The following is a 71855-nucleotide window of genomic DNA, read 5'->3' as shown; positions in this document are numbered from 1 at the left end:
TCATCGTAACCCTCCCAAATCTAGAAAACAGAGAGCATAATATAAGCTCTGATGCTGTATTGATGTATAGCCCGGAGCGGCTCCATTCATAATGAAGGAGACTTGCAAAATGTTTGAAACTTAACATCTACAGTACATTAGCATAATAAGAATCAAATGTGATTCTATAATGACAATTTATACATAGCACATGATAGTAATAATGATTATTAACTTCATAATAATTCAACACACAAATGAGCAAATAAAAACTGTGACAATACTCTCTGTGGAAAACTATGGAGATAAGAGTTAAAAATACATTCTTAAAATGAATAAATAAACACAAGTTTGATTGATGCTCTCCGGAGTGTTTACAAAGTAAAATATGACGTAAAACACTGCAATATGGGATATAATAATCAAGGGTTAGCTACAGAGCTGTTGACATGCAGAAATGTTGCCACTAATGGTGCCAATAATAGTTGGAGGAATGTTATGTACCCACAATGCATAACAGATCAACTCCTCTATGTTTCTTATAGTGGTAGACATACAATACATGTACGGTATGACCATTTGAATATTCTATTGCACAACATGTGAGATGTGACATAAGCGAGACATTTCAAATCTTAAATTCAGAGCTATTCTCCTTTAGCTAAAGCTCTCATTGACTATGCCTTCGACATTCTAGGAAATAGATTGTGCTGTTTTTTGTTTCGTTTTGTTTTACTTGTCCTCTGAGACAACCTGACTCACTTCTTTGCATGCCATTAATTTTGGAAGGAGTGGGATGCATTGTGTAATGTTGTTCTCTAGGGCATGGGAGACTATAAATTGAAATTACACACACTATTACAGTTTGCAGGGTAGGTTTCATTATCAACTTGTCCTGCATTTTCAGGTAAGGTAATAATTTTAACTAGGAGGTTTTGAAGAGGTGATGTTGAGATATTCTAGCTCTAGCAGTTTGGCAGTACTCCTAGTCTTTTTTACCAGTAGATTCTACAATGTCAAGGACCCCTTAGTCGACCCCTTAGCCGAGAGAGATTTCCTGTTGATGAAGTTAAACTGACATTATGTTTGCTGGTGTGATCTCCTATAATATAGAATCAAACTACAAGAACTTTTTAATGATATGTGATCGCAATAAATGATAATGATGAAACTCCATTGTCCATTTGCATGCAAATTAGTTTTAGCATCAAACGTGCAATCCCAATTTACCAACATGCTGCATCAGGGACGTGCAGAGAATATTAGAGAGGCAGGGGGTGAAATTTATAAAAGAGCCTTTTGGTGGAAATATCGAAACCCTAACCCTAACCCGCACTGCGACGCGTTGTGAGCTTGGAGGTCGGCTATTTTCGGTGCGTTATACCACTCATAGGCATAATTTCTACACAGAACGGGCAATTCTTTCAACGTAAGATGCTGCATTCAAGTTCAGGAGAATTTGGTCAAGGCAATTCTCTTAAATGCTGGATTCAGTTATGGCATGGAAAGGGGGCATTTGCATTTCTTTCACCAGAGTAAAATCTGCATTCATGGTCTGGAGAGGGCACTTTTCACAGACGGGTAAAAGGGCAGGGGCTTGAGCCCCCTTTGATGTCTATGTGTGCACGTGCCTGTGCTGTATTCATAACAGTTTATATTTTCCGTGCCTGATTTGCTAAACACCCATGCAGGGCTACAGAGGTCATGGATCTATGCGTGACCATCAAAGGGGTCTCCTTCCTCTTGCAAACCGGTTTGGGTATTCTGGGGAACACGGTGGTCCTGTTGATATATTGCAACATCGTTGTCACTGAACGCAAGCTCCCCCCTGTGGATAAGATCTTGTGCCACCTGGTCTTCTCCAACCTGCTGCTGCTGCTGACGCGCTGCGTACCCCAGACCATGACTGTGTTCGGCCTCAGGGACCTGCTGAACGACCCTGGCTGTAAAGTGGTGATCTACGCCTATCGCATCGGCCGCGCCTTGTCCGTCTGCATCACCTGCATGCTCAGTGTGTTCCAGGTATAAGCTGATTATTTTTCCTTCAGTTTTCTTTTTGTTTTCAGTTTGCTTGTTTAGTTATTTTTTTTAAGCTTAGTTTTTGTTTGTTATTAATTTAGTGTTTAGTTCACAGCCTGTTGCATTGTGGCGATGACAGATTTTTGACAGTTTTTGACAACAGGGCTTGTATACTGACAAAGACATTTTCTCTATGACTTCTAGTTTTACTTAGTTAGTAAACACTATACATTTTCAGTTAGTCATCGTTCTTTTGTAAAGCTAAGTTTTAGTTTTTCCGTAACTAAAATTACATTTAAATTCTAGTTTTCGTTATTAAATGAATTTTAGTTAACGCTAAAGCACTATAACTTTCCGATTCTCCCCCTGATTTGAACTCGATTCTCCAGGGCAAGTGCTGAAATTTTAACCACAGAAGCTGAGCTAATAGAGCCTGCCTACTTACTCGGGGGAGGAATCCAAATTTGACCTTAAGGTCAAAATCTGTGTCGTACCAGAACCAGGATTGTGTCAAAACAAGTTGTGTCAAACCACACACAGGATCGTGTCAAAGGTTATGTCACACCCTGACCCAGACACAGGATCTAAGTCTCTTATAACTTATATTGTATTAACACCAGTATGACGCCTAAGGGCAAAAAGCAACATCACCCTAAAGGGTTTTGGACATACAAGGTTTCCACCCGACAATGACGATAATCTACTATACACATAGGACTAACTAACATTTTATTCACTTTTTATTCACCCAAAATTGACATAATAATACAGCTTTATTAACTAACTAGAAAAATATTGTTCCTTCGAAACAATTGTGGGCTCGCTTCAAGCAAGAAAACAATGGCTATAAAAGCACAAAATGTCAAGATCGCAGGCAGTGCTCTCTTTGACGTTACTGACGTCAAAGATTGGTCCATTTTGTTCCAAAAATGTGTTGTGCAAAAGTTGACCCGCTGGTGGCGCTATAACAGGCCAATGTGTGAAGGTTGGTATCTGTTCCTTGACCTATTGGGAATGTGCTTGCAAGATTTCACGCACATCCCAGGCTGTGTTCATGATTTGAGGTGTTTTTGGCTTTGGACACTTTATCGCTGCTTGCAGCTATATTTATTATTATTTTTTGTGTGCACTTCATAGGCATGTTAGATAAAGGTCCTTAGATTGCGTGTAGAATGTTTCATGCAAATTGCAAAAAAAATCCTAGAATAAAAACGGGTTTAAGCGTTTTACAAACTGCTCAAAATTATATAGCGCCCCCTTTGGCCATTTGGGGTAAGATTGGTTTCAGTGATATTTGAACTAACCCTCTACACTATTTTGTCATGAAAATGTGACTTTGCATGTATGTTTTAGAGGCAGAATAATAATTTGCATAAAAATGCAATATTGTTTGAATTATTTAAAAAAGCATGTTTCAATGTTAAAGAAATCCGATCTGACAGATCTTTAGATATTGGTCCAAAGTTCACGTAAAAAAAGTTTTGTGCACGTGACGCGAAAATTCCAGAATAAAAGCGGGTTTACGCGTTTTACAAACTGCTCAAAATGGCGGAAAATTGAAGGGCGGAGCTTACTTAACAACGACACAGATGTCTTCCGCTTGAGTCAAAGCACGCGTGTAACAAGTTGCATGTCTTCAAACGAAACGAGTCATGACTTATGCCCGTTTGAAGTTTGAATTTTCAGACGCTTCGTATAGCGCCTCCTCTTTGCCAAATGCCATGAACGTGTAACTTTGTATGTATGATTTAGAGGCCGAAGAATAATTTGCATAAAACCGCAATATATATTGAATTATTAAAAAATCATTATTTAACGTACAAACTTCTCACCACATAGCCTGTGTAGATATAGGTTCAAAGTTCATGTGAAAAAGGTTTTGTGCACTTGACGCGAAAATCCCAGGAGGAGATAGATTTTTACTGTTTTTCATATAATTCCGAATTGTGGGAGACCTAAAGGTCAGAGGTCAAAAGTTAGAGGGTAAAAGTTGTTCGGCATGAGGAGACGCATAAGTGTATACAGGTTTCATGGCTGTATGTATAACACAGCATGAGCTATACCTGTTCAAAGATCGCACTTTCGAAGGCTTCCTACAGCGCCACCATTTGGCCGATTGCTATAACTAGAAGCTCGGCCGCCCGAGCGTCTAGTCGGCGACCTGGCCAACTCGGGAACAATGTAAATAGGGAATGAATGCCCCGCCCTTTAATGCAAACCCCATTATACCTGTTGTCATAGGATCCGTTTTGACCATCTGTTTGCGTGTGTCCATTTATGCCCATATATGGAGAGATATGTCTGTCTACGTCCATTTTCTGCCCATATATGGAGATCTCTGTAGGACCTGGTTTGACCATCTGTTTGCCTGTGCCCATTTATGCCCATATATGGAGTTTGCGACCTGGCCAACTCGGGAACGATGTAAATAGGGAATGAATGCCCCACCCTTTAATGCAAACCCCATTATATGGAGATCTCTGTATCTGTCTGTGTCCCTTTTATGCCCATATACTCTATCTGTGTCCATCTTTTATGCCCATATGCCCATATATGGAGATCTCTGTATCTGCCCATATGCCCATATATGGAGATCTCAGTCTGTGTCCCTTTTATGCCCATATATCTGCGTCCATTTTATGCCCATATGCCCATATATGGAGATCTCTGTATCTGCCCATATGCCCATTCTCTGTATCAGTCTGTGTCCCTTTTATGCCCATATACGGAGATATCTGTCATGGAGATCTCAGTCTGTGTCCCTTTTATGCCCATATATCTGTCTGTGTCCCTTTTATGCCCATATACGGATGCAAACCCCATTATATGGAGATCTCTGTATCTGTCTGTGTCCCTTTTATGCCCATATACTCTATCTGTGTCCATCTTTTATGCCCATATGCCCATATATGGAGATCTCTGTATCTGCCCATATATGGAGATCTCAGTCTGTGTCCCTTTTATGCCCATATATCTGCGTCCATTTTATGCCCATATGCCCATATATGGAGATCTCTGTATCTGCCCATATGCCCATTCTCTGTATCAGTCTGTGTCCCTTTTATGCCCATATACGGAGATATCTGTCATGGAGATCTCAGTCTGTGTCCCTTTTATGCCCATATATCTGTCTGTGTCCCTTTTATGCCCATATACGGAGATATATCTGTCTGTGTCCCTTTTATGCCCATATACGGAGATATCTGTCGGGTCGAGGCAAGGCCCCTGTATTGCCCATATATGGAGATCTCTGTATCTGCCCATATGCCCATATATGAAGATCTCAGTCTGTCGGGTCGAGGCTAGGCCCCTGTATCTGCCTGCAGTGATGTCACAATGACTCAGCGCTTGCGCCCGGCACTGCAGTGATGTCACAATGAGTCAGCGCTTGCGCCGATTTTGCGCCGATTTCCGCATAAGGAGATTCCGAACGTTTCGCGCCGGTTAGGGAAAACCGCGCGTCGGGTCGGGTCGAGGCCCGGCACTGCACTCCGTGCCGCGGCGGGGAACGCGCGTGCCGAATCTGAAGCCGGTGGGACGAACGGTTCTCGAGATACGCGGATTACAAACACACACGCAGAGACTTCTCGCATTTATAGATAGATAAATAATAGCACACTTCGCCACTGTAAGCTGAACACATTGATGTTTTTATTTTCATTTTCTCACTAAGTATGTAGGAGTAGAAAGGAACCGAAGTTTTTTGATACTTGATATGCCTGCTTAGTATAGAAACTAGAAAAATATTGTTCCTTCGAAACAATTGTGGGCTCGCTTCAAGCCAGAAAACAATGGCTATAAAAGTACAAAACGTCAAGATCGCAGGCAGTGCTCTCTTTGACGTTACTGACGTCAAAGATTGGTCCATTTTGTTCCAAAAATGTGTTGTGCAAAAGTTGACCCGCTGGTGGCGCTATAACAGGCCAATGTAAGAAGGGTGGTATCTGTTCCTTGACCTATTGGGAATGTGCTTGCAAGATTTCACGCACATCCCAGGCTGTGTTCATGATTTGAGGTGTTTTTGGCTTTGGCCACTTTATCGCTGCTTGCAGCTATATTTATTCATTTATTTATTTATTTTTTGTGTGTGCACTTCATAGGCATATTAGATAAAGGTCCTTAGATTGTGTGTAGAATGTTTCATGCAAATTGCTAAAAAAAATCCTAACGGGTTTTAGCGTTTCACAAACTGCTCAAAATGATATAGCGCCCCCCTTTGGTCAATTGGAGTAAGATTGGTTTTAGTGATATTTGGACTAACACTCTACATCTTTGCCAAATGCCATGAACATGTTACTTTGCATGTATGATTTAGAGGCAGAAGAATAATTTGCATAAAACTGCAATATTCATTGAATTATTAAAAAAAAGCATGTTTCAATTTTTTTTTAAATCCGATCTGACAGATCTTTAGATATTGGTCCAAAGTTCATGTAAAAAAATGTTTTGTGCACGTGACACGAAAATTCCAGAATAAAAGCGTGTTTAAGCGTTTTACAAACAAACAAAGACACAGATGTCTTCCGCTCGAGTCAAAGCACGCGTGTAAGCAAGTTGCATGTCTTCAAACGAAACGAGTCATGTCTTATGCCCGTTTGAAGTTTGAATTTTCAAACGCTTTGTATAGCGCCCCCCTTTGGCCGATTGGAATAAAATTGGTTTCAGTGATACTTTGACTAACCCTCCACATCTTTGCCAAATGCCATGAACGTCTAACTTTGCATGCATGATTTAGAGGCAGAAGAATAATTTGCATAAAACCGCAATATTTATTGAATTATTAAAAAATAATGTTTCACTTTAAAAGGAATCCGACCAGACAGTTTGACCGTATTGGTCCAAAGTTCCTGTGAAAAAAGTTTTGTGCGCGTCACGCAAAAAACCCAGGAGGAGATAGATTTTGACTGTTTTTCATATAATTCCAAATTTTGGGGGATCTAAAGGTCAGAGGTCAAAAGTCAGAGCGTAAAAGTTGTTCGGCATGAGGAGACACATACGTGTATACAGGTTTCATGGCTGTACTTATAAGAGAGAGTGTTTTTTACTGGTGATTCAGTCAGAGTGTATGAAAGGGTGCGCTCGTTTTATTGTCCACGACATTGCAAGCGGCGCGAAGGCCAGCGGACCTTGGTCCTGCTCTTCGCCCCCGAGCGCCGCAGGCGCGAGTGGCCGCGAAGAGCGGGCCAGGGCCGCGCGGCCGGCGGAGCGCCGCGCGAGTTACGAAGCCGTGGTGAATGCAATCGTTATATTTATGCCTAGGCCGTAAGGCCTGGGCAAGCCCACGATAAACGCCCGCGCAGTCCGGTGCGCATTTCCGAACGCACCCTTTCCCCACACTCGGACTGAAACACCAGTAAAAAACACCATCCCGTACTTATAACAGAGCATGAGCTCTACCTGTTCAAAGTTCGCACTTTTGAAGGCTTCCTACAGCGCCCCCCTTTGGCCGATTGGAATAAAATTGGTTTCAGTGATACTTTGACTAACCCTCTACATCTTTGCCAAATGCCATGAACGTGTAACTTTGCATGTATGATTTAGAGGCCGAAGAATAATTTGCATAAAACCGCACTATTGATTGAATTATTAAAAAAATATATTTCACTTTAAAAGAAATCCGACCAGACAGTTTGACCGTATTGGTCCAAAGTTCATGTGAAAAAAGTTTTGTGCACTTGACGCGAAAATCCCAGGAGGAGATAGATTTTTACTGTTTTTCATATAATTCCGAATTGTGGGAGACCTAAAGGTCAGAGGTCAAAAGTTAGAGGATAAAAGTTGTTCGGCATGAGGAGACGCATAAGTGTATACAGGTTTCATGGCTGTACATATAACACAGCATGAGCTATACCTGTTCAAAGATTGCACTTTCGAAGGCTTCCTACAGCGCCACCATTTGGCCGATTGCTATAAAAAATAATAGCACACTTCGCCACTGTAAACTGAACACATTGATGTTTTTATTTCCATTTTCTCACTAAGTATGTAGGAGTAGAAAGGAACCGAAGTTTTTTGATACTTGATATAGTATGACTGCCTGCCTGATAGATAAACTAGAAAAATATTGTTCCTTCGAAACAATTGTGGGCTCGCTTCAAGCCAGAAAACAATGGCTATAAAAGCACAAAATGTCAAGATCGCAGGCAGTGCTCTCTTTGACGTTACTGACGTCAAAGATTGGTCCATTTTGTTCCAAAAATGTGTTATGCAAAGGTTGACCCGCTGGTGGCGCTATAACAGGCCAATGTGAGAAGGTTGGTATCTGTTCCTTGACCTATTGGGAATGTGCTTGCAAGATTTCACGCACATCCCAGGCTGTGTTCATGATTTGAGGTGTTTTTGGCTTTGGACACTTTATCGCTGCTTGCAGCTATATTTATTATTATTATTTTATAATTTTTTTGTGTGCACTTCATAGGCATGTTAGATAAAGATCCTTAGATTGCGTGTAGAATGTTTCATGCAAATTACAAAAAAAATCCTAGAATAAAAACGGGTTTAAGCGTTTAAGGGTTTATGCTCAAAATTATATAGCGCCCCCCTTTGGCCATTTGGGGTAAGATTGGTTTCAGTGATATTTGAACTAACCCTCTACACTATTTTGTCATGAAAATGTGACTTTGCATGTATGTTTTAGAGGCAGAAGAATAATTTGCATAAAAATGCAATATTGTTTGAATTATTTAAAAAAGCATGTTTCAATGTTAAAGAAATCCGATCTGACAGATCTTTAGATATCGGTCCAAAGTTCACGTAAAAAAAGTTTTGTGCACGTGACGCGAAAGTTCCAGAATAAAAGCGGGTTTACGCGTTTTACAAACTGCTCAAAATGGCGGAAAATTGAAGGGCGGAGCTTACTTAACAACGACACAGATGTCTTCCGCTTGAGTCAAAGCACGCGTGTAACAAGTTGCATGTCTTCAAACAAAACGAGTCATGACTTATGCCCGTTTGAAGTTTGAATTTTCAGACGCTTCGTATAGCGCCCCCCTTTGGCCGATTGGAATAAAATTGGTTTCAGTGATACTTTGACTAACCCTCCACATCTTTGCCAAATGCCATGAACGTGTAACTTTGCATGTATGATTTAAAGGCCGAAGAATAATTTGCATAAAACCGCAATATAAATTGAATTATTAAAAAATCATTATTTAACGTACAAACTTCTCACCACATAGCCTGTGTAGATATAGGTTCAAAGTTCATGTGAAAAAAGTTTTGTGCACTTGACGCGAAAATCCCAGGAGGAGATAGATTTTTACTGTTTTTCATATAATTCCGAATTGTGGGAGACCTAAAGGTCAGAGGTCAAAAGTTAGAGGGTAAAAGTTGTTCGGCATGAGGAGACGCATAAGTGTATACAGGTTTCATGGCTGTATGTATAACACAGCATGAGCTATACCTGTTCAAAGATCGCACTTTCGAAGGCTTCCTACAGCGCCACCATTTGGCCGATTGCTATAAAAAATAATAGCACACTTCGCCACTGTAAGCTGAACACATTGATGTTTTTATTTTCATTTTCTCACTAAGTATGTAGGAGTAGAAAGGAACCGAAGATCCCGTCTACTGATAGATAAATAAACAAATAAATAATGACAATATCTAAAGTGTGCTCGCCTTATAGGCGAGCCCACAATAATGACAATATCTAGAGTGTGCTCGCCTTATAGGCGAGCCCACAATAATGACAATATCTAGAGTGTGCTCGCCTTATAGGCGAGCCCACAATAACCCTTGTTCCACAGGCGGTGACCATTGCCCCCGCCGGTGGCCCTGGTCTGTCCAGGCTGAAGGCTGGGCTGCCCTCCCTCATCCTGCCCACCTTCGTGGCGCTCTGGCTGCTGAACATGGCCATATGCATCGCAGCCCCGTTCTTCTCCATCGCCCCGCGGAACGGCACAGTGCCGGCCTTCACCCTCAACCTGGGCTTCTGCCACGTGGATTTCAGAGACAACCTCTCGTACGTGATCAACGGAGTGGCGGTCTCAGCCAGGGACTTTGCCTTTGTGGGCCTGATGCTGGGCTCCAGTGGGTACGTACATACTATATCCTACTTTTCCTAAACAAAAAAATCACAACTAGTGTGAAGTGAGCGTTGCTATTTATGAGTTAATTTCATCATCAAGTGTCCCGCTAGCCAATCACAACACGTCCTGCAAAGCTCGGCCAATGGTACCCTGGGCGTACAACAAACTTTGAGCCGTTTGTGACAAGATGTAGGCCAGATGTAGGCCACGCTTCAGTTTACTTAAGCCCTGGACATTTTTTAACATTTTTTTCCCTTCGTTTTTTGACCGATGTTGTTTGTGATGAGTGCTCGGCTCACATTCTTTTTCAGTGGTGTAAAGTAAGTAACATACTCAAGCAGGCCTACTGTACTTAAGTACAATTTTGAGGTATTTGTACTTTACTTGAGTATTTCCAATTTCCAATACTTTTACTTCTAAACTACATCTCAGAGACAAATAACACACATTAACCACTTTAGCCCTATTATAAAACTTTTACTTACTTTTGTTACTTTAAGTATACTTTTGTACTTTTACTCAACTAACATTTTGAACGCAGGCCTTTTACTTACATATAAGTATTTTTATATTGCGGTATGGCTACTTTTACTTAACCCAAACTAATTCTTCCACTACTGTTCTTTGTGCAGTTACATCCTACTCCTCCTTCACCGCCACAGCCTCCAGATGAAGGGCGTCCGTCGGCCCCAGCAGGGCGGAGGGGCGGAGACCCGGGCCGCCAAGACGGTGGTCACCCTGGTGGTCCTGTACGTCGTGTTCTTCGGCATCGACAACGTCATCTGGATCTACATGTTGACGGTGGCCAAGGTGTCCCCGGTGGTGGCTGACATGAGAGTGTTCTTCTCTTCTTGCTACGCGTCTCTCAGCCCCTTCTTTATCATCTCTTCCAACAAGAAGGTTAAGGCCAGGATTATGTGTGCCGCTGACCGGGAGCAGGTGTCAGAGGACACTCAGGAATCCAATGACAAATGATATATAGGCAGTGGTGGACAAAGTACTCAAGAGTCAATGTATATATAGTATACTGTAGATATTCCTGGTCAAAAACCAGTGCAAGTTTCTCAGTCAAATTTGTACTTGTGTTAAAGTACTGGATTGCTAAAAAGTACATGTTTTAAAAAAATACTTGAGGATTCAAAAGTACAGACGTTTAGAAATATTTAGGTATTCAAAAGTAAAAATTACAAAGTACATTTTCAATAATACTGAAAATAGTTCACAATGCGTAACACATTGCGTTGTCTTTGAAATGTAGAGGAGAGAAAAGAAAAGAGGACATGCTGGAGTGACTGATGGGGAGAACAGAATAGAAGCTCATGGAAACAGATGATCTGCTGTGGCGACCCCTTAAGGGAATTAGCCAAAAGAAGAAGAAATGTAGTGGAGTGAAAGTCATATGAATACTCTATTAAAGTACAGATACTCAAAACATTTAGTATGTTACTGTTCACCAGTGATCACAGGCTGCAACTTGCACTGCAATCTCAAGAAGAACTTTTTGTGGAAAGACTAGTTTGTCAAGTAGCTCGCCCATCACCCATCTGAAGTCCACTGCAATGGATGAGGTCACAGACATACTACGTAATAAGCAAGCTTTACAGCTTATTCGCGTTATAACAACTACATTATTACAGTCTGAGACAAAAAAAAAAGGTTGCCTGCTGCAATGTGTTGCACCGGGGTTGTCAGGATACCACCCTGTGCCTAATTTGATAATGTTCTCAAACTGGGGTTCCTGGGTCCCAGACCGAGTATTTCCCGTTGAACCTAAGCGCAACGGTGGGGGCTTGGGAGTGTGGGGAACACGCACCACTGACTATTGCTGATGATGGAGAGGTTATATTGCTTAGCCTTTATGTATTGAGAATGAGAGGCACTCTTGCCGATTTAGTAAGAGACTCGTCGCCAATTGCAAGATATTTAAAAGTTATTTAGGGCCATGATGATATCCTTTTCTTCCCAGTCAGCCAAATGGATTGATAGTTGGGAACTAAAGTGGATTACAGATCTGACTGTAACTCTGAGAGTGTACACATGGTGGCACCAAATTAATCTCACAGTTATAGGGTCCATATGCTGTGGCCTAATGCAGTGGCTTTCAAACTTTTTCATATCAAGGTCCATTATTTATGGAGCATTTGAGCCATGGACCACCATTTGATGATATTTAGTCTCTGACCCCAAACTGACTTAAGATAAGATTTTGTCCACAATTCCATGCTGTATTGATGTGGTACCATAGGAGAGATAACAGGCAAAACATTGATCAAAATAAATATTCTTCTACATTCTGTAATTGTGTAGACTCAAGTAGGCCTGATGTAGATCTTTAACAATAATGTAACTCTTGAGAGTGTAAAATGACTTTTACACCCTCAAAAGTTAAAGATCAATAAGGTCCATTTGCTCTCAAGAGTTGAAGATCTATAAGGGTCCATTTGGTTACCTACTCTTCATCATGTAGCTGGGGACCACCTGGAACCCCCTCAAGGACCACTGGTTGAGAACCACTGGCCTAGCCGCAAATTGCAACATTAGATTTTTTATAATCGGATGAATCTAGGGTTGCAATACCTCCCATAGGCAGCCAATGCATCAAAACAGTTTTTTGCTATCTGATTGTATTAAACGACTTCAAACTCACCAATATTGTGGCTCTATGGAAAGCTTGGAATTTACTCTTTCTATCTGCAAAGTGTTTGTTTCAGAAAAATCCACAGTAGACATGTTATGAGTTACTTTCTATCCAAGAAATTTGGTTCAGGTGATAATTCTTTCTAAGTCCTGGAGTTTGGAAGCGCTCGTGGAAAATCCCTCAACAGTCCTGTGACCACCTGGTTCTAAATGTCACATTATGCAGGAGGCAGCGGGACATGGCGTTATAGAAGACAAGCGCTTCCGAAGTTCAACACTTAGAAAATAAACCATATCTGCTCGGATTTCTTGACAGAAAATAAATCATAACAATTATACGGTGGATTTTTCAGAAATAAACACTTTGCAGATAGCAAGAGTAAATTCCAAGCTTTCCATAGAGCCGCAATATTGGTGAGTTTGACGTTGTTTAATACAATCAGATAGCAAAATAACGTTTTTATGCATTGGCTGCCTATGGGAGGTATTGCAACCCTAGATTCATCCGATTATAAAAAATCTAGTGTTGCAATTTGCGGCTACCACTGGCCTAATGCATAGGCTATAACTTAAATAGAAGTTTGACAAAAGTTTGCCAATCAGTGTGATAATACCCCCAAAAGAATCATATTTGACTCGATCTATACCATTGTGAAAATAGCCGATCTACATGCTCACAATTACGCCTCACATTGCAAGGCGTTGTGAGCATGTAGATCTGCTATTTTCACAATGCCTCTGGCTCTGATACATGACAAATGTTGCCAATGTTTGACCAGAGGTACTAAAAAGCTCTTAAAAGTCCTTAAATTGTCACTTTAGAAAAGTGCAGATACCTTCTATAGGCTACACTTAAACTTCAATTTGGTTTGTTTACTGTTGAGTGAGAAAACAATGTTGCACATTAAGCTAATCATCTGGGGTGGGACCCCCCCCCCCCAAAAAAAAATAATAATAATGGGGGACCAACCTGGGGGTCCCGACTCACAGGTTGAGAACCACATCTTGTGACTCACCTTATTTCAGCATCCTGGATGGATGGATGGATGGAGGATGTCATCCATCATCTCGGGAGTATTGTCTCATCTTGCACCGTGCATTCCATTCACGCCCGGTCGCCCGCATGGTGATGTGATGTGATTGGCTGGCTTTATTACGCACAACTTCAGGGAAACGTGTAAACAAAGCAAAACCCCGGAAAAGGGAAGTGAAAGTCACCAGCAACAACAACCAAGCCGATCGATCGGACTGTTGTTCACTGTTATACAGTGTTCGGACACTTTTAAAAAGAAAAAAACGAATAAACATCGAATGGAAATCAACTTTCAAAACATCAGACAGTTGTAAGTGTTGTAACTTGTACATCAATGGCGAGAACAAGTTAACGCGGCGTTCCGGTCAGTCAGCTGAACTTGTATGTGTGTCTGCTGACAGACATCATGTCATCATCACCTCACACAGCCTTCTGAAATGAATCTCTGCCACTTTCTAACAACTTCGAGCTGCCTGCGACCGTAAGGTGAGGTGTTGGCTTTCTTTAAAAACACGTTTCCTGTTTCACTGGAAATGATATTCGGTAGGTAGGATACTTAAAGAAACATTACCTGCTAAAGAGCGTACAAACAAACTGGCTGCGTGATAGTTTTCTAACTTTGCTAGTGTCGAAGTTTTAAAGGAAGAGTAACTAACCAGTGGTGGAAAAAGTAGGCCTAGTAAAACGTATCAATACTTCAATAAATAGCCTACTATGTTAGGGTGCCCACACACCAAAATACCTAGAGTGGCATCCGCCAATGCATTTCAATGAGAATGGAGCTTTTCTTTTTTTTTTTTTTTTTTTTTTGCAGAAATCCTCTACTGGCATGACTCCATTCTCATGAGCGTTTTTTGCCAGTAGAGGATTTCTGCAAAAAACGCTACATTCTCATTGAAATGCACTGGCAGATTCCACTCTACCAAAATACCTATGAGAGTGGAATCCGCATTCCGCCAATGCATTTCAATGAGAGTGAAGCGGTTTCATGCCAGCAGAGGATTTCGGCAAAAAACGCTCCCTTATCATTGAAATGCATTGGCGGAACGCAGATTCCACTCTCATAGGTATTTTGGTGTGAGGGCACCCTACAAGTAAAAGCCCGGAATTCAAAATGTACTTGAGTAAAAGTACAGTACCAAAAGTAGAAATGACTCATTATGCAGAATGTCCCATTTCACGTTCGGCAATTTTCAAATGGCCGAAATGTATAGGTTGAATAAGTGGGTAATGTATGTTTTGTAAAGTAGGCCTAACTAGTAACTAAAGTTTTAAAATAAATGTAGTGGAGTAAAAGTACAATATTTGGATTTTGGATCCGAGATGTAGTGGAGTAGATATAAAATTGTTGGAAATTGGAAATGCTCAAGTAAAGTAGGCATACAAAATTGTAGTACAAATTAAGAACAAATACTTAGTTACTTTACACCAGTGATTGTTGACCATTGTTTTCCATCAGTGTATTGTGTTTGTGCGCTGTTCAGAATCGGGATTAACTGGCCCATGGTTTCATGTGTGCTGTTCTGTCCATTGTGGTGCGATAAAGTGTGGATCATGGTTATTGTTGTGTGCAGTCCTAATAGCTCTACCTACCCTTCCTGTCACTGTGCGCTGTACTGTGAAATGAGCTGACAGCGAGAGAGAGGATCTACTGGCTCCAGCATTAGAGATGACAATGGCCAGAATAGCCTGGTACCAGGAGAAGGTAAACGCAGATTTGGTGGATTATGAGCAGCATTTGCGTTGTTAAAATATTCATAGGATATTCAAAATGTTCCTGGGTGTTTTTGAAAATAGCAGATGTACAAGCTCAATTAGTTCCAAATGGATCACATTCCGACAACATGTTGTGAGCTTGTAGATTTGCTATTTTGAAAAAGCAGATGTATCTATGTTTAATGTGGTTAAACTGATCCCAGACTACTAATAGATTATAATTGCCGCTATAACTAAATTGTAGATCAAAAACACCTTAAATATATATATATATGTTACAGTATGTTCAAGAAACCAGTAAAAGTTGTCAAGGAGCACTCGTTTTGACGTTCACCACACACTAATCACCACCAGATGGCGACGTCAGCCACTGGATAAGAGAGTTACGTCACGCTTTGAACTCGCCGCAGACCGGAAGTGTTTACTCTTTATTTACTAGCCTAGCCTAGCCTAGCCTAGCCTAGCCTAGCCTAGCCATTAGCTCCATTGTAGTCACTTGGACAGGGCGTTTAACGTGCGCTTGCCCAGGCCTTACGGCCTGGGCATAAATATAACGATTGCATTCACCACGGCTTCGTAACTCGCGCGGCGCTCCGCCGGCCGCGCGGCCCTGGCCCGCTCTTCGCGGCCACTCGCGCCTGCGGCGCTCGGGGGCGAAGAGCAGGACCAAGGTCCGCTGGCCTTCGCGCCGCTTGGGGCTTCGTGGACCCAGGGGGGCCTCGTAACTCGTTTGGGCTTCGTGGATACAGGGGGGCTTCGGTAGCCGCTCGCAGTGTCGTGGACAATAGAGCGGCGCACCGCCTGGAGTACGTTGTATTGGCGACCGCTTGCTCCGCCCCGTGCCGCACCACGAGTGCTCCGCGTCTCGAATGTGCTGTTTCTCTAATATACTATGACATATATATATATATATATATATATATATATATATATATATATATATTTTTTTTTTTTTTACTCAATAAGGACAACTCCCGCTGCAAGTTGATGATTCCATTTGTCCCTGTGTGATCCAGCCCTGTTGTATTCTATTTATGGAATGCATGTGCTAATAAAAAGTATTTAAAATAATACTTTGATGCTCATATTAACCGTAGGAGGTATTCAGTTGTTTTTGGAGCGGTGGAACACAGCTCCCAACAAATGGCTTTGTCTGCCCCTTTTAGGGTATGTTTGTCCCTGTTAGTGTGAACTTTGACCGAGTGGCCCAGAGTCTTGTATTAGAGAGTCACGACACTCCCGTTCAGTACAGTACCATACAGTACAGTACCCCCCCCCGACCCCCCCCCCCCCCACTTCGAACCGATGGTTGTATTTTTTTTTATCAGCACATTTCATACATTCCATAGGGCTGGACCACGTATGGACCAATGTCATCATCAACTTGTGCCAGGTTTGAGAGAAAGATGTACTATTTATAAAATATTTACAGTGTTTTTCATTTAACATTTTAGTTACATAGGCCATTTATAAGATATTGAGGCATATACAGTATGGCTCATTAGCCAGGGATCCTTTTGTAACAAATTTAGCTGGCAACCCCCCCCCCCCCCCCCCCCCCCGGAACCTCCTTCTCAAGGACCCCGGGGGTCTCCGCACAACACTTTGAAAACCTCTGGATCACAGTTTACTCAATAAACAAATGTTGTGGGAAAAACTAAAACGTGTTGTCCTTTACACAGATTGGTGCCTATGATCAACAAGTATGGGAGAAGTCTCTGGGACAGGCCGAGCTGAATGTAAGACATTTGATTTGTGCTGGTCTTTTATAAGCATACGTAGATAGATATTACCTGAGTGGTTCTTAACCTTTTCTGGACCAGGACCCACTTGAAAATCTCAAAATGGTTCACGCCACGGCCCACCCACCTGACCGTCAGATGGGTGGGCCGCGTGCATTTACACAGCATGTTTATATGAATGATCAATCAATTGATTCTGTTCCATAGTATATTTTAAGTTCCTACAGTATTTATTATCGGTATAATGACGAAAAGAAAATGTTCAAGGTTTTAAAGAAAAAATACCACAACCTCTTTACATAAATTCTTATCACATGAATATTATATTATCATTAAGTCATCTTAGTTAGTTTTTTACTAATTATTTGGGGACCCATTTGCAGTATCCTCACGGCCCACAGGTTGAGAGTCTCTCAGTGGCTTGAGTGGCTCAGAGTCAGATCTGAGCCACATCCAGATTGGAATCTGATTTGTTAAAATGAGTCTAACAGTTCGCATGACTCATTTAAACAAATCAGATTCCAATCTGGCTCAGATCCAGGCTGGATTTGGCTGCCAGTGTAAATGGGGCCTTTAATAACTCTTCCAAATGCCTTCTATCCAGGGCATTAACAGCAAACCAAAGAAGTCGGGTTACATCAAGCCAGACCTCATTGATGTTGATTTAGTAAGAGGTACAGTATTATCCCACTATGTCATATTCTGAATTAACAATACATTTATGGTATTTCTCATATTAGTGTTATGCGTCTTCTTGTTGTACTGTTTTAAAAAAGAAGAATCAAAAGGTCACTCTCAGGATTATAGTTTTCTTTGTTTTCATGTTGTTTTAGTTTGAAATCATTTTTACACCATAACTGTGTTTTAAAAAATATCTAATTCAGTGATTTACTCAAATTAATAACTTGTTTCTATTATTTTGTACGTCATCGTCATTCTAACTAAGAACAGTCTTGTGTAAGCTGTCCACAATCCACTGATCACAAAACTAAAGAATGGTCCTTTTTCTGTCAGGATCCACATTCAGCAAGGCCAAGCCAGACAGTCAGTGGACCGCTCTGACTCGCAAGGGTCTGGTCAGAGTGCTGCTCTTCCCATTCTTCTTCCAGTGGTGGATCCAGGTGACATCCAAGTACATCTGCTGGTGCATTCTGGTGCTGTACTTCATGCAAGGTTAAGCTCCAGAGACCACGAGGATGCATGAGTGTGGATGAGAGTGTTCAGTGTTGTATGTATTAATATACTGTAACTGTTGGAAGGAGTGCATGTGGGTGAGGTGACAAAATCAAGAATCTGACAAAAAGGACTGGGGAGCAGGCTATTTAAAAGGGTGTGAGACCCAGGCCCAGGTGCTCCCCAATTAGCCCGATGATCTTTATCACACTGCTTCCCAAGTCCTAAGGGCAAAGCAAACGCAACTCATAACCACATAACCTAAGTGAAACGTCGCATCGTGACGCGTTGTGAGCTTGTAGATCGTCTATTTCCACTATCAATGTTAGAAAGTTGTCAAATATGTCAGTAATTTCTTTGTATATTTAGGTTAGGTGTCATATCTATCATGTTATATCTTCAAAGCCTAAAAGCCAAACAGAAATATAATTATCAACGACAAAAACACAATTAAAGAGTTAATTGCAATTATTTGAGTGACAGTTATTCGTCATGTAAAATGTCATATCGTGACAGCCCTAGATATAATTTCAAATTTGCAGAGGTTTTTCTTTCTCAACGTTTGCTTTCTCCCCCTCTTCTTTTTCCTCTTTTCCTTTTGTTTTTCCTGTTCTCAGTGGCAGCAGCAGTGCTGTACCTGGAGGTGCCCGGGGCCACTGCCAGTGAGGTGTTTGGGCCCATGTTGATGATGCTCCTGCTGGGCACCGTGCACTGCCAGATTGTGTCAACAGAATCCAGCAGGAGCCCCTCAGGCAGCCCAGCTGCCAGCAGCAGCAGCACCAGCCCAGCACGCCGCCGGAGGTGGGCTGCTGCAGACACATTCTGTCGGGCAGAAACCTTGTATGTCCAAAACCGTTACATATCATGGAAATGAGGGGGGGGGGGAGAACCTGCGTTCCAATGGATCCACTGTAGTTAATATTTAGTCTCGGGCAAACCCACAGATGCAGTCAACCACTTTCACTTTCACAAAAATACAAGCTTACAACGTGTCGCATCGCAAAGTGTTGTGAGCTTCTGGATCGGGTTTTTTAGCTACTTTAGTTTGACACTAGTATGAAATAGTAGAGCATTAATTTCTATAAAAAAAAATTAAAAGAATTGTCTGACAAGTAAAACAGAAATGTGTGGGGGGAGGAATCAATCGCCACATCCAGGCACATCGAGAAATGCACATCTCATACAGCAGTTATTCTCAACTTTTTATGTATTAGGTCTTTGATTGATTGATTGAAGAATTTATTAGAAGTTTGCAATAGAAAAAAGTACAGTTTCATGACAGTACAAATCACTGGTACAAGGTCAACTAAAAGGAGATCCTAGAAAGCCGAGACTTATTTCCACAGGAACCACACTTTAAGTATCTCATATAACATTGAAAGACAGACGGATTGAACATAGTACTTTATCTAGGATAATATCAGTTTCAAAAGCATAACATCAAATACAAAAGGCAGAATACAAAGAAAAAGGGGGGGGGAGCATGGGGGCTTAGTCTATTTACAAGTCACGGGTAGCTGCTGTCTGAAGGTGACTTTTCATACCAATTTTGAAGGAGGCTAGGGATTTGCTCTCCTTTAGGGCTTGTGGAAGGGCGTTCCACATGTTGATGGTATAGCAGGAGAACGAGTTAGCGCCCTCTGGAGTTAGCTGCCTCTGGTGTTATGATCGTGAACATCCTTGACCTTTAAGAAGTAGTTTGTCAGGTACATGGGAATCTTGGAGGTGTAGTGTATCTTGTACACCAGGCCCATTGCAAGATGCTGTACTCTGTCAGCTACTTTGAGCCACCCCACGCTTTCGTGGTGATGCTCGGTAAGGTGGGTCAGAGGAGGGAGACCAAGCACAACCCTAATTAGTTTGTTTTGGGCTGTTTGGAGCTTTAGCTTTAAGGCAGCTGGGGCGTCGCGATACCAGACAAGGACTCCGTAATCAATGAGGGGCCCAATAAGAGCACCTCCTAGTGTCTTTCGGGATTTAATATTGATCAGTGGGGCAACTCTTTGCAAGAAGCGAATTCGTTGATTGACTTTATTGATTACCTTGGTGGTCATTTTTTCACTGGATAGGTTAGCCTCCAGGATGCAACCCAGGTAGCAGATGTGGTTTTTTCTTTCTATCACAGTGTCACCTACTTTAATTGTGAAGTTCTCAACTAGGCTAAGTTTCTGACTAGATCCAAAGAGGATACATTCAGTTTTGCCTAGGTGAATTGAGAGTCTGTTGTCATTGAGCCAGGTGCAGATCTTGTTAAGTTCACAGTTAAGGGCCTTTTCAACCTGCAAAATGTCTCTGCCTGAGACTAGGAGAGCCGAGTCATCCGCGAACAGAAACAGATTGCAGTCACAAGCAGATGACATGTCGTTTACGTATATTAAGAACAACAGTGGTCCTAGTATACTCCCTTGAGGTACTCCACAGTTTACTGGGAGGGGGGGGGACAGGGTTCCGTTGACTTCCACCATCTGTTCCCTCCCCACCAAGTAAGAGTGCATCCATCTCACTGCTGTGCTATCAAGACCAATAGCTTTGAGTTTTTCAATCAGAATAGAATGATCGACGGTGTCAAATGCCTTCTGGAGGTCCAGCATGACCATGCCGCAATATTTGCCATCGTGAATTTCACGTTTGATGTAATCATTCAAATAGATGAGGCATGTATCTGTGGAATGGGACTCTCTGAAGCCAGACTGGAACTCGTAGATCAGTTTATTCTCTTCAAGATATTTAGCCACCTGTTCATAGACAATTTTTTCCATTACCTTAGAGATGGAACTAAGGATTGAGATTGGCCTGTAGTTGCCAGGGTCAAGTTTACTGCCTTTTTTGTGCAGGGGGGTTACCTTGGCTAATTTGAAGTCCTGGGGGACATAACCCTGCTTGATAGATAGATTAATAATATGGGTAATGATTGGGGCAATGGTGGCAGCTGAGTATATGAGAAATTTGGGGGCAATTTTATCATGGCCAGCGGCCTTGAATTGAGGTAGGGTGCGCAGTTTTTTAAACACTTCATCAGTTGACACCGTGGCAAGTTTAAAGTTGTCTTTGCATACCCCAAGGTTCCTGTAGAATTTCAAGATGTGCCTAACACCAAACAGCCCAGATGGAGCGGGCAGTTTATTGACCTGATTTTTGGCCATGGAGGTGAAGTAGATGTTGAGATTTTTGGCTACATCAAGACTATCAGTGAGGAGGGTTATGGGAGATTGGATGGATATGTTGCTGGCTATGGATCTGAGTTTAGCACCACAGCCTAGCTGGGTTTTAAATAGCTTCCATAGGTCTCGTGGTTTGTGGATGTTTTCCTCAACTTTCTCATCCAAGTAGTTTTTTTTGGCAGAAAGGATTAAGGAGGTTGTCCGATTTCTCAGTTTATTAGCCTCTAAACTGACTATTTCTAGTCCACACTGTAAATGTGATAACGTCATCAAATCATTTAGCTAGGGACCCCTGGATCATTTAGCTGTGGTTCCCCGGACCACACGTTGAGAACCTAGTATCCTGGGAGGGAGACGAGATTTAATGCTCGTTTATAGTAATGGCATTATTAAAAGTTTTTGCACGTGTTGGCCAGGCAATCTGGCGTCCTTCCATGCTCTTTTCACCTAGAGGACAAAGGGCTCTAAAGGGCTTATTGTCTCAGCGCACACAGATGTACTCACGTTTCTCATGGACCATTGTTGCCGTGCAACAAAGCCTCTGGCCTGCTCCCGCCAGCCTTGTGGTATTAGGTTGGTACTTTGACCATGGCTTGCCAGCTGTGTTGGCTCTCTTATTTATTATTGTGTCTCTTGGCAGGCCAAGGAAGGGCAGAGGGCTGAAAAAAGCAGATGGAAAGGAAGACAGCGACGGCGCTGAGCTACCGAAGTCCTGGCAGCTGGAAGAAAACCAGAGGATATACAGAGCCGAGGAGAGAAGGGTACGCTCTGCGCTCTGGTCTTTGGGTTGGCACTCTCTACAATGTACAGTAGCGTGGGAAGCAGAGCATGAAACTAACTTCTTTCAGCCACCACATATATTGATCTGTAGGTCCAGAATTCCATTTAAGACCATTTCATGTTTGGAGCTGTAGTCAGCTAGCATGTCAGATTATTTAGGAGAGGCAAGACAGGTTTGGCTGCCTGCTAAAGTGCAGTGTAGAAGGTATAGACGAAGGTATACTCCAGTGGTTGACTGTTGCTCATTTCCAATGGTATCGTATAGAGTAGATTAGAGTGATTCTGTGAGATGAACAGACCTGTAGGCATACAGTAGTACATGTATGCCTACATGTCTATTCATTTACATGCAGAACCATACAGTTTCTGATTATCCACTTCATACTTTAAGAAAAGCAAAAATAGCCGATCTACAAGCTTACAACGTGTCACATTGCGAGGTGTTGTGAGCTTGTATATCTGTTATGTTAGCTGTTTTTAACAATTAATTATGATACTAAAATCATACTTTTTTTTTATTTTTATTTTTTTCACAATGAGTTTAATGAACTGCTGCACCCCTACATTGTTCTTTATTGCGCTCTCTCACAGACCAATAGAAAGTCTGGCTTCGGGGCATCTGATGAGCTCTCCAGTGAGGAAGGGGAGGAGGAAGACGAGGAGGGCGATGCAGTGAAAATAATCCGTCCCCTGTCTCACCCAGAGAGACGGGTCACTGCTGGAGGCCCTCCCTCTGCTTCTGCCCTCAGGAAGAGAAGTGTCCACTCCCTGCCAAAAAGCACTGGGTCACTTCAGGTAACAGCCTATGTTATTCTCCAAGTCTCACAGACTTATACATAGCAATTGTCAGTGGTGTACAGTAACTACTTACTTACTTACTTACGTACTTACTTATTTACTTAAGTACTGTACTTAGTACAATTTTGAGGTATTTTTACTTTACTTGAGTATTTCCAATACTTTTACTTTTACTCCACAACATCTTGGATCCAAATATTGTACTTTTACAACGCCACATTTATTTGAAAACTTTAGTTACTGGTTACTTTTGTAGATTGATAATTATTACAGACCACTTCTGCCTTTTATACATTTTGGCAATTTAAAAATACGATTTTTGTATTTGAAAACTTGAAATGGGACATTCTGCATAATGAGTACTTTTACTTTTAGTACTTTAAGTACATTTTGATGCCAATACTTTTGTACTTTTACTCAAGTACATTTTGCATTTTGAATACCCCCCCGGGTGTTCGGGTCCCTGAACTCCATTTTGATAGCTACATTGTAATGTTACAGCAGGAAGGAGGTGGTGCCGCGGCGAAGGACACCAACGTGAAACCTCGTGAACTGGAGCGCCTCATCAGGCCCAGCAGCAGCTCGCGGCCCGCCTCCGACACTGATGACACCTTGTGGGAGGAGCTTCTGCAAGGTAGGGCTGCAACTATCCATTGTTTTCTTAGCGATTGTTCTGACGATTACTTTTTTTGTTTTTTGTTTTTTATTTCTTACATATTAACACATTGATTTACCACTTTGTTAAAGCATTATGCTTTTTTGCACAACGGTGTCATGCAAAAACATTGAAAATATCACATCTACAAGCTCACAACGTGTTGCATTGCGACGCGTTGTGACATGGCCTATAATGATCCTAATCCTAACCAAAATAGGGATCGATTATTTAATCGGTTATTTAATTAACTTATCGATTTATTATTTTTTATAATCGATTAAATCGATTTACTTCAATTAACTGTTGTACCCCTTCTGCAAGGGCCTGACTCCGGCTCCACGGGTAGCACTGACAGCGACGGAGAGGGCCGGTACAACGCAGGCAGCATCACCATGCCCACAACCACCACTCTGAGCAGTGATGACGATGACAGCCTGCAGCAAGGAGTCACCGTAGTGAGTTATGAGAAGCGTGATAAACCTGACACTGTCATGCAACGAAAAGAAAATAGTCTGGGGGCGCCTGCTGGCCTAGCGGTCCAGGTGCATACCACATAGGCTCTGATGCGTGACAGCGTGTCAAAAAACAGCCAGTCCACAGTTTCATCTTTCATCTTCTGCTTCTGTCATTTCAGATGTCATATTTATCCTGTCATGTATGAGTTATCTATACTGATTGGATGATGACCTGACATTTTGCTAAAAGAGCTGGAGAGACCCCTGTTATTGAACAAAAACTCTATATCTGCTTGCTATTGGAATATAGAGCCATGTAACACTTATGTTAACACCTTTAAGCATTTGGGCCTTGGCTATTTTTGACACTTTTCACCTATAACGACAGGTCCAAAATAGGGACGCCAGTAATAGGTTAAAGGGGAAGACCACCCATTTTCAATATTGAACTAAATCATTAATATACCTTAGAGGAGTTGTGTGAAAAAAAAAAAAAAAAAGTTCCCCCTCTTCTGTGTTGCCTAGACCTGGATGATTGATTTTGGGGTTTGTATTGCAAAGTACAACTTGATGACATCACACTGTTGCCATTCTAGGCAACACAGAAGGGGGGGAACTTTTTTTCTATTTCCACACAACTCCTCTAAGTTATATTAATGACATAGTTCAGTATTGAAAATGGGTTGTCTTCCCCTTTAATGGCATTAAGGGCTGTCTAAACCAACCATGTTAACTACAACTATAGCGATTATGTGAGCATCAAAACTGTTGTTGGTGTGGTGATTTTTATAATATAATAAAATATATTTATACGTAGTTATTGCTTGGTGTGGACGTCCCTTAAGATCCGTCCCGTCTTGTCTTTTTTTAATACAGTCCGACGGATTAGAAACACTACTCTTATACAACTTCATTATTGCACAGTAATGCACCATGTACACCTTAGAAACCGACAGTATACTTACACATACAGACAGACTATATATATCCTTTTAGGTATGCGGCTGATCTATTGTGTCTCTTTGCAGGGCCAGCTGTCTTGGCTGCAGGCGTGCCATCCTTCAAGGGATCGTGTCAGCGCTATAATCTGGGAGCAAGGCGAGTGCAAGAAAGCAGACATATCAGTAATGGAGATCAGTGGGATCATCCTCACACGGGTACACAACTAATACATAATATGCAACTTATTATATGTAAACATTTGGTCTATTGACTAATTAATTATTCAATTTGTAGTAATATACATATATATTAACTGCTAAGTCATTTCAGGTCATATATATAAATATATATATATATATATATATATATATATATAAAATCTTCTTCTTTTTTTCTCAAAGGGATATTTCACTTTAAAAAAAACTTTTTGTCATTTTATCGTCTAATCAGGCTTTTGGGAACACCCAGGACAGTTTTTTAATTTCTTCATTCAGTATTTAGATATTTGATATTCATTTCCCCCATTTTCCCTCATTCGAGGACCTTTCTATACAAACCCATTATAACTTAAAACTCCATATTAACCATGATATATTCAATTAAAACACCTATCCTTTTTTCTGGTGACTCCTGACACCCTCCGAATACGTGAGCAGGCGGTGTTTTTTTGATAAAAAATGTCACTGATTTCTATTAATGTTTTGAGGAAATGAAAATTATTAAATACAATAAAAGATTATAAAAAATAAATGAAAAATGTTATCGAAAAAACATGGCCTGCTCACGTATTCGGAGGGTGTCAGGAGTCACCAGAAAAAAGGACAGTTGTTTTCATTGAATCTATCATGGTTAAAATGGAATTTGAAGTTATAATGGGTTCGTATAGGAAGGTCCTGGAAGGGGGCAAAATGGGGGAAATGAACATCAAATATCTAAGTACTGAATGAAGAAATTCAAAAACTGTCCTGGGTGTTCGCAAAAGCCTGATTAGACGATAAAATGACAAAAAGTGTTTTTGAAAGTGAAATATCCCTTTAAGGTTTGTTTAAAGCTCATTTGGTGCTGGGTCGGTAAAACCTGCCAAAAATGTAGAATAATTGCAGAAAGGTTTATATTTTCTTAGGATGACTGCTAAGAATGTATTCAGACTTCCATGATCCAGGCAGACTGGAAGTTCCACATTTTTGTTAAGGGGTGTCAAACAAGTCATTTCAGGTCATAGGCTGGACAGGGTAAAATGCCACTTCATGCGGGCCAGAACAGTTCTACACTTGAAAACATGCACACGTCGCACATGCTCGCTCACGCAGGTTTTTTTCCCAACCTGCTCTCTGTTAAACCTACACGTTTCACTTCATGAATTCTGTTTGAAGATTACATAGCAAGCATTACTGTCTCTCTTACTCAGAATCGAGGGTGCGTTCGAATAAACGAGCGTCCTCAGTTCCTATATCCGAACGCACCCTGGGTTACGAAAAGACCCGCCCCCACCTGCCTCTGATTGGCCTACCTAGATCACGCTCGGCCTACCGAACTTCCGTTTCTGTGACGCACGCGGAAGTTTGCCCTCCTGCCCGCGATACAGAGCCTTTCTATGTCTGGTTTGACACGGGAGAGTGTTTTTTGCAGGTCTTTCAGTCCGAGTGTATCAAAAAAGCAACTGGGTTAAGCACCGTTGGTCCGACCAGTTTAACATTCACCAGGTTAGCATTCACCAGCGTCGGCACGTTAGTATTTCACCAGGTTAGCATTCACCAGCGTTAGTTTTACTGAGGTTAAGGTTAGGTTTACCCGTAATTGCCGGACTATAAGCCACGGCTTTTTGCCCCATGTTTTGAACCCTGCGGCTTATACAACGGTGCGGCTTATATAGAGATTTTTACAGCTAACGGCCAATTAGTTAGTTTTACAATGGTCTTTAACAAGGATTTATATATAGATTTTTACAGCTAACGGCCACCAGCGGCGTTCTAGCAGGAAGCAGGAAGGACACCTGCGGCTTATAGTCAGGTGCGGCTTATATATGTAAACATTTGTTTTTTGTTCTAAGTTTAGCAGGTGCGGCTTATATTCAGGTGCAGCTTATAGTCCAGCAATTACAGTAGGTGTATCTCCGTCCCCCCGACTTTTGTCACCTCCGCGCAGCCAATCACAAGCTTCCGCTGCCTTGACCCAGTTTCTTTTTTGATACACTCGGACTGAAAGACCTGCAAAAAAACACTCCCGTTTGACACCCCTGGTCTAGCAGTTCTCATTCCTGTTCCTGTTTAGTGTGTGATGACTGACATGTCCCTCCCAGGTGAAGTCGGTAGAGCAGGGCATGGGATACCTGGTGCTGGGCGGGCTGGTGACCGCCACCCTCTCGCTGCTGCCCTTTGTGTTCCGGATGGCCCAGCACCTGGACGTGTCTCGCCTGGGCTCCCACAACGTCCTCCAGCTGCTGGAGACGGCCATGGGTCCGCCGGACGCCGTGGCCTACGCCTTCCTCCTCATCACCACGGTGGAGAGGTTCTGTCTCACCGGCCTCTTCTTCTTCATGATGTGCGTGGCCGAGAGAACATACAAACAGGCAAGTGACAAGTGTGTCGTACGGTGTTAGGCACGAGGAAGTGTAGCTAGTTGCTAGTTGCTTATTACTTCTTTAAAGCATGGGTCTTCAAGGTTTCCAGGCCAACAACCCCTTAGTTGAGAGAGAGATGAAGCAGGGACACAAAACCTTCTCATAGATTCCATATAGTTTCACGTTTGACAGCACAATCATCAGTGCATTTTGGATTCAGGTCAATTTGAATTTTCAGATATTTAACCACTTGAACTGTCAATACTTAATAAACTTGACCTTTCACTCTGTACTTGGTCTGCTCTTTTTTCCTCTACACTAAACGTCTTTGTCAAAAATAGCCGATCTACAAGCTCTCAACTGCGAGGCGTTGAGCTTGTAGATCTGCTATTTTTGGCTAAAGTTCTCAGAATATGGACACTAGGGTTCTAGTGGTTAATATAAAAAAGGAGAAAAAAAGTTTCTATCACACAAAGATTTTTTGAATGACAGTGTTTGCACACTGTACCCTTTCCCTCGCCAATAAGAGACTCTGTACTGCATCCTATCGAATTAACTCTGCACACTTTAACTTTCAACATTTTACTTAAAATAACGTGAATAAACTTTAAAAGAGCAAGGTGCTCTTCTCACAGTTTTAGTGCCATCAACGTCAATTGTAGTTGATTTGCATCGTTTTGGTTGAGTCTAGTTGAAACACATCATCACATCTTTCTTTTTCCATTAACAGAGACTGTTGTTCGCCAAGCTCTTCAGCCACATCACTTCGGGACGAAAGGCCAAGAAGTCTGAAATCCCACATTTCCGGCTGAAGAAAGTACAGAACATAAAGATATGGTTGTCATTACGGTCCTTCCTCAAGGTTTGCTCTTTTCTCCTAAATGCTCCTGTAGTAAGCTATTTTGACCACCAGATGGCAGTCATGTTTTAGTTTTTGCCTTTTTGTTTGTTATGTCCCTCTCATCGACTTCATCATTGTTCAATACAGAGACGAGGACCCCAGCGTTCGGTCGATGTCATCGTCTCCACCATCTTCCTCCTTGCCCTTTCCATTTCCTTCATCATATGTGCTCAGGTCAGCCATGTCTGCCAGAAATGATCACATTAATCTGATTAGAGATGATACTAATTCAATAGAATACTACTTAGTTTCCAGCGCTCTTCCTCACAGAGGAAATAATGACTGAACAGTGAACACAGTTATTTTGGGAACACGCAGCCACAGCTACAGTTAGTTTTAGTGGATCCAAGGTTGTTTTTAGTTATGTTTTGTTATTTGTAACTGATATTCCCATAGCTGTATTTAGTGACCATAACCACTTTAACACGGTAGTTATCCTCGAAGTGCATTCCTGAGGTGCATTCAAGAACATTGTTTGCAATGAGCATGCTGTGCAGTATATGATATATCGATATTGTGATCTACTAGCTCACCGCAGGTTAAGCTTGTAGCTCACAGCGGTTTGGGCTTGTAGATCTGCTATTTTTGAAAATATTTGGAAAATTAAGAATAAAAAGAATATTGATATCGCCCAGTCCTATCATCATCCTGTCCAGATCATATGGGTCTTCACAGAGTCCAGATTGGCTGTGGTGATTTGGCAAACACTACCTCTCTTCACCTTTTGACCATTTGTAAACATTTATACTCAAACATAAATAAATCGATTACGTTTTTCCCCCCCACGAATACTTGTGAACGTTACCTTGTTAAACGTACCACTGGCTTTCAGTTATGAATGTGTTGTGATTCACAAGTGATCATAATGTCATCTTACCTGTGCGCACTCGTGTGTGTTTGTTCCATCCTCAGCTTCTGAAAAGTCACAAGACATTCCTGGATTCTGTGACCAACTGGGAGCTGATGCTGTGGGGCTCGGCCCTCATCCTGTTCCTGCTGCGGCTGGCCACGCTGGGCTCCCAGACCAACTGTAAATACAGCAATGCCTCGGTGCTGCTCACCGAACAGGTAATGCTGCTGTGCAACCTGGATGTAGGAAGACACAACTATTACGTCGTCGCTGATCGCAATTATTTGAGATGGTCTCTATTATTTTTACATAATCGGAACAGTCGTTTTACCTGTTGAAAGGTCTTCATACGTTTCCAAACATCCTGATTTATATTAAAATTGGCTTATGGGAGGACCGGCTGCCATGGTCACGTCACTCTGACTCGGACATCACCATAAAAAGATTACATACGACCACATCTCGACATATCATTCATCATAAACATAACAAATTTACATTTTTATGGTTATTAAATATGGCACGTCATTTCTTTGTACATTTAAGTAGTTTGTCCTATCTGGCTACAATGTAACAGAAAGGTTATTGTCATTTTTATTGATATGTTCCAATGTTTTTGGCCAACATGGTATGGAATTTAGTTTTTCTTAATTTTTTAATATTATAGCAGGGTTTCCCAAAGTGGGTGCCATGACACCAATCCAAGGATGCCGCAGAATACTTTGATAATATTTGGAATTGACCAATATCACATATAAAACATGTAAAAATCAAATACTTTTTTCAATTAGTTCAAACCAAAACGGATATTATAAAGGCCTGTCCATACTTTGTCCGAAACCCGATGAAACTTTTCGTCGGAAAGGTCCGTTTCGAAGACAAAATGACGTCACTCGCGACTTCTGAAAAGCATTACACCGAATTAGAGTTCAGAAATCTGCATGTTGGAAAGTCGTAGTTTGGGAGATACTATGGAAAGGGCATAAGTCTCTTAGTCAGCCAGGATATACCTGTAGCTAAAGGCAGATCATGTTCCCTGCCACAAAATACTTTTTCTTGGGGGTCTTCTGCCAAATGTATATTCATTAGGGGGTCTTTATGATTTTCATAAGGGTATGAGTACTATGAAGTTTAAAAAATATATATAACAGTATATTATATGCCATAACTGCATACTTACCTGTATCTGCATTCTTCTACACACTCCTCTGTGTGTAACATTCTCTCCATTCAGATTAACTTGTATCTGAAGATGGAAAAGAAGCCCAATAAGAAGGAGGAGCTGAACATTGTGAACAACGTTTTAAAACTCGCTACAAAACTAATGAAAGTAAGAATGAATTCCACTGTATTGGATCTGGTCTAGCCTTGGGGGCAGGTCAGACGAGGCTGGCATATTATCTGAACGGCATGCTTCCTCATAATGGTATGCTTTGAAGAGTGATTGCTCTAATAGCAGGACTGTGCAAAACGGGACCTGCAGGCAGTTCCGAAGTAAAAAGGATGTGGAATGATTGTGACCTATTTAGATGATATACTTAATGTGATCTTTTGACGATTCATGTTGGTTTCAGTGAGCAACATCAGATATGGCCTATGACAGAAATAATGTTAATGTTATAAACTATTTAAGCTCCTTTTCCCCCACTAATTTCTAATAATAATCAATGACCTATGTGGCTCGGCATTGAAACCACAGCCCACTAGCTACTGTATGTTTATTCCTGTGGCCTCTGCCCTCAAAGATTAAATCCTTGCACATTGCCACTGCTCCAAAGCTCTGGGGTTAAAGTTCTCAGTCCTGGGGACTGATTTCAGTCTTGAGGGACCGTGTAGCGAATGCCACGGCGTGAATGACAAAGTCGTCAAAACGCTAGTAAAGTGATCTCCAAACTAAAAAGCAGTTATAATTTCAAGATATTGAATTGGTCAGACTAGCATAGAATACAACAGAACTTCAGAAGATACTTCTAATGAAGCATGGATTGGCACACACATTCAGTGAAGGCAGTTCAGAACTTCAGGGAAACACCAGAAATATTGGTGTGCGTTGCAAAATCACATGTTGGGACATGGTCTGACAATAATTTTCAGTCTTGTCTTTTTTTTTTTTGGCTTTAACCCCTGTCCAAAGCTGATCTAACTTATTTCTATCCATCATGCACTAGGAGCTTGACACTCCGTTCAGACTGCTGGGTCTGACGGTGAACCCCCTGATCTATAACATCACTAAAGTGGTTATCCTGTCTGCTGTCTCCGCCGTGGTCAGCGACCTACTGGGCTTCAACATCAGAGTGAGTGCTATTTTTGTCCGACATCGGTGCACACAACTACGTATAAATTACACTATCGTAGTTTATTTGCCCATGTCTCTATAACTACGGCTTTCTTAGGATTTGACAATGGAAATAAACGGCGGTGAATAACGTAATATAGAAAATAAATGTTTTGATCAACAGACGAGTCAGCATCATGATAGGAGGAAACCTTTAATCTGAAATGTACGCAGAACAGACTCGCTTGAGGAAAATAGTGCCCTTGGGCGTGTGTGTGTAGGTGTGGGTGGTCAACTCTATTTGGAAATTGACAGTAATCTTCTAATCAATGTTTTACTGTGTCTTTGCTTATTGTCTGTCCCAGCTATGGAAGATAAAGCCGTAATGTGAATATGCCAAACCACTATGGGTCAGACACTGGAAACTGGATCGGCACCTACAGCCTGCTACGGACAGACACTGATCTATACCACTGGTTCTTAATAAAAAAATGTAAATGTTCAAGGACCCGCATTTTGGTATGCATTAGGCCACGGACCCCCATAACTCTGGAGAATCTACAAATGGTTCCATTTGTACCTTCTCAGAGTTACAGACCTTTTAAGGGTCCCTTTGGTTCCCAACTATCAAGAATTTAGCTGGGGACCCAACTTGAGAACCACTGAACTATACAGCATGTGCAAACCTACTGACGGCGTATGCGTTATCTGTGCCTTCCCACGAACACTGGATGTTGGTGATCATTCAGTCTTCTCTCATCAGACTTCATCATCATCCACAAGCATTCGCTGCTCCTCTGACCCGCTGCTCAGTCGCCACGGCGACACGCCGTTTCACCCATGTTCTTAACCCAGTGCCTGGCCCTCGGTCCTTAAATGACCCCCCCACCCCCCACCCGAAAAAAAAAGATAAATAACTGGGTGAGCTTGTAGGCTTCACAGTAAACCAGACTTGGGATGCGTGTTATTTAAAGGTGTGTTTGTGTGCGTTTGTGTGCGTGTGTGTGCGTGCGTGCGTAGGTGAGAGAATTAAGCGAGACATAGGAAATGTAGAGAATTGCAGATGTGCTTATGGCATAATTCAAACTTCAACTTGCACTTGGCTCTTTTGAATGTGCCGACACACAGAACTGATGAAACACAGATACTAGCAAATAAGTAGAGGAAACGTCTAGGTGAAAGTTTGAGTTATTGCCTTGAGACACCTTACCAGTTATGTATGGGATGTTTCTCAGTGGTGCGAATCATGGTTCATTTCATTTTAAAAGCTGTGCCATTCAGTAGTTCCCAACCTTTTTACCTTGGAGCCTTGTGAATTTCAAACATGTTAACCACTTAATATGGTATAAATACTGTATACTTCTCGTACGACGAATAGTTAAACTAGCCAATCTACAAGCTTGTAGATCGGCTATTTTTGCCATTATTTTTAAACTTTTGATACATCTTCAAAAAAAAATTGATAATGATCCAAAAATGCAAGTTATGATTTTGTGCATCATGATCACCCTGTGATCTTTGGTGACCACCAAGGGGCCCTGGACCCCAGGTTGGGAACCACTGATCTAAAGCCAATCAGGCTTTCAATATATGCAATTACACTTTCAACTTTTTGGGGGGAATTAAAAGGAACTCGTTATTAAGCAGGCTTTATTTATTGGGGTTCCTCAGTTATAATGGTATCTGTATGTCACTGTTCTTAGACCAGCAAACTTGTCTTTGTATTAAAGACCAATTAAAAAAACAATATGAGATAAGATAAACCTTTATTGATTCCTGGAAATTCTGCAGCAACATCAGTAAGATAATAGTTTTTACTCAAATGTATTGTCTTTATATAGAAGTGATAAAGAAAGTCGTTTTCAACATTTTGAGTGTGTTTTTGTGTCTTTTTATTTATTTGTCTGCCTCTAGTTTCTCTTCATCCTTTATGTTGGAATTATACCCTTTTCCATGTATCCATGTGTTAAAGCAGTGGTTCTCAAACCTTGTCATGTCACAGACCGCTAAATTGATAAATATTATCCTGTGGACCTCCATTTCATGGTGTGGTAGACTAGTAGTTTCTGGGACACCAGTTTATATTAAATTGTTGTCTAGCAACTAAAGTTTTCAAAAAAAAAAAAAAAAGGAATGGAGTAAAAGTACAATATTTGCCTATGAGATGTAGTGGAATACAGAAGTAAAGGTAGGCCTACTGAAAATTGTAAATGCTTCAGTAAAGTCAAAATAGGCTAGTACAATTTGTAAGTAGGCCTATTATAGTACAGTAGCCTACTAGTAAGTACTGTTACTTTACACCACTGCGTTACGGTAGGAAAACGTATGACGTATAGACACACCTTCGTTTTTTTGGAAGGACACCAGGGGACCGTGACGTGAGTCTTGGGACCTCCGCGTCGCCAAGGACAACCCACCCCCACCCGACCAGAGCGGTCCCAGCAGGGTGACTTTTTTGACAGTGACACTGACTGACTATGACTGACTACAACTGACTGTTGTGGAGGTGATCACATGCTGCTCTGACAGACAGCGTACGGTCGGTGTGTAAAGTAACACTTCAAAGATCACCAGCGCTACAGCACGCAGGAATACTTGCTTTACCAGCGGAAAAAGGTAAAAGGCAACATGTATAATAACATGCGATTTGGCATTAGAATCTAGTACAGTATGTTTGTCATGTTATACGGATACGGGTAGATCATGTAGAATGTAGGCTATTAGATGCGAGATTGTGGGGGTAAATAGTCAAGACAGAGTTGTTTGCGTAGGCTTTATTAAAAACTACGTTTGATGTTGTACAGTATCACTGCGGCTTTGGCAGCCGCAGCGCCGGTAGCCTCTACGCCGACGATGTGATGTGGCAGCGCAGCGCGCAGATCATCGCTGTCCTGGGTGCTGCTTGGCTCTCTTCTTCAGCGGCGTCAGTTCAGAAAAAGCTAAGGTATGCCAACCATGACAGTCATGTTGCCATACCTTAGCAACGGGCACGATTACAGTACATTTTATTATTTTCCCCTGTAGCCAAGGTATGGCAGCTGCCATAGCTTGCCATACCCAATGGACGCCTCTGCCCTTCTTAACGCTATGTCACCTATGTATGTCACCGATGAGCCCTTGCGCTCACAGCCGCGGTAGCTCAGGCTGCGCAGCCTCTCGTCTGTAGTCAAAATAAAAAATACACTTTTGCCACTCACCAAAACAAAGACGGTACTAAAATGTTGAATGCCTACTTTCCTGAGTGGGAACACTCGGAGCCCCCCACCTCACGTCTAAAATACACTTTTTGTCCAGAAAAGAAAATATTTCACCTGATGTTTTAGCTACTCCACATCGCCCTCTACAGGTCTTGTCAATAGAAGATTCCATTGACCAGATTTTGCCTTCCGGTTGAATATCTTCTTTTCTGGCAAAAAATGTGTATTTTAGACGTGAGGTGGGGGGCTCAGAGTGTTCCCACTAAGGAAATTAGGCTTTCAACTCTCTAAAGCCGTCTTTGTTTTGGTGAGTAGCAAAAGTTTTTATTTTTTACTACAGACGAAAGCCTTTCTTGCGGCGTAAGGGATCATCGGTGACATAGCCGAGGGGTTTTATTCGTCACTCATACAAGTAGGCTGACAGTGAAATGTCGGCGTAACATGCTCTTTGCAGACAGCAGACCGCAGGCTTGTCAACTCTCCTGGATCTCCCAGGAGTCTCCTGGATTTTGAACCCCTCTCCTGGGAGTCTCCTGGATTGGCAAATCTCCTGGATTTCTCCTGGATTTTGTATCAAACTCCCAAAATTCACCAGAACACAGGAAATGACATCTACTATGTTAAAAATTTTCTGGGGGAGGACCCCCAGACCCCCCGCTTTAGGGGTGGGGGCAATGCATGCAAGAAAGATCATACAGATATTCACTTAAGTAATGACTTAAAGATGAGAAATCATTATTAAAGATGTCCTTTTGCTTCAGTCATCAAATCTGTAGTAAAGCAAGCCTGATAAAAGTATCAAACATGCACAAAATTCACCAGAACACAGGAGATTAAATCTACTATGTTAAAAATGTTCTGGGGGAGGACCCGCTTTAGGGGTGGGGGCAATGCATGCAAGATCATATAGATATTCACTTAAGTAATGACTTACAGATGAGACGTCATTATTAAAGATGTCTTACTTTGCTTCTGTCATTAGATCTGTACACCTACATTTGGCATATTAGGCTGAAATTGTACACATGCTAGTAAAGTAAGCCTGATAAATGTATCAAACATGCACAAAATTCAGGAACACAGGAAAACACATCTATTAATACGTTTTGGGGAGAGGACCCCCCAGACCCCGGTTGGGGAGTTCCGCGCACCCCCCAAAAATAAATCTCCTGGATTCTGACAGTCCAATGTTGACAACCCTGAGACCGTGATGTAACAAGATTTTACAGGATTAGCCTAGTACAGGTTAAAAGGAGTTAAGTAAAGGAGTGAATAATTAAGCAATATATGATTGCAGAATAATATGCAGCAAATAGGCTATTAGTCTAGTAATTCTAGGAAAGAATCCACTCAGGTTGGAAAAAATTGTGTTATTTAGTTTCTCAACTGATTCTGACAGGAAATTAGGTCTACTAGCCAGGATAAAAAAATCTACCATAATCTGCTCACTGCAAATACCCACAGTGGCCAAATCAAGTTGGGCTCCCATCGACTTTCTATACAGGAGGAAAATACCCAGAAAAAAATCTGCTTTAAGTAGGATGTGAGGGGTCTAACTAGGGGTTTGTCATGATGCTGAATCCATTGCAAGCATTTGTTTTGCACAAAAAACATTCCTTGGGCTAAAAATGGCCCCAGAAAATGATGGTTTAGTGATGAAAAGTGATGAGTCATCACTTTTCATCAGTTTTGTGGGCGTTTTCTGGGGCCAATGAATGTTTTTTGTGCAAAACAAATGGATTCCATCTGAATGAAATGTGCTATACAAATAAAATACATCATCATCATCATCATCATCATCTTTATTATTATGTTGTTGTTGTAAACAATAAAGTGTCTTTGTTTCAGAATGGGCAATGGGCTGCTGAGAAGGATATTTTGATTGATGTTACTGTAAGCCTATAATCTCCATCACCATGTCAAGCATCCAAGACATGGGATCTGCCAACTTGGCCGAAGCCAAGAAAACAGAGCCTAGAATGAATGAGAAGAAATGCTGTAAGTAGCCTAACCTGAACCTGCATGCTAGTCAACCCAAATGAGTTGTTCAGAGCAGTAGTTCACACATATTGAACATATTGATGTTGATTTTCTTAAAATGATTTTTGAAAAAGCACAGATCTATGTTGTCATGAAATGTGTAAAATTCACAGAAGTTATTGCTCAGTATTTGTACAGTAACACAAAACAGGTAATGGTAGAAGTCAATTAAGTCCATGGTTTGTTGGCTAACCTCAGATGCACAATGGATGACAGAATGGATATGTGACATTTTGTCTGTGATCCGCCAGTGAAAACAACCGATCCGATAGACTGATACTGCACTTTTTTTGTGTGTGGCAATTATGACGAGATCTTTTTGGGAGAGTTGCTATTTTTTTCTACCCCATGTTATAATTACATCTGGAGAGACAATTATAATTGTGGCTGGCTGGCCTAGTTGTAATGTGGTCTCAGTCATTCAAAATGGAAGCAAAAATATGCACACATGAATCTTCTCACAGCACACCAGTTAGTAGTAGGCCTACAAATGCCTCCAAACTTGCCACAAATATAAGTCCTAGGTTGGGACATTGAACAGTATAATATTTGCCCCACAAGTGTCGGGGTTCACGGCACCCCGTCTTTAAGGTACAGTAGGAAGGTACCAAACGCCTGAAGGGCTATTCTTTCTAGTGGATATACAGTACAGGTTTCAGTCTCTACTGACTTTCTGAAGGACACAATGGAAACTAATCTCTCTCATTTTACTTATCTTTGCACCATTCCATGTTTAATTTCCTGTCTGTTATGAAATGTGGCCTGTCATATATTTCACAATGCAGATGATTAACAAGAGAGAATTAACACAATTATTGCACATATGGTAAAACTATTTATTCATGTATGACTGATGTTTCTTCTGTTTAGCCTGGGCCTCCTATATGACCAACTGTCCAACGGTGATTGTAATGATCGGTCTGCCTGCAAGGGGAAAAACGTACATGGCCAAAAAATTGACACGATACCTCAACTGGATAGGAGTCCCTACCAAAGGTAATGAGGTAGTGCTGGAAGCCTCCTTCTATATAAACTGAAATAATAGACATTATTCTTAAACGTATCCATGTTGTTGTTTTTTAAATGAGGACCATAATTATTCAACCTTTGTTTTAAAACCACAAGTGTGTTGGTCCAACCTGGTTTCAATATAGGTGTGTTAGTTTTCAAAATTAGAAAGGGTATTTTATGACTTTCAAATACCTTCCTATGGCAGTCTAAATTTCCAACATTCGTGCCACTTGCCACCCATCAGTCAATGCAAACAGATCACATCAAGCACTACAACTATAACTATAATAAAGATATATTTTTAAAAATTGTTCTAACTCAAGTGGATGCCATTGGTAAACTATATAGATATAGTTGTAGTTATAATGCTTTGGTGTGGACAGCCCTTAATTCTCTGAATATAGTACTTTGGCATAGGACTGGGTTATATGTACTGTTTGTATAGCAAGTCTATCATAGTTATCACAAAATTGTCTCCAAATTTATGATGATTTGAATCTTGAGTAGTAAAATGTAACTCCTCGGAGATAGAACATTATCAGTCAGATCAGTCAGATCTTGGTTTATGCTGTATTATTGACAGTAATAACATTGGACGTCAAAACACTTCAAGGGCAAACTGTTAACGCCATTTGTGTGCCACAAATATGTGTGCCCTTTGCAGTGTTTAACTTGGGTGTGTACCGGAGAGAGGCTGTGAGGTCATACAAGTCCTATGATTTCTTCCGCCACGACAATGAGGAGGCCATGAAAATAAGGAAGTAAGTTCCCCACGTTTTGAAGAGCGAATGTGGTAAGTATGAATTGAGAAAAAGGGACCCCAATTTAAACAAGCCCCAAAAGCTTTCTTGTGGTCTTTATCCTTTTAGTTAACCTTGTATCAGTGAACCGTACTATCCTGTACCTTTTCCTATGCAAACTTCTAATACGTTTTCAATCAATCAATCAATCAATCAATGAGTAAACAGATTGTTTTTACACATTCATTCTCGATCATTTATGTTCACCATTATGGGCATTATTAGAATCGGCAGTGTAATAAACTGCATTGTGTGAGGGAGTATCATATTTCCTGAGCTCCATGAGTCAGTTGTTTCATTCTGCAGTCTCCACTGCTGCTTTAGTGACTAAGCTATTTTTGGGTCAGCAATCAATATTCAGGGCCAGGTTCACACAAGCGTTATCTCCAACAGCCATTGTCTGTGTAAAACTTGAAGTAATGCACACATACTCTTTTAGTCTATGTTTGTACAGTAGTATGCATATTTACTTATTATAAAGCACTGTGTAACTTGTGTTTGGAAAAAGCTATATAAGTGCTAATAAATGTTTTTACTTGGACACACTCACCACTCACATGAGGTGCTACAGTACAACCAATGCTAAGCACTGACCTACATATTACACATGCTGCTGCTGTCAATCTGAAACACCTACAAGCTTTGTAGAATGTTGAATGGATTCTAGACCCTGATGTCTTAATATGTCCAAGTAGGCATGCAGCAATAAAATATGTAACTTCAGTTCAAGTTCCATAAAATAACAAAACTTTGTCTAATTTCTCACCAATTGGTCTCATACAATTCTGTTCAACATCATTTCCACATAACATGCAAGAGCTAAACATTTATTTGTATAGAGACAGCAAATTAATCATTACAATAGATCATTACATTATTTCTCTCTTTTTGCCATAGACAATGTGCTCTGATTGCTCTTCAAGATGTCAAGGCGTATCTGAAAGTAGAAGGACAAATTGCTGTGAGTCCCGTTTGTCTGCTTTTCTCTGTATTAATTTGAATAGGTACATTTTATCTCATCTTTGATGCTGGCATACTTCAGGACGGTGCTAAGATGTTCTTAATCCTCAGCTCTCCTAAAATAGTTTTTGTCTCAACCTTGTCTTAACCTTTTGATTCCTTTCACCAGGTGTTTGATGCAACTAACACAACAAGAGAGAGACGAGACCTCATTTTGGATTTTGTTAAAGAGAATGAATTCAAGGTAAAACCAACCAAACTGATTTATTTTCCATGCATCTATTACTGCTTATCCTTTTTTACACTGTAGGAGGCGAGCAGTCTAGAAATGGGTCTGTCTTTTGCAAGTCTGTGAGCCCGGGTCTTATCTCAAATGTCTTGGCCACATACACCATTTGTATTGGAACCCTCTCTTATGTCCCCTTGATGGGTCTGGAGAAACCAAATAAAAGACTAATAAGTAAACAAAACTCAAGGCAGACTAAATCGTTTTCACCTAGGCCATAGTACTCCTAACTCCTTACTCAGAGGATAACAAAATAAAAGAAACAAATAGGAAGGTAGTTTGTTGCTGAAGTGACAGGGCTGGCTGGTTCTGGGAATAGGTTCCAGCAGCTGAATGTTGAGGTGGGGTAGTCCAACCTAACGCGGACATTCTATGGCCCCGACAGATCTCATCGGCTCCTCCAGCGTCTCGGCAGGGACGCGGCGGGGGACATGACTCCTGCTGCTGTCCGCTTTGAGTAAATTTAGAAAGTGATCCGCGGTGGAAAACGAGTGATAAATCATAGCAATTTTATAATGATAATGGATAAACCTAAACAAACCAGTTCACATGAACAATACTGATGTAAAATAAGATATCTGAACAGCTACATATATTTGATGTACAATTAAAATGTCACAGGGTTACAGGGGAGCTATCCCAGGCTTTTCTTTCTTGAAAAGTCTGGATCCCGAGGCTAGAGGTGGGGTGACCGTATACCATTCCACCTGCGCCACCATAAGAATACAACTTATTATCTGCGGGCTTGAGAATAGATAGATAGATAGATAGATACCTTTATTATCCCAAGGGGGAAATTAAGTCACCCAGAGGCGGCACAGCAGTTAAGGATACAGGACAGTAAGAAAAGGAAAAACGACTGTTGTGTACAGCCGACAAAAAACAAACAAGAAAGAAGAATAAACAATACAGGAGAATCAACCATACAGAGCAATTAAGTTAAAAAATATATACATATAAAGTGTTGAGAACACAAAAATAAAATAGTAGTACTTAACGTTTCTATAATGGATTGCAATTTTAAGGGACTTTTCTAAGCATATTGCAAACTCAAAGAACTTACAATGGTCCATTCATTCAAACATCAATCAATCAATTCAAACAAGAATCTGGAAGGAGTGTCTCATCCACACTCGGCACCGACATTGTCAAATTCTCCACAGTAGTTGGGGGCCGAGAATAGCGTATGGGGAGACAGAACTAACATCCTAACTTCCTTGAATACACATAGACTTTTACGTTTAAACACGTTCTTCAGGTTTCTTTTAACATCATCAACCCATTCATTTATCTGACTTTCACAGGCAGTTGAGTCATAAATGTGACATGTGACATCCCCTCTTTCCAACAGGTGTTCTTTGTGGAATCTGTGTGTGACGACCCAGAGGTCATTGCTGCTAATATCATGGTATGTTCTGTCAATTTCTGTAATTCAGTGCTTGTCTAAAACGTAGACTGAGTCTAGCCCATAATCTATTAATACTCATGCTGTGTCCTTGTTTTGTCAGAAATGTTTACTGCTGCACATTGTTGGCAGTGGTGTAATGTAATTAAGTACATTTACTTAAGTAATGTACTTAAGTACAATTTTGAGTTATTTGTACTTTACTTGAGTATTTCCAATTTCCAGTACTTTTACTTCTACTCCACTCCATCTCGGATCCAAATATTGTGTCTTCTACTCCACTACATTTATTTGAAAACTTTAGTTACTAGTTACTTTTCAGATATAAATTATAATATTATAAAACATACATAAACCTCTTTAGCCCTATTTTATACCGTGGCCATTTGAAAATAGCTGATCTACAAGCTCACAACGCGTCGCATCGCAACACGTTGTGAGCTTGTAGCCAACTTTTTAGCCAACTTTTACTTTTGGTACTTTAAGTACATTTTGATGCCAATACTTTCATACTTTTACTCAAGTACATTTTTAATTCTGGACATTTACTTGTAACGGAGTACAGCTACAGTGCAGTATTGATACTTTTACTTAAGTACAAAATGTGAATACTTTTTCCACCTCTGATTGTTGGAATGTGTTGAATACCTTACCTTATTTTGCAGGAAGTAAAAGTATCAAGTCCAGACTACCCAGAAAGACACAGAGAGAGAGTGATGGAGGACTTTCTCAAACGAATAGAGTGCTACAAGGTTACTTACCAACCATTAGACCCTGATGATTATGACAAGTAAGGATGTATGGATCTTCATGGGCGTTGTGGTGATATTTTCTCACTATTTTAAAGAGTTCCCATTAAAAGTGTAAATTGTGACTGTAGCTGATGCTGCAATTGTATTTACTGTCTTAGAAATTGGACAGTTGATGGACCATCATTTGGCCTTTACCAGCAACTATGGACAAAAAAGATGCTCCCTGCAGCTCTGACAATAGCCAGTAGGTGGAGGTAGAAAACAACCATTCTGTTCTTGTTCCATCCTTCCACAGGGAACTGTCTTTCATCAAGGTGATAAATGTGGGCAGGCGTTTTCTGGTCAACCGGGTGCAGGACTACATACAGAGTAAGATAGTCTACTACCTCATGAAATTCCACGTGCACTCTCACTCCATCTACCTGTGTCGGCATGGGGAGAGCACCCACAACCTTGAGGGTCGCATCGGAGGAGACCCTGAACTTTCACCTCGTGGGAAGCAGGTGCACTCCGTTTTTTAAATAGTCGATTAAATCAATTAGTTCGAATAACCTTTGCACCCCTATACTCAAGCCTGGAATCTCTTTTGACAATGAATTTGCATGTTCATTTAACTTAAGAGTCTTCACTCTGGATTTTACTGTGTAGGCTAGTAGGGCTACCTTACGATTTCTAATCATAACAAATGCCATGTTTTCTCTCTTTCTTTTTCATCCCCAGTTTGCCCAGGCACTGCGTCAGTTCACCGAGGAACACCAGCTGTCAGACTTGAAGGTGTGGACCAGCCAACTAAGGAGAACCATCCAGACAGCTGAGGAGCTGGGTGTTCCCTACGAACAATGGAAGATACTCAACGAAATTGATGCTGTCAGTAACCTGATTTCTGTTCACTGCTAACAATTTATTCCTTCTACTCTCTGCATTGATGTAGTTTCCTTTTATTGTTTGCTTGTGACATCAGACACCTTTTAGCATTATCTGTAGACATGATCTCACTCTCTTGTCATGCTCCAGGGCGTGTGCGAGGAGATGAGCTATGAGATGATTGAAAGCTCATTCCCAGAAGAGTTTGCTTTGAGGGACCAGGACAAATACCACTATCGCTATCCAGGAGGAGAGGTAACCTGGATGTCACTGTACTTGCACCTGTTCAGGCCAAAATACCTTTATTTCATTCCACTTGTGTAAGATACCACACCAAGCACGGTCAGGACCTGGACCAATCAGTGATGTCTCGATTGGGGCCAGATCACAGCCCATATGGGGATGATCTTGACGTCATTACCAGGATGTCATATGGACTTTTTTGTTTGACAGGATTATTGTTATTCTTTGTAATGTTCGTTTAAATATGAGCATATAAGGTTATATTCTGGGACATATCTAACTAGTTATGATATTTATCTAGCCTAGAATATCACCTGATTTCAACCAACATAAATCCTGTCAAACAAAAAAGTCCATATGACGTCCTGGTAATGACGTCAAGATCATCCCCATATGGGCTGTGATCTGGCCCCAATCGAGACGTCACTGACTGGTCCAGGTCCTGACCATGCTTGCTGGGGTACCAGCCAAGATTAAACATTTTAAAAGAAAATAGTACACATGATGTCGATAAGCCTATTTAAATAAATTGGGTGGAAAGATAAATGTGTCTCCTCTGGCTCTCTCTGTAGTCCTATCAGGATCTTGTTCAGAGGCTGGAGCCAGTTATCATGGAGCTGGAGCGCCAGGGAAACGTGCTGGTCATCTGTCACCAGGCTGTGATGCGCTGTCTGCTGGCTTACTTCCTAGACAAGGGTGCAGGTCAGGGGAAAAACATCATAGATCATTTATACTTGCGATTGTGTCACTGCAAAAATAACTGATCTTCAAACGAACAAGACAGGTTTTAATGGTGGTGTGGATACCATGTGGAACCTGGACGTCATGTTGACACTGACGTCAGATTGACTTTCCATTGACTTCAAGTATACAATTTAAACATAATGTGAAAAATATTGTAATTCTTTCTTAATTCCCACAGATGATCTACCATACATGAAATGTCCACTTCATACAGTGCTCAAGCTCACACCTGTTGCCTATGGTACTGTAGGTCTTTCCTTTTTTAGAACAAATTTTAATTTGAAGAAGTACAGTTCAGTTCATACATATTTTATGTCTTGAGCATGCTTCACCTGGATGTATTCTTTCTTCTTCTTCTTCTCCAGGTTGTAAAGTGGACATGTTTTATCTTGACGTGGAAGCAGTGAATACTCATCGAGACAGGCCTCTTGTAAGTCTGGACCAGGCTAAGAAATGAATGCTGTATCAATGTGCATTTGCCACATCTGAATTGCAGCCTAAAACATATTAAGTCAATTGTGTTTATCTACTATTGATAACATATCCAATGTAAAACTCATTCAAACATTGACATGTTCTGCCTTGTTATGTCTGCTAATTCCAATGTAGGTGCAATGCAATCCCATTGTAGGTGCAATGCATTCACAGTTTACAGCCCAAACATGATAATTGCTTTGCTTCTTTGACTCATTCCCTAAACGTCCCTGCTCTGTTCTGCTCACACTAAGGAATAACCTGAGTGTGTTCCTGTGTTCTTTGAGCTCCCTAATTAATCAAAGTGGCTCGAGCTATGCCTGAGTGAGTAGCTAACTTGATAGTCCTTATTAGGCTGTGGCTGAATATACATCTCTGCTTGCTTGAACTGAAATCATTACCATCCCTCTGCTCCGGTCTCCTTCCGTCACTGGTTTAGTGGTCATAGGTTATTTGTATACTTACATTATACTGTATGGATAAATTGGGGAAAAAGCCTTGTCATTTTTCTGGCCTTGTCATAGTAGGCAATAGGCTCATTTTCTGTGAAGATACCAACTCTTAGCTCATATTGTAAGCTTGTAGAAGGGGTATTTTTAGCGAAGATATTTGGTCTAGGAAAGGTACCTGGGGACCCCGGTCAACAAAGTATACATATATGGTTTAAATGGTTAAGGAAAGACAATTCAGTTTGATCCGCTGCTTTGCTCTTGAAATCTAGTGCAAACCTAGTCTAATTGTTACCTCCCATTCTGTGGAATAGGCTTGTTGACTTGATCGGATCAAATGCTGTGTCTTCTTGTGTAGTCGGGTTTATAATGATATAAACTACTACTATTTGTCCTGTAGTGTAATTTCATTTATGTTTCTTAACAATAATGTTGTTATGTTCCCTGTAGTCTTTCTTTGTGTTTGTCTGTGTCTGTGTCTGGTGGAGGCCGAGGTGAAGCCCCAGGGAGCTTCTGGTGTTGTGTGCTCCCAGCTACAGTATATCTATATTTTTCCTTTAACGTTTTTGCGGTGTTTCCCCTTCATCTCCTACCAGGGTAGAGTCACGAGGGAGGCCACTCCCCTCCTGCGACGGAATAGTTACACCCCCTTGTCCAGTAACGAGTTCAAGCGACCCAGACTCTACAGTGCCGGGAACCGCCCCTGGCTGCCCCTCGCCCTCACCCCTGCGGCTCTGATGCCAGAGGGACAGCAAAGTGAAGTTAGTGTCAGAATCACCCACTTTAAATCAAAGTCAATAACTCTAATCAGACCACCAGCCTCTTCCCCTCACTCACTCACTCCCCACCCACCCCACCAACCCTCACCTAATCGATAGCATTGCCCACTCTTGGATGGTTCAGTATATGTGTTGCAATGTAGGGGGTCTACTTCTCTATCTGTCTCTCTGTTTCTCATCCCTTTCCCCCGGAAAAGTAATGGTTCTTGTTGAATGCAGCAACCCCCTGCTAAATGTTGTGGCTCTATCCTCCACCTCAGCTAGCTGTTTGTTTCATGGCATGAACTCGGCTTCACAGTTGGTTCAGCTTCAATATGCACAGCAGCATGCATACAGTACTCTTATTTCTGATCCATTGAGTTAATGCTTTGGTCCTGTGCTAGCATGCTCTGAAAAGCATAATAGTAATATAAAGCCTGATATAAACTTTGTTGCACGCCAAAAATAGGCAATCTACAAGCCCACAAATGCATTACCCTGCAACGTATTGTAAGCTGGTAGATCTCACATTTTAAGTATAAATCAAGCATAAAGAAACGCTCCTGTATGAGTCAGCATGTCAGCCTACGTAGCATATGGACGACACACTCAGACCTCAGTGACGTTTTGTTAGAGAATCCAAGCCAGAATATGTTTCACCAATATAATTACTTTTATTAACTAATAAAATGTAATGTTATTGAAACCTTCTAGCAGACCATATGGCACATCACTCGTTGTTTTAACATACAGTATGTAGGGTCAGCTCAGGCAGATGTGTTAAAGTTTTGAAAATGCATAATTTGTAAATGTTGTGTGTTTGTGTGTATTTGTCAACCCTTGCTGTGTAAGTACCGTGCTTCAGTCCTTCTCCACATTTCTATCTATTTCTATCTTTACCCACCCTCCTTCCCTCTGTGTTCTCAGCCTCGGATAGGAAGCATTTGTCTGTGAGTATTTTGGAGACTTTCCTGCCCCAAACCATCCATTTCTTCTTTCTCCCATGTTTTATACCCCTATGTTTAACCAAAATGGTTTTATGTTCATATTGAACCACGTTTAGGTTTTAGAAACGGATTTGATTGTGAAACCGATTGTCTGCCTTGTTTTATCACAGTTATCTGCAGTCATTTCTTCATATAACATAGATCAGTGGTTCTCAAACATTTTCATGCAAAGGACCCCCAAATTCATGTAGATTTAGCCACGGACCCCCATCTGAAAATGTTTTCGTGCCAGGGACCCCCAGAAGAGAAGATCTGTGTAATATATATATATATATATATATATATATATATATATATATATATATATATATATATATATATATATATTCAAACTCTTTCAAGATTTTTCGAAAATGTTCTTATGTATGAGCTTGTATAAAATATGGATAAAGGGTTTAAAATGTATTTAAAGATTTAGCAGGGGACCCCCTGGAACTCCCTCAAGTACCCTGGGGGTCCCTGGACACCACTTTGAGAACCAATTACATAGATATTACTGTAGATTTATCAATACTTTGGTGGTTTCTGAGAACTTTATTGATGAATCAGTTAAAATTGAGGAAATAATTAGACATTTGTCAGTGAACAAAGCAAACTGTAGTCTGGATTGATTGAAATTGATTGCAGTGCAGATCAGTTTCTGCAAAACTAGGTACTAGTTGGTATTAGAATATGATCGGTTCATCATCATAAACCACATTATTTGTCTATTTCTTTTGAAGGAACCCCTGTGTGAAGCAATCGACTATGACAGCCCTGAAGAAACTAGTGACGGTGTCTGTTTCTGAGTGACTTGGAAGAGAAGCCTGTGTCTTTTTTCTCCTCTCTTCTCTCTTCTCTTCTTGTGGCATGTGGGAATGCTTTCGGGATTCATATATAAATCTCTCTTATGCCCAAAATGTTGCATCAATTTCAAAAGGTAATATTTATTTGTGTCAACGTATCCACTATCCAGTTTTATGATTCTATATTATGTCATCTTTCTCTTTATAATTATTATTATTTGTAATCATATTCCTTAATATGATTGTAAAATGGAAGAACATTATATGCATTTTCATAAATGAGGCTGCTTGAGTACAGGGTCATCTCTATATTCCTCCTAACTGACTGTGCATGCTGAGGCACCAGAATGGAAGAAGCTTTAGTCTCACTTGCACGTTTGCCAATAGAAAACAAAATCAACCAGTGGAACATATGTACATCCACAGATCGGATTGGTAACTAAAGCAAATTGCATTGTAAATGCTGCATTGCCTTACTGTGATGTTTTTTTTGTACTTTTACAACTTTGTAAAATCCACAGTGTTCATTTATCTCTTAGAGTGTACAAATAGAACCAAATAGAACCGTAAAGGTCCATTTGGTTACATTTGTAGTTTGTACACACCGAGCTAAATATGGATAAATTAACACTGAGGATTTTTCAGTTTACCATTGGACACTTGTGAACCACTGAATGAAATGCTATCAATTATGTTTGATTTTGATGTTATAATAAATCAGTATTGCTCATTATACAATAATGATTATGCGATCATACTGCATATGATCTACTTCTGAAACCGTGTAGATACTGTATTTAAAATGCATATTTTTATAATGCAACCATAATGGTTAAGAATGTTAATACTGCTTTGGAGGTGTGCATTTTAGATTTATCGTCATCTGATCTGATTGTGTTGTGCTGTCCGGGAGAAGGGGGTACGTAAGTAGAGCCAAGTGAGTAAGATGAGCCATCCCGTGTTCAGATGTGATATTTGGTCTGTCCTGCTGTGTACCATTTATTTGTTCAGATTGTGTTTATGAAAAATGATTGCACACCACATGGCACCACATATACAGTACAGTATATGAAGATAGAAATAGGTTGTGTTTTTGTTAATTATGTCTATGTGTTATTTAATGAAAATGGGAACTTGAGCTAATTTGCATCAACTTTCCCCACATTGGGGGTAATGAACACTTTTTTTCAGTGATCAGTAACTACTACATTATACGCAAAAGCTTGTTTCTAGGGGGCACAAGAACCTGAAGTATGTATTCTTTCATTGTTGTATTGGAAATTGTATTTATCCGGGTGTGACCATGCAAAATGTATAGAGTGGCTCATCTTACCTCATTCTCCCTTATACATTGTATACTAAAATCTGGCAAAGAAACTCATCTTCCCTTCTATCACAAGAGCACAATGCATTGTGTGAGATAAACTGAGATACTGAATATCTAGCCTGTAGCAGTGTTACACAAACACTGGATCGGGACCCATTTGTGGGTCACCGGCCCATTTTTATGGGTCACAAGTATACAGTATGTGCCTATATTTGTCGTTTGCTACATTTTGGTTTTAATTATTTATATTGCAGAAGATATATAAAAAAAACATATTTCGTTTTTCCAGAAATGGAAAAACTCTCATTCTTTTTTTCTTTTCAAAGAGATTTCGCATAAGTGTTGTGAGCTTGTAGATCGGCTATTTTCAGGCCCAGGGAGAAATCAAATTCCTCTTTTGGGGTTAGAAATTTAACTAAAGCATTAGGCTATTTTGACAATGTGATCATCTTTGTATGACCTACACATTTTAATATGGGGTCTTCTAGTCACTATGAAATTAATGGTGGTATGCAGTAGGCGTATGCACATTTTGACAGATGTATTTATTTCAGCTTAAAGGACAACTCCGCCCTAAATCACTTCTAGGCTCATTTTCCTACTTACATTGATCCAAAATTACTGTCCATGGGGTCTATTAGGCACAAATGCCCCTGTTGTCCAGTTTCCCCAGCAGAACCCAACAGCTCTCATAGCATAGAGTGGAGCCTATAAGCCTATCACTGTTACACTATTTGTTGCGGTCAAAAGTGATACATTTTTTTCATGAATGTGTTACTATTTGTCATTACAAACACATCCATGCCTTGGTTGTCCCACACAAGCCACCAAAATCTCATAAATCATGTTTTGGGGTGAGCATTCGGCACAACTGACAATCAAAGTGACTGCACTGGCCAATCACAGGGCATTTTTTCCGGGACTTGGTAAAACACATGAAAGCATATCATCTGTTTAGCAGAGTGTGATGGCTTTTTTGGGACAACAATGGCATGGATGTGTTTGTAATGACAACTAGTAACACATTCATGAAAAATAAAATTACTTTTGACCACAACAAATAGTGTAAAAGTGATAGGCTTATAGGCTCCACACTATGCCATGAGAGCTGTTGGGTTCTGCTGGGGAAACTGGACAACAGGGGCATTTGTGCCTAATAGACCCCATGGACAGTACTTTTGGATCAATATATGTAGGAAAATGAGCCTAGAAGTGATTTAGGGCGGAGTTGTCCTTAAAGGTTTTAGTCAATTCAATTGTAAAGCCGCTAATGCACAACATGTTTTGAATGAATGATATACATTAAATGTAGCCTAAATGTAAAGGCTGTTGAAGTTTGTTCTACTTCAGGCAGTTTACCTTTATAGTAGACACTGACATTATATATATATATATATATATATATATATATATATATATATATATATATATATATATATATATATATATATGTGGCGGAGAGAGTCGCAGCCCCAGCCTGAAGCCTCAAAACTCTAGTATCTGCTCTCGTTCCATAGGGATATCCCTTTGGAGTGATGGTTAAGATATTGGACTTGGGTACGAAGCCGGGTGGGGAGGTTCGGATCACCTCCGTTACACACACACATATATATATATATATATATATATTTTTTTTTTTTTTTTTTTTTTTATATAGTATTAAACAAAGCAAAGATCAATCAGTTTCTTTTCCACAATATCACATTGAGGAAAACATCAAATACTATTAGTATTTGATTCACATTGTTAATGTGAATAGGCCTTATTTGATGTTGTCTAGGATAGCTCTGTTATCCAACTCTGTTATCAGTTAACTAAACATACTTGTCATGTATGTGTGTGTGTGTGTGTGTGTGTGTGTGTGTGTGTGTGTGTGTGTGTGTGTGTGTGTGTGTGTGTGTGTGTGTGTGTGTGTGTGTGTGTGTGTGTGTGTGTGTGTGTGTGTGTGTGTGTGTGTGTGTGTGTGTGTGTGTGTGTGTGTGTGTGTGTGTGTGTGTGTGTGTGTGTGTGTGTGTGTAGAGAGAGACACACACACGACGTAAGTGACGTCATTACGCTTTGTGACGCTGTGTATACATCACAGCCTGTCAGTGTGGATGTTTATTGTTTGAGGCAGGGGCTGCAAGTAACAGGTAATAACTTGAATTAACTTGACACAATAGTTAGTTTAAACACGAATAGAACATTGCCGCAATAAAGCTAACATTCTGAGCAAAACACTCCTGAACGGGTAAGCCGACTGACTAACTTAATTTAGCTGCTGAAGTAGGCTAGCAAGCTAGCTATGTGTTGTGGCTAGGAAGGCTAACCGGCTACTCTTGTTTGTTGTGCCTTTCACACTTCACATTTTAACCCAACAAGTGTGTTTCTGCGGGTAGTTCAGGTGATTTTGTAATGGATAGCATGGTGCCAAGTTTAACAGTTGTAGGGTAGCATATTACATGAGTCATGAGATGGGATGCATGGCCACTGATGGCTAGCCGACTGGATAGCTATATGCTAAGCTCGTTCATGTTAAGTGACAGAACAAAGAAATGGTCCCTGTCAGGTCTTTCCACTTACTGCTGTTTGGAGTGGTCAGCGGTTTAATTGTTTTTGCTTTCCCTGGTCCATAAAAACAACGTTTAAGCTCTCGTAGTATTGTAACATAACCAATATGGGATATTCAGTATAACAAGTACCCCACCCAAACTGTACTTTCCTGTACACTACAGCCCAGGATAGTACAGTGCAGGCTGCACTCAGTGCACTGTACTATCTACTTTTGTCTTTCTTTTCCTGTATTACATCTCCTTTACTGCTGAAACGGCCATTGATAGATGCATTGCCCCTGCAGTTATGTATCTAAACTGTCTAACTTGCATTAAATAAGTAGCTGGTGTTTGTGGTGAGATTGGTAGCAGGTAAGCACGACTCAAGAAAAGGCTGTGAAATTGAACATTGATTGATTAAATACTTTATTAGAAGCATAGGAAAAAGTATAGGACAGTACAGTTCACTGATTATACAGGGTAAACTAAAAGGATAAAGACTACAAGAAGGTTTTTAGGCTTGTTCCCATAAGGGTCCCTTTGTTTGCGCGTGAACTTTGTCCCTTGAAGCCTTGCTACCCAACACATTGGGAGCACACACAACACACAAGTGTATTATGTAATGCAATCCTGGGAAGAAGTTATGAATTATGAGAAAATAACTGCATGATGGGGGTAAAGAAGTGGAGGTCACTCAGTTGGGCTTCAATGGGTTGATTAAACTGTTTAATGTTGTTGAACCTCGTTTCATTCATGTCAGAAGATTCCCCAGTCTGTTCTCACTTTTATCACAAAAGTGCTGTCCACAAACTTTCTCTGTAACCTCAACACATATTTTTTTGCCTCAAGTCACACACAGTCACCTCGGGGTGAGTGAGCAGTGAGCACACATGCTCTCCATCTGTGTCATCTCTGCCAGGCCAAAGGCATGGGATGGAGAGAGATTATCATTTCACCCCTGTTTGTCTGTCTGTCTCTCCGGGGCTACTCTACTCTACTCACTTGGCTGTTTAGCGCCACAATTCCTCTGCACGCCGCCAGTAGGGGAAGGAAGTATCTCTGCAATGTTTTAATTTGTTTTTTATTTTATTTAACTTTAATTTTATAAATGGAAGTCAATGGAAGCACCCAGCCTGGTGGAGATACAATATGCACTCCACTGAGTGCAACTCTAATGTTTGAATACATTTTAAAGCCCTCTGTGAATACATTTTAAAGCTCTTTGTCAAATATCCTTTCCAGGCAGGATGTTGCGGCTTCGTTGTAAGACCAAAAACGGGAGCCACATAATGCAGGGCCTAACCCACCAGTCCTGCGTTCAGGAGCTGAAGAGAAAGGTGGAGGAGCTCACTGGCATCCCCTGTGATGTGCAGAAAATCATGGTCGGTTACCCTCCTTCCAGCCTTGACCTCAAAAACGGAGATGCCCACCTTAAGGACTACCCCATCAAATCAGGTACGTCTCTGGTCCTGCTAGCAAGATTATTCTCTCGGGACGGGTTGAATTAACCTTACATTTAGGCATTTCACTTAAAGGGGGCCTGTCACCTAAAGGGTTACTGTCACTTTAAGAATCATCTTAAAAAACAAGTTAATATTTTTAGGATGTCATTGTGGGGATGCGCAATTATAAGCCAATCAAATTAATTGTCTGTATAGCCTGACTGTATGTTGTTGGGCAGATTACACTGAGACAGTTTCAGACTTGTTTCAGGATCCACACTGGAGAGAGACCTACTGTATTATACTATTATAATTTCAGGGTGTGACAGTGTGCCTTTAATAATGCTCCTATTCAGAGCATCTACAATAAGTAAGTTAAGTAAAAAATAGAATAAATTATACATTTGATTTCCTATGTCACGTCCATTGAATGTTCTTCACATTTTCCACATTATAGTATGACGTTGAAAAGGGTACATGATTTCCCGTTTTTTTTTTCTTATATCACAAGTAGTAACCAAGCATATATTTTAGCTTAAAATAAATAATTGAGCTTGGTCACTCAAGGCACGAATCACCTTTTTTGTTTATAGGAGATACTCTCATCGTTGAGGAAGAAAAGAACAAACCAAAGCCTCAGGACAATTCTACTGTGACCAAGGTCCCACGACTAGAAGCTTTCCCGGTACTGGCACGCCGCGTTGTTCCCGCTGACAACTCTTGCCTCTTCACCAGTGTCAGCTACGTGGTGGAGGGCGGTGTCTACGACCCGGCATGTGCCCCCGAGATGCGAGGCCTCATTGCCCAGATTGTCTCCAGTGACCTGGCAGCATACTCGGAGGCGGTGCTCGGGAAGACCAACGAGGAGTACTGCTCCTGGATCCAACGCGATGACACGTGGGGCGGTGCCATCGAGGTGTCCATCCTGTCCAAGTTCTACCGTTGCGAGATCTGTGTGGTCGACACGCAGACGGTGCGCGTGGACCGCTTTGGGGAGGACGCTGGCTACCACAAGCGCGTGCTGCTCATCTACGACGGCATCCATTATGACCCCCTGCACAAAGAGACGCCCGGTTCAGATGTCCCACCCCAGACGATCTTCACCACTGTGGACGACGTGATCCTGGCCCAGGCCCTGGAGCTGGCGGATGAGGCGCGGCGCAAGCGGCAGTTCACGGACGTCAACCGCTTTGCACTGCGCTGCATGGTGTGCCAGACAGGCCTGGTGGGACAGAAAGAGGCACGGGAGCATGCCAAGGAAACAGGCCACACCAACTTTGGAGAGGTGTGAACTCTTCTTTTAATTGCCTCTTGTCTTCCCTCACAACTACAACCACCACTGAAGACCACAAGCCTCCCATGTATGGCTACTCTGTCCAGTGTCCACCTCTCTCAGTTGGTCTCTGTCTGTCTGTCTGTCTGTCTGCTTGTGTGCTCCTCTACCTCACATCCAGCGACTTCTAGGGAGAATCTGAGGACACCATGTTCAGCAATCTAACCTGTCCAGTATTACTCCTAATGGCTAACAGTTGTCAACTTAATGAAAGCTACTGCTACTGCCCCAGCCTCATTACACCGTCATTTCAGACTGTTTGGAGAAGTTCTCAGATATGTTGTCCAGACCTGTGTCAAATGATATTTGCAGAAAATGCAACAAGTTGGAATACTACTATGCTAGATAGATGAGGTTTCACCACATACATGCAGAGTGTGCCAGATATATTGTGAAAACTACTAAATTGAGGGTAGCATATTTTAGTCATTTATTTGTGCTTTGCTTTTGGGTACACTTTGTATTGTACTGTGGCAAATCTGACCTTTCTCTTGTCCAACTAGTTCCATTGTTTTTTGCTACTACTTGTTTGATTCAGGTCTGTTGTTGTCTTAAGCTCAACTCACCAAGGTTGAGTACTACATTTTGTCATTCATGTAGCATGTATTTATTATCCTTGTCAACAATATGTTCTTCTTACCAGAAGCAAAGCTAATTGCTTTTGGTACTACTGAGCACAATTGAGCTACTTGGGTTTATTTTAAATTTTTTGGCATTTGGTTTTCATTTGCATTGTGGTTTGATATGTAGGCTAGTATAATAATCTGCAAGCTGCAAATTATTTAAGATTCTTTTGTGATATATTACTTTTTCCTCAATTTTTGTTATGGTATCATGGCATACCAAGAACATCCCTACTTAACAGTCTCAAGAAAAACTTACAAGAATAATGGTGCTGTACTCAACACATTTAAATAGTTAGGTCAATAGTTTTTTCACAGTATGAATTTCAGAAGTGTGATTTTAAAGCTGGAGTGTGAGATTGTCTTATGCAGCAATTATGTTTTTGTTCTGTTTTTATATTGCATCATGATGAAGATAAAAAGGTATAATCTGTGTTTTATCAATTTCATTTCTATGTCAGTTTTTTGATAAGAGAAAGTTTGTGCTAAAAGAAGGTTCGCTGTGCCAACACAGATGAAAAAGATCATTATTTCATAATGAACACATTAAAATAAGAACAGTTCACATTCGAAATTTCAATATGGAAAAGTTCACACTAGCCTTCCTTACGTTTGTGCAAACTACATACAGTATCGAGTCAACACACTTTCACACTATTGCATGTGTGCACAGATGTACGAAAAGACAATTGCATAAACACCCAAACACTTAGACACAACAACAGTGTTCACCCACACTTTTCCCCTTTTTTTCCTTTTCTGTGTAGAAAGCTCAATAGAATGAGTGGAGTGGGAGCTGTTATTGTATTCACAGATACTGTCTACACTATGTGCTTAGACTTTAAACCTTTTCTCTTCTCCAAACCGCTTTTCCTATATAAGTACGTACTAACTCCAAAAGTGTTTCTAAGAGAACTGTGATCAAAGGGTAAAGCGCTTAAACTTGGCTGCATGGGGAAAATAGCCTACAAGCAATGCATTGTGAGGTTTCAGGTGGAGTTTAAATTGAGCATCAATTTGTTTTATAATGGCTCATCAAGAGAAAGAAACTGCCACTCTGTTGTTGTACTGCACAATGCTTCCCATGATGTCCTCATATATTTCACTGAATTCAGGTGTCATCTCATTGCTTATTTCTTTTGATATATACACTGTCTCTAGGAAAAGAGCATGCACTTATGTCAGACTTGAGCTCGAAGGTGCCAGGAAACCATGTGGATCAGTGTGCAATTTGTACAAGCTGTTACGGTCAATACTATCCTCTTTTGCTTCCCACTTAAACCGTATGGTCTAATCTTTGTTGTATGTCAAAAAGTGGAAATGGCAGCCCTGTTAGCGCACAACACATTATGTGTTGTGATCTTGTAGATGTGCCATTTTTGCAGAATGTTGACCCATTTTCATGAATTTTAGCCTGTTTTTGCTGAATGTTTCGCTGATTGTGACATGCAGACGAGGGATGCTAGGGTTCTTGTGGTTAAACACAGGAGGGTAGGCACTCATCACAGGATCTTGCACAGAGAGGTCCAGATCGATCCATCTTACACACATTGGTACTTGGTTTTCAAAACCTCCGCCCCTGATTTCTCACATGCCCCTCTTCTAGCGCCACCATGAGGTTGCTGACCTGACGGTCGCTTCTATCCCGATTAGGGAGTCTTACTGGTCTATAGAAAGTTGTATTTAGTTTGATGGCGAAGGAGGTGATCAGAGCCTTCCAAGTTCACAGAAAAGGTGTGTGAGGAACTGAGTTAAATACATTTCCATGAATTTCTTTGATATTTTAAACTAATTGCTGTCATTTTTTTTTTTTTTTTTTTTACTGATTAATAAGCCTATATAAAAGTGAAACTATAGATAGTGGCTTCTTAAAGGGGAAGACCACCCATTTTCAATATTGAACTATGTGATTAATATACCTTAGAGGAGTTGTGTGGAAATAGAAAAAAAGTTCCCCCCCTTCTGTGTTGCCTAGAACTGGAGGATTGATTTTGGGGTTTGTATTGTAAACAAGACCAGGTCAACCTGGTTGTGCCAGACCCCCTGTCTGTCATCATCATTTATGACATCATGCCTTTTGTAGGCATGTCATCATCATGTCATCATCATATATACCCTTTATATAGAAAACCCGGACAGACCGACATTTGCTTATGTAGGCCTACCCATTTCATGGGTCTGGCAATTACAATGTGTGATGTCATCAAGTTGTAATTTACAATACAAACCCCAAAATCAATCCTCCAGTTCTAGGCAACACAGAAGGGGGGGGAACTTTTTTTCTATTTCCACACAACTCCTCTAAGGTATATTAATGACATAGTTCAATATTGAAAATGGGTGGTCTTCCCCTTTAAGCCCATTGTGGTATACAGAATCCAATACGAGACTGTTGGCATGGCTCCTGTGGGTGGCGTGGCTGTCTGTCACACAAAATATTTCCCACATTCTCATGAATTTTCATGGACACTTAACAATGAATGTTGCACACAAAGCACTACACTTACACTACAGGATAACTGGATTTACTTGATTCCCTACCCCCATGTGTCACAATAAAAAATATGTAATTAAAGGTCTTGTCTTTGCAGTTTGTTCAACTATTTACAAGGTACTGTTTTTTTCTTTTATTTATTTCATAGTAATATATACATTTTCCAGTATTGTCTCATTTGTTGTCCGCCAAAGTATCTAATGCAATTCTCTGTAGGATTTAAGACTTCAGTATGTTATTTTAAGAATGGCATTAGGCTTATCTATAACTATAATGCATTAGGGCTTCCTTCAATGTCTTAAGAATGAGCTTCTTTGATTGGCTGAAGGATTAACGCCAAAGTCCTTTGCAGGTGAGCAATGGTAGTATTCTACCGTCCATAGCCCAGAGGGACGGTCTGTCGGTCAGCATTGCCATTGGGTAATTTGTTGCCAGGCAACTGCTGATGCTAGATTTTGGCTAGGAGTGAGTTAGTTCAACACGTACAAATGTCCACTGTTGAATACTATAATGTTGGCTGAATTTAGAATACATCGCATGTGTAGCGCGTAGCTTAGACATACTAAAAGTTATATAGCAAAGTAATGTTAGTAGGGGAGAGCGGGGTAAACTGAGACACTTTTTACATTTTCTCCCCTAGAGGCGAACTAAAAGATATATCAGTAAAAATATACACATTTCCCAGTAATTTGGGATGTTTCCTAACAATGGAAGTTATCAGAACATATTCAAGACAAAAGGCAGAGAAAATATGATTGTTTTAAAAAAAGTGGTCTTGTGTCTCAGTTTACCCCAGGACCGGGGTAAACTGAGACAGACCAGAGAAATCAACGGGGTAAAGTGATCCACTCACTTTTTTCACTTTAAAACTACCATAAAAACACAAAAACCCGGTTAACCGGGTTAAATATGCGCAATACAAAAATGTACATAGCAGACATTCTTTTAATAGGCTTTGTCCTGTCATTTCCACCCATGTGTCAAATAATGTGACACATGGGCAGAAGGAAAAAACTAAAAACCCTATAAAAAATGTATAGAAGGGTTTACCAAACTTTCCTCAGTTGATCCTTATGTAATTCTTCCTGTAGAATCTATTTCTGCAAAGTATATTGTTGTATTGTGCATAACTAATGAAATAATTCGCATATTTAGTCAAATATGCTAATTATCTCATTAATTATGCACAATACAAAGAAATATATATCAAAAATGGATTCTACAGGGGAAAATACATAAGAATCAATTGAGACTAGTTTGGTACACCCTTTAATTAGGTTTTTACAGCTTTCTCCCTGTCTTTCATGTTAAGGATAGTCTCACTTTACCCCGAAGCAATTGTCTCACTTTACCCCACAGCCACATTTTGGGAAAAGGGATATTTTTATCAATTCAGGGTAATCTTCAGCTAGCATCTATCACATGGATTTATAAGTTGGTAGTTCATCAACATGTATGATATAAAATGTTCTCCCTGCATCAATTTGCTTTGACACAACAGCTGATTATGTTGACAGCAAGAAAATTTACTTTTACATGCAAAAAACACATTTTTGTGAAAAAAGCATGTTTTCTACAGCACTATCAGGTCTCTCTTTTCATGACAAGTGGGAAATTCAAGGGGCTTGAAAATATAATGGTCACATGGCCACAAATGTGTTCCATTGCCAAGATAAATGGAGCGTCTCAGTTTACCCGGTGTCTCAGTTTACCCCGCTCTCCCCTAGTCTGTGTGGACGTATGAATGTGATTAGGAACGGGACAAAACCTTTAGTTACTAGTTACTTTGTAGATTGATTATTATTACAAAACATAGCCCACATTAAACACTTCAACCCTATATTCATTTTGCCATTTGAAAATAGCCGATCTACAAGCTCTAGATTGGCTATTTTCAAGAGATTTGTTGCTTGAGCACTTGAAATAGGACATTCTGCATAATGAGTACTTTTACTTTTGGTAATTTAAGTTAATTTAGATTTTTTTTTTTTTTTGACACACCCAGGGTAATTTTTACATTGCAGTATTGATACTTTTACTTGACTAAAAAATAACTTTATCCACCACTGCCACACCACTGCCTAGGTGCCCACTGCCCAGTTTTCCCTAGTGCCCAGAACCTGTTTTGATGGTTTTGATGCCCACCTTTCCTGTTACCTCCCTGCGAAACCAACCAGCCAATCGCAGGGAACCCATCCCTTCCGGGCTATGGGATGTACACTCAACCGCTTAAACCGTGTCGACACAGCGCTTTAAATTCAGACCGGAGCCCAATGTGTTTGAAATGGGATCATAGAAACGGACCATTACGACTTCACAGAATCACAGGTATGTTCTAATACTTGTGATTAAGTTAAGATTGGTTTATTATTATTATGTAGATATTATAAGTGTAAAAGTAGATGTAAAAAGTTGCTATCGACATTTAATCTGTTTAGGGGAAGCCATAAAAGTAGACTAGATATTATCATAGAGTATGTATAAAATATTATGGTATTTTATGTAGACAGCCATACAGATCTCAAGATCGAGTGTCTTGGAAGATAAAAGCTCAAAACAGCAGGCAGACATGATCATTCATTAACATGAGTGACAATATGGACTAATGTGGAAGAACAGTGAAATGAAACACATTAAGCTTTTAATCCTGATTTCTGCTTAAAGTATTAAAGTAATGACAAGCGCACCTTTTGTTGCACAATCCAACCTGTTTTATGTTCAGCAGAGAAATAATAAAAAAAGAAGAAGTAATAATAGACTACTGGATAGTAGCCTAAACATAAAGAAACAAGAAACAAAATACAGCCTATAAAAAAGAGAAAGTTGTAGAATGGCAGGTAGGCTCGAGGAAGGTATACCGTTATCTGCAAATGCAATGTCAAGACATAGGCTAAAAACATACTATACATAAAATGTATTTCACATCTATGCACATTGTGCAAGTAACATTTTGAGTAGCCCTGAATACAGGACGGTCATGACCGTCCTGTATTCAGGGCTACATTTTGAGTAGCTGCTCAGGATTATTAGCCTACAGTTTTTTATGTATTTATTTGTTTATTTAATTGACCTCATCCTCCTTCATGCCATTTTACTTGGGAGTTTGTCACTGTGTTGATAGATACCTCTATTCTCTAGCCCACCTGTCTGCCAGGTTATCAGATTGGGCTGCTGAGATGGTCAACTGTATGAGTAGATTGAATAGAGAAAAACAATCATTATAATATTAACTTTGTTGATAGTCAGAAGAAACTTAGTTTATCTGAGCTTTATTATTCATATAAAATGACTGACTCATTCTCTTTGAGTCAGGTGTTCCAGTTCCACCATAGTTAATCAACAACTAGCCTACATTCTGTGATGTCTGACATGTCAGAGGCTATTGGAAGCGGTCGCCGGTCACGTTCTATACCATAAAACCATGCATCATAACAGAGAATAATATAGATAACATTATATAGGCTAGACTAAACAGACAGACTCCTCTGTCTAGTGGTGGAAAAAGCACTCACATTCTTAAAAAGTAAAAGCATCAATACTGCAATGTAGACATACTCTGTTACAGGTACATGTCCGGAATAAAAAATGTACTTGAGTAAAAGTACAAAAGTATTGGTGTAACATGTAAAAGGAGTTCTCATAATGTATACAAATCATTTGAAAATAGCAGATCTACAAGCTCACAATGCATTACATCGCGACCTGTGAGATTATAGATCAGCAATTTTCAAATGGCCAAAATATATAGAGTCAAGTGGTTACTATTTGTTTTGTAATAATAATCAAAATCTACAAAGTAAAGGGCCATTCACACTGAGCACTATAACTATAACTATACAAAATATAGTTTCACACCAACTATAAAAAAGAATACAATGGTGAAGGATATAGTTATAGTTATTGTGCACAGTGGGAATGGTGCTTAACTAGTAATTAAAGTTTTTAAATAATTGTAGTGGAGTAAAAGCACAATATTTGCCTCTGAGATGTAGTGGAGTAGAAAAATAGAAAAGTAGAATAGAAAATTGGAAATACTCCAGTAAAGTAAAAGTAGCCTACTTCAGATTTTGTACAGAGTTACTTTATACCACTGCCTCAGTCTATCAGACAATTATGTGTGTAACTTCAGGTGTAGGAGCAGCATACAGTATAGGGAGTAGGCCTTCTCAACAGATGTCTCTAGGCCACTGCAGCTGCTCCTCAATTTGCATGAGATCAGTGTAGATTGTCTCAGGTTAGAGAACTGCAAACCTTATCATGAACTTTACTCTATTCAAATTCACATCTGAAATCATTCTCATGCATGAGGGATGGCTGTCAAGTCGACTTTTACATATTTACCCGCCTGGGGACAGTGGCTTTTACTGCAGGTGTGTGTGTGTGTGTGTATGTGTGTGTGTGTGTGTGCGCGTGTGCGTGCGTGCGTGCGTGCGTGCGTGCGTGCGTGCGCGTGTGTGTGGATTGACCAAGCATCAACAATGAACAACAGTGCTATTGTGTCTTCCATGACCTACTTCAGAACCCCTCTCAGGTGTTGTCTCCTTCCCAAAAGTGCAATTCTTTTCACTGGGCACGGGGATTTCTTTATGCCGCATTCCCAACTCTTATTTCTGCATTTCCAGAAACGACTGGCCCATCCCTCCAGGCCTCTGAGCTCATAAAGACATTTTGCATTTGTTTGCACTTCTAGTCATAAAGTAATTGTCAACCTGATACACACAATAAAGTGCACGGCGTTGTGTTCGGAGTGTTCTCACGGTTAAATGAACATTCTGGACTTTGTGCAGGCGGTTCTTTTGTTGTCATTATGCATATGTGTTGTGTTGTTATCTGAAGCACCATACAGTACTGTGAGTGCAGGTACAGTGTTTATTTTGATATTTTAACTTCATGTCCATCATGGGTCCTCCTGGTGATAGGAGATGATGTAAGACAGCGATTCTCAACCTATGGGCTGTGACCCATGCACTGATGGGCTGTGAGGATAAGTGTGCCCCCGCAAAACACCAAGATTTGAATGATGATATTTAATTAACATGAATGCAAAATGAGTTTTCATTGTGATGTCAATAAATAGGAACTTAAACTATGTTAGTTCCATTTATCCAAGCCAGAATTGAATGATTGATAGAATATTTTATTAAAAGTTTGCATAGGAAGAGGTAATGGACAGTACCGTTCACTGATACAAGGTCAACTTTTAGGCTTGTTTAAATTGGGGTCCCCTTTGTACTCAATTCATACAACATGAAATGACAGAAATAAAACACAGTACTATGCAGAAAATATCATCGTAAGACAGTCGGAAAACACAATCAAAAAATAAATGGTATTTACAGTAAATAAATGGTGTTTACGGTAGGTAAATGGTATTTACAGTAGATAAATGGTATTTACTGTAAAATAAATTGTAATTACAGTAAACACATAAATGACAATATGGACTACGTTGATTGTCGATTGATTGATTGATCATTAAAATAAACATGCTCTGAAAACGCATTCAAGTGAGCCCTGATCCAGAAAAGGTTGAGAACCACTGATGTAAGGCACCAAAGGTTTCAACTGTTACAGTAAGACAGCAGGGTTCAATTGGATATCATGTAGCCTTAGGTAGATCATCTGTGCTGTCCGTCTCCACACATGTGGAAACTGATCCCAGGGAAGGAGCTTAGGAGGGGCATGAGCAGTAATCTGAGAGTCACATGTAGTATGAGGGACCAGTTAGATATCTCTCTGAAATACTGTGGGTAGCCTGCCACCATAGCCTGTCAGCACCAGGCAGTAAAATCCACAGTGTTAAATTACGAGTTCATTTGGTTCCATTGTACTGGGAGTGCAATGCAAAAAGGCTATTGCTTGCATGATACATTTGTATGCCAAATATAAAATAGAGCTTAAGTGGTTCCGCAGATTAATCAATTAAATCTTTCATGTTCATATATTTCAAACATAAAGAAAGGTATCCCCCAAAACCTGCTTCTCAATTGTAAGATAAATCCAAAAAGTCGAAGAAGAAAATTGATGGTTGTAACTCTAATTTGTACATCCTCAGTTAAATGAACATGCTTCTTATTTTTTACAGAAGAGCGTCAGAAGACTTGTTCCACTCTCCTTGGCTCCGCTGGGAAACTTTCCTAACATGCCTAAAAGTGACACGTGGCCAGGTGGCACTGGCTTGGAGATGATGACGGGCATGGACAGTGCGGGCAGCTGTGACAGTGTTGTCAGCGTGAATTCAGGATTCGTAAGTAGCTCTAAAATCACCACACATCCAATAGAAAACAACAGCAGACATCAAGAAAACACAACATATTTCCATATTTCAACATTTAGGGCATTTGTCTTAAGTACCAGCTCTTATGACTTAACTTAAAGGCCTGTCCATACTGTCTCCGACCACCAAACATTTGACGAAAAATTACGGCACTCGCATCACCTGAAAAGCATTACCCCGAATTAGAGTTTGGAAAGCTGCACGTCGGAAAGTCAGAACTCTCCAACGAAAGGTTTGGTGGTCGGAGACAGTATGGACAGGCCTTTAAGTTAAGGCATAAGAGCTGGTACTTAAAACAATCAAAATACAGCCCTTAATGTTTTTTTGTTGTTGTTGTAAGTTAACGCCCAATGTTGTCGTACAAGAGGGTCACACAAAACTAGCGTGAAAAAAAGCTAATCTACAAGCTCACATATTGAGTATAGAGGGTTGAAATGGTTAACAGTGTGTTAAAGTGTCCATGTGCTATATTGAGTGTCAGGTACAATGGAACACACTGTGAATCATTTTGTAATAGTAAGTGGTATTTTTTGAAGATGCCACATATGTCATTTTAGAATGAAACAAATGTTTATCACATGCAATATGGAAAAATGTGTTGCAGAGTGACGATAGCCTGGACCACCTGTCCGCTGAAGAGAAGGCATGCCTCATGTTTTTGGAGGAGACCATAGAGTCTTTGGATACTGAGGAAGATAGCGGAATGTCCAATGACGAGCCTGACCAACTGCCTGCCCATGGCAGCCTGGCCACCAAAATGGCTAACCTCTCAGCCTCAATGGAGAACGACAAGCTCAACAGTGAGTAGTTCAACTCTAGCTTAGGACTCCAGAGATGGCTCTAGTCATTCAACCAGCTATATACTGTATAATGTATCTATTAACACATACAGTGTGTGTGTGTGTGTGTGTGTGTGTGTGTGTGTGTGTGTGTGTGTGTGTGTGTGTGTGTGTGTGTGTGTGTGTGTGTGTGTGTGTGTGTGTGTGTGCGCGCGTGCGTGCGTGTGTGCAGGTCCATCAAAATCTCCCAAGGTGACTTCTAAACACCACATCCCCAAGCAGAGTTACCTGGTGCCGACACCTATTGTAGCAGCTAACAGCTCTCAGTGTTTCCTACCGAAGCCTAAACCAAGCCTCCCTCCAGACAAAAAGAACGTCCACACAACGCCACAGGCTGCTACTTCAAACGAAAAACCTGGCCCTCAGCACGACAGACAACACAATGCTCCCCGTGTTGTACCAACAGAAGTCAACGTTGTGGTGATACCACCTCCCAACAAACCCAAGGAACATGCAGGTCGGACACCCGAAGGTCCGTCACCAAGAGGGCCTCTTTCCTATGAGGCCCTTGTTCATCTACGGAGGAGCGCCTCTGAGAAGAAGTCCCCCTTATGTCCCACGCTAGACCATACTATAGAGTCAGACAAACCTCCCGTCTTAAGGGTGGCCAGGTATCCAAACAACGGTGACCTCCACAGGTCCCCTTCAGGGGCAGCACAAGAGTCCCACAGGCCCAAAACCAGACCTCCAGCTGTGGCCCCCAAACCCAAAAGGATTCCTGCCCATGTAGTCATTAAGACACAAACTGAAACAGCCGTCCCAAACCCAGACTCTTCACATAATGGTGGACACAATCCAGATCCTCAGAGGGTGAGACTAGAGGCCTTGCAGAAGCTTGGGCTCCTGCAAGACAGAGAATCACAAAATGAGGACATCACCCCACGGCCCCCATCGAAAACCCCCTCTTGGGACCTGAATTCTTATAGATTTATCAGAGATCCAATCTATGCTAACCCGTCGAGAAGCCCTTCTTTTTCTTACTCTCAAACACCAACAGAGCCCAGGGCCAGGCCGGTGCAGACCAGTGCCAGTTTCCACCACTACTCCAGGGTGGAGCCACGGTCTGTGTCCCCTTCGCGGCCCATCCGGCCCAGTGGGGGAAAGGTTCCCACTCGGGAGCGCTCAGGGGTAAGAAACCAGGTACCTTTTCACCCAAACCCACAACTACACTCGGCTACCATGGGTAGCCAGCAAAGTAGTAAGCACTGTCCTATAGGAGTGCTTCCCGAGGAACCAGAGCAGGCAACAACTTCCACGGTGTCCCAGACTGTGCCCCTCAAGCCCTCAACAGCCCAGGGGTACAGTGTGAAGATGGTGTCAGGCATGGGGGCTGACCGCAGAGAAGCGTTGAGAAAACTGGGGCTACTCAAAGAATGAAGCACTCTTAAGGATGTATCTTTACCGGCTTTGTTTGTGTAGAGACGAGGAGTTCCATCATTAAACCATTCAGTGAGAGGTTGGACTTGGCACTTTTGGTGCTGTCCTGCAAAGAAGACTCATTTTATGTTCATCTTAATCATTGTGGGCTCGCCTGAAAGGCGAGAACACTATGTTATCTTCATTATTTATAGATTGAGTTCCGTCGCGTGAGTTCCGTCGCAGACAATACAAAGGCACGGCCCTTAGCCAATGACGTGCAATTGAGGTGTGGAAAATCTGGGAGTGGTGTTAGCTGGAGTATTGGTTGAGCTTCACATGACAGTTAGCACGCTGTAGAATATAGTCACGAGCGAGCCCACACTGTTTCAGAGGAACAGAATCTCTAGTTATCACTGTCTTTGTATGTAACTGAGAATGGGCTTAAACACCTCAACATCCATAAACACAGTAGGCGTGTGCAGGAGAGACAGAGCACAACACAATCATTGGTTGTTCAGGAAGAAGCTGCCTATGAATGAACATACGAAAAGAACAAAACACCTAGCATATACATCAGAAAAACGATGTTGGAAGGTGATATTTCTTTTGATTGAGGGAAAAGAAAAAGATCCCATATAAGTAGCAAATGGTGATGTTGACACACTGACATTCCATTTTATTAATGATGAACATGCTCTGTGATTCATTCTTTTCTGTACATAATATGTACATCCAAGAAAAAATTAACCCCCAAATCAACTTTGGACTGTACAATCCTCCTGGCTATTTTATGATTGACAGATGTGCCTCATGGATTGTAGAGTGCATAATATACAGCGTTTTATCTGTGCTATCATGGTTTAAATGGAGATAGAGTTAATTGCTGTTTTTGGGGGACTTGAGATTACTGAATAATATACCAAAGCCGAAATAGAATGTACAAAATCCAAATCACATTCTACAGTTTCCTAATGATTTTGTAAAATTCAGTCTTGGAGTTTTGTATGCTGCTTTATACTCTGGGCCCTATTGTGCACAGCGTCTTATATCTTCTGACTAATCTTATCAGAAATATTTTATTATTTCGAAAAACATTTTATAGGAGTGAAAATAGAAGATCTACATCAACGTGTTTGTAGATTGGCTATAAAATATAAGATGCCATGCAAAATAGGACCCTCTGTCTCATTATGTTTTGTCTTGTTTAGTCTATTTTTTGTCTGTGTCATTTGTCTAATATCACAATTTGCAATGTTTTATAACAATGCAGTATAATTGATCAAGGCCGGTGCAATAATAGATGACCTGCTGATTCATTAGCGGTTTAGATGGGTACATACAGTAGACATGTGACAATTTCTCTGCCTTTATTTTCTAGACATTCACCTACAGTAGGAATGTAAAATGCAATAAATAATGTGATGATTTTTACAGTATAAGTTGTCTATTGCTCATTTGTCATATTCCAGTTCTATGCTAAGGAAATGTGCTCAAGTTCAGTGTCTAAATATAGTAGACATTTGGCCTTTTTTGCAATTATCAGGAGATCTTGAGTGGGTTGCTTTTACAGACTGGGTATTCTAAGCTTATTGTCAGATTAAATCTGTCACTAGGCAATTAAATAATTAGCCGGGAACAAAGCTAACAAGGTCTTAACTAAGACAAGCATTTATTCCAGCAACCCTATCCCTTTACCTCTTCCCTTCATCATACACGCCCACTTCACTTAGAAAATTACTATCAGGCATGGGCCTACTACTCATCTTACATGCCTGCTCAGTCCAGCTGCAAGTCTACTCGGCTATCCTCTGTATCATCCGATTATCTTCAGCCTCACCTCCTTGTGAACCTGTCCAACTACTGGTGCTTCCATTTACTCACAGTCATTCTTGATGCCCAAAACATGCAAGAACTAATTTCTCTCCATTGAATACTTTGGGTTAGCAGTCATAATAATAATCTGCAGACCGGAGTTGGCCTGTGCAGCTGAGTACTGCATTAGTTACAGATAGGCTATGCAGAGCTTATGCACTGGGTACTAATGACTGTATTAGGCGTCGCCTGATGTGGTTTCTCGCTGAAGTAATGTGCCTGTATGAGACAGTATCCATGTCTGAGCAGAGCGGCGTGCAAATAAAGGGTGTCACATTTTGAAACCGACACGACAGCCTGGTCGAGTAATATTGGACAATGGATGGACCAGAGTCCAAATTAGAAACATGATATACAGGGAGAAATATAGTGAATGGGCAAAAGCGGAACGATTGGATTGATCATGAAAGAGGCAGATGCAAGATAACTTTGTGATTTTTTTGCTGTGTGAAAGAAAGAGGCAGATTGAATGTCATATCTGATCCCTTCCAACATTTCACGATGTACCTGATCTCTTCCAATCTAACTGTGCTGCTATTGGGCAGGTAGCAAATTAGGCAGGTGGAAAACACAATGACTTATAAAAGACAGAAAACAGCTGGCACACAGTTGGGATCCAGTTTAACGCAGTTGTAGATGTAGTCTTTATTGCACAAGTGCCTGTGTGACGTTTTGAGCTGTTTCAGTAGAGGCTATGTAATGTCTATTCTCACTTTGGGTTCCCAATTAAATGGTTCACACACATTTGTATCAGATAAGGAAGGCACTAGGACAGGTCATGTGTGATAAGAGACTGTTAACTGTCAACAGTAACACTGTGCTGCCATGGCAGCAGTCTCACTGCCCCCCCGTGTGACAGAGTAGTCATCTCTGATACTGCACTAAAAGCTGGTCTGACATGTTGGTTCCTCAGATCTTATTTCATTCCATGCTGACGAGGCTCTACACATAAGCCTAATGAAAAGCTGCTTAAATGTTGTATCACAAGGGGAAGTTTTTTTCCTTTCTTTTCTCCTCTAACTAGCACTAGATCTTTTTATGGTTCAAGTGTTTTCAGATCATATTTCACAGAGAGGCCAACTACAATTCAGGTTATGGCATTTTCCTCCAAATTAATAAGAGAAATAATTTGGGAACACATATATGTTTATTTAACCATTTAATTAAGTAAGTCAGTAACATATACAAATACCTGCAGTACTTGCAGCAGACATGTTTTAGACTCATACATTACATGAAAAGATTTGAACTTTGGTAAAAAAGAAAGAAAAAAAAACAGCTAAAAGCATGGGTTATGCTTTTAGTTGAACATCTGTTCATTTTCGATGCAGTACGAATAAGCATAAATTAGCCATTGTTAGCCATTATTATTAGTAACATAGGTAGCATCATATTAAAAAAGTTTACTCAAAACCACAGATACAGACTCAAAATTTCCCTGTAAAGTGCCTATACAGTATTATACTGCTTGTGTGTAGTGGTTAATAAAAATAAAAACAGTATCATTCACAGCATGTAGGCTGAATATACAATATACATCCATCTATGGTCAAAAATAAGATAAAGTGGCTGGTAGGAGGGCAGGTAGAACATGAGAAGCGCCTCAGACCTCAGGGCCATTTGCTTTTCTTCCGCTTCACCTTACCGTTGGATGTGGGGACATCCAGCGACTCCAGCCGGAAGGGGCGAGGCAGGACAGACTCTGTGCTGACACTGACAGAGGAGTTGATGTTGGAGCTACTGGTGGTCGGGTGGGCCGTTCCGTTCACCAAGGGAGGAGAGTGGACCCCTGCAGAAGAAGAGCTCTGTCAGTGGGGAAAACAGCAACACCAGAATGGGAAAATGTGGAAATGTCAACCATCTAATCACGGTTGTGATTGTTGTCACAGCTTAATTAGTTCATTAGGCCAGTGGTTCTCAAACTTTTAAGGCCGCGACCCCCAAAACAGTAATATTTTAACTGGGGACCCCCCCACCCTACGAGCACTCCTACGAGGCATAACATTTTGTACAACACGGTTCTATAGTGAAAATAGCGGATCTACATGCCAAGGCGTTGTGAGCATGTAGATCGGCTATTTTCACAATTTCTGCCTCATTTGGCCAATGTTTAATTTGTCATTTTAGAGGTATTAAAATGTCCTTAAATTGTCACTTTAGAAATGTGCAGATACCCTCTATACACTTTAAATTTATGTTGGTTTGTTTACTTTTGAGTGAGAAAACAATGTTGCACATTAAGTTAATCATCTGGGGACCCCCCAAAATAACAAAACCCATATGGTTCCCAACATCATTTTGCTAGGGACCCCCTGGACATTTAGATTACTTTCCAAATTTGAGCGTCTATCTTGTTTAGTTAAATGGTTCAATCAACAGTCAGGATAAGAGGACCCTGAAAGAAGTGGTCTTACCGAGGCCCTTCACCACGGATATTTCAGCACCCAGAAGTTGACTGGCTCTCTTTGACTTGAAGTAGTTGCTAGCGATATTTCCACTGTTGCTTCGGTCCAACATTTCCTTGTATCTGTCCTCCTCCACCTGACAAATAGAGATATGAAGGATCCATTGACCATATTCACACATCGTCCATTTTTCCAAATGTCATCCTTGATGAGTAGGAAACCCCACTGAGAATGAATTAAGCAAAATAGACGCCAAAATCATTTGTATTTAAGTACAGTGAGTTGGAGTGTTGGATTGGTGCATAGATAAAGCACACATACACACACACCATATTAAACTCTCCAGTTTCAACACCTGACCCTCCACGAGCTGGAAGTCTAGGAGCGTTGGAGGCCACGGCTAAGACAGAAACAGACAGAAAGTGAAAATGTAAATGACAAAACATGATCTAAAATCCACACTTCGTTGATGCCGGGGAGAAACCTTGTAACTCTCCATCACATTTTATGTGTTTTACTGTTTTATTTTTTGTAAATCTATGCACTACTTTGTTACACCGTGTCAACAAAGAAGCAAATACAGCTGATCTTTTTTTCTTTTTTAAATGATTTTGGGTGTGAAAGTGGTTAAGTGTGTTTATAAGTATTGAACCAATGATGAGTATTAACAAGAGCTTGTGACCAAACAATAACAACACTGGATCTTTTGCAGGTATTGTTTTGGACATACAAGGTTTCTACCTGACAGCAACAACATGACATTTATGTTTTGATTGTTTTGCGTCACAACAGACCTTAGGGCAAGGTAACCTCCCATTCAGTATAATTAATGTCCTTCTGAAATGCTGCACCTGAGGGGAGTGACGTTTTCTGCACCACCACGTCAGGCAGCCTCCAGGTGGCACTGTCCTCGTCCCACGTGGCCTCTTTCCTCAGCTTGTCCAGGTTGCTGTAGTTGCAGTCGCGGCGCACCAGGGGCACCATGCGTTCCAGCAGGCCCTGCAGAAGCTGGCCTTCCTTCTCCAGCTTGCGAATGGTCGCAAGGTAGTCGTTCCTCTCTTCCTCAAACTCGGCATGCAGGTCACGGATCTCCAGCTTGGCTGCTTTCAGCTGTCAATGAGATTTAGTTTGATGCTGGTTTCGTATGGTGTCAAAATGAATGTCACATAGAAAAATACCTTTGTGTTGACAACAAGAGCAAAACACAACAAGGTTGGGCACTGTCCATTCCAAGACCTCCTACTGTATGTCAGTTCATGACATTTTGTATGTATATGAAGAACACCTTGGGATAATAAAGGTATCTATCTAACACGCTGGAAAGCAAATGAACATCTAACATTGTGAAAGACTGTACATTAAAGCCTTGAAGTTAAAAGACTTTAAAGCTACAAGCTGGAACTTATTTGAATTAATAAAATGTATCTGTATGGTAGAGTATGTTAATACAAAATAACTAGTAGCACTGCAGCTGTTGGAGGTGTTCTCCCTACTCCCTACTCTCTTCTCTAAACCTCATTTCGACCCAGGTGTCAGGAAGGACATCTACTGGACTGGTTGACAATGTCAATAAAGCAGACTGCATTGGATTGGACAGTAGATGCTCCTTAATCTTTTTTGTAGTTTGGACTTCAAACTAGGCTTTAAATTACTTTAATTGTACTCCTACATAATATTCACCTTTAATTAATTTTTAAAATGTTAGGTCAAGTTTCCGACCAAATGTTTTTCTGCTTGATTAGTTAAGCAATAAGCACAATGACCATACTGTACCTTATCTTGGATCTTGCCAAGCATCTGGTTCTTGGCGTGCACCTCCTCCTGGATGGAGTCATAGACATTGAGGAGCACGTTGTCGCTCTCCTCACT

The 71855-nt window shown here is 40.8% G+C and overlaps 5 protein-coding genes across 10 annotated transcripts in view; 4 read left to right on the top strand and 1 right to left on the bottom strand.

Moving 5' to 3' along the window:
• Positions 1–1683: 1683 nt before the first annotated feature.
• On the top strand, positions 1684–11003 carry ora1 (olfactory receptor class A related 1; the record flags this gene model as incomplete). Its single annotated transcript, XM_080728697.1, has 3 exons — positions 1684–2001; positions 9747–10033; positions 10661–11003. 3 exons carry the CDS (start codon positions 1684–1686, stop codon positions 11001–11003), a joined length of 948 nt encoding a protein of 315 aa, XP_080584823.1.
• Positions 11004–13878: 2875 nt separating this feature from the next.
• Positions 13879–33541, top strand: phtf1 (putative homeodomain transcription factor 1). 4 transcript variants are annotated; one of them, XM_080728683.1, is made up of 19 exons: positions 13886–14008; positions 14100–14184; positions 15273–15403; positions 17097–17153; positions 17761–17830; positions 18171–18329; positions 18947–19169; positions 22131–22251; positions 22862–23065; positions 23570–23702; positions 24048–24181; positions 25210–25338; positions 27423–27692; positions 28414–28545; positions 28672–28758; positions 29497–29652; positions 30669–30764; positions 31603–31728; positions 32075–33541. In XM_080728683.1, the coding sequence occupies exons 3-19, from the start codon at positions 15368–15370 to the stop codon at positions 32093–32095; spliced, it is 2154 nt and encodes a 717-aa protein (XP_080584809.1). In that variant the 5' UTR covers positions 13886–14008; positions 14100–14184; positions 15273–15367; the 3' UTR covers positions 32096–33541. The 4 variants fall into 4 exon arrangements, with proteins under 4 accessions (XP_080584811.1, XP_080584810.1, XP_080584808.1 ...); XM_080728685.1 differs by having other exon boundaries at positions 13879–14184; positions 18947–19130; XM_080728684.1 differs by having other exon boundaries at positions 13879–14184; positions 23573–23702.
• Positions 33542–36822: 3281 nt separating this feature from the next.
• On the top strand, positions 36823–47516 carry pfkfb2b (6-phosphofructo-2-kinase/fructose-2,6-biphosphatase 2b; the record flags this gene model as incomplete). 2 transcript variants are annotated; one of them, XM_080728687.1, is made up of 16 exons in its annotated part: positions 36823–36904; positions 37817–37942; positions 38622–38718; positions 39655–39718; positions 39887–39961; positions 41355–41411; positions 42074–42198; positions 42456–42663; positions 42881–43027; positions 43175–43279; positions 43840–43969; positions 44190–44252; positions 44377–44441; positions 45531–45695; positions 46620–46642; positions 47422–47491. In XM_080728687.1, the coding sequence occupies 16 exons, from the start codon at positions 36823–36825 to the stop codon at positions 47489–47491; spliced, it is 1602 nt and encodes a 533-aa protein (XP_080584813.1). The 2 variants fall into 2 exon arrangements, with proteins under 2 accessions (XP_080584813.1, XP_080584812.1); XM_080728686.1 differs by lacking the exon at positions 46620–46642 and having other exon boundaries at positions 47422–47516.
• Positions 47517–50882: 3366 nt separating this feature from the next.
• On the top strand, positions 50883–54786 carry yod1 (YOD1 deubiquitinase). 2 transcript variants are annotated; one of them, XM_080727550.1, is made up of 3 exons: positions 50883–50943; positions 52192–52797; positions 53378–54786. In XM_080727550.1, exons 2-3 carry the CDS (start codon positions 52590–52592, stop codon positions 54073–54075), a joined length of 906 nt encoding a protein of 301 aa, XP_080583676.1. In that variant the 5' UTR covers positions 50883–50943; positions 52192–52589; the 3' UTR covers positions 54076–54786. The 2 variants fall into 2 exon arrangements, with proteins under 2 accessions (XP_080583676.1, XP_080583677.1); XM_080727551.1 differs by having other exon boundaries at positions 50898–50943; positions 52585–52797.
• Positions 54787–69191: 14405 nt separating this feature from the next.
• kif17 (kinesin family member 17) overlaps positions 69192–71855 on the bottom strand; it is a gene marked incomplete at both ends in the record, with an annotated part of 12579 nt that continues 9915 nt past the window's right edge. Inside the window, 5 exons of the mRNA XM_080728292.1 lie at positions 69192–69370; positions 69996–70122; positions 70316–70386; positions 70838–71096; positions 71760–71855. The exon at positions 71760–71855 is cut by the window's right edge and continues 133 nt beyond it. Of these exons, the coding sequence (XP_080584418.1) occupies positions 69192–69370; positions 69996–70122; positions 70316–70386; positions 70838–71096; positions 71760–71855 (732 nt within the window). The remainder of the gene's footprint in view (positions 69371–69995; positions 70123–70315; positions 70387–70837; positions 71097–71759) is intronic.

Source organism: Nannobrachium achirus (genome assembly GCF_963921795.1).
Source record: "Nannobrachium achirus genome assembly, chromosome: 6".
NCBI lineage: Eukaryota > Metazoa > Chordata > Actinopteri > Myctophiformes > Myctophidae > Nannobrachium > Nannobrachium achirus.
The sequence above is the reverse complement of the archived record's forward strand: the minus strand, read 5'-3'. Positions and strand labels throughout refer to the sequence as shown.

Bases quoted from the DNA above. Each gene is read 5' to 3' on its own strand.
- phtf1 (XM_080728682.1), top strand. From the start codon at position 15,368: ATGACAATGGCCAGAATAGCCTGGTACCAGGAGAAG. The intron at 28,759-29,496 runs GTCAGCCATGTC...TTCCATCCTCAG, and splicing joins CCTTCATCATATGTGCTCAG to CTTCTGAAAAGTCACAAGAC. The intron at 31,729-32,074 runs GTGAGTGCTATT...TGTCTGTCCCAG, and splicing joins TACTGGGCTTCAACATCAGA to CTATGGAAGATAAAGCCGTA.
- yod1 (XM_080727550.1), top strand. From the start codon at position 52,590: ATGTTGCGGCTTCGTTGTAAGACCAAAAACGGGAGCCACATAATGCAG. The intron at 52,798-53,377 runs GTACGTCTCTGG...TTTTGTTTATAG, and splicing joins GGACTACCCCATCAAATCAG to GAGATACTCTCATCGTTGAG.